The 70,000-nt window shown below is 37.1% G+C and overlaps 2 long non-coding RNA genes across 2 annotated transcripts; both read left to right on the top strand.

The window, feature by feature from the left end:
* Nucleotides 1–21,281: 21,281 nt before the first annotated feature.
* On the top strand, nt 21,282–28,148 carry LOC118238520. Its single transcript, XR_004768944.1, has 3 exons — nt 21,282–21,494; nt 22,735–26,334; nt 28,098–28,148. It is a non-coding gene; the product is annotated as an uncharacterized LOC118238520 (long non-coding RNA).
* Nucleotides 28,149–28,571: 423 nt separating this feature from the next.
* Nucleotides 28,572–30,543, top strand: LOC118238519. The gene is made up of 2 exons (XR_004768943.1): nt 28,572–30,117; nt 30,471–30,543. It is a non-coding gene; the product is annotated as an uncharacterized LOC118238519 (long non-coding RNA).
* The last annotated feature ends 39,457 nt before the right edge of the window (nt 30,544–70,000 follow it).

The following is a 70,000-nucleotide window of genomic DNA, read 5'->3' as shown; positions in this document are numbered from 1 at the left end:
AATATAATTTATGGAGAGAAACTTTTTTTTAACCCTGGAAAGAAAATAGTCTGTGTTTTTATGCGCATATTTATTGTGAGACTTGTCAACTGAGCTATGAAAACAACTAACCCATCATTTTAGAACAGCTGTATAATCCTCAGAATTGTCAGAAGCCCTACTTCTGAGAAGCCATAATAACTGTCATCTGAATTAAGACCACAATGCAGAAAACAGGATGCCCTTTCTAATACAGCCACTCAGGACCATTTCCCATTTTCTAATTTATTATTACATTATAACCTGAGTCCCAAGATTGAATGAAAGAACCTGTGTTTTGAAAATGAGATGATTTTTCATGCTTATTTGCATTATTGTTATTGAGTTCATTGGTTGAGTGTTTTCTCACATTTGTGTGTATTTCATATTCTACAAATCCAGTCGCAATCTTTTTGATGCCACAAGTAAAAGAAAGACATAATTATATCTCCCATTAAGAAGCAAAGATAACATGTAAACACACCCTGACCTGTGCCAGATTCAATGTGAATGAGACAAGCCATGGGGAGGGCAATCCCACATACTCATAACCCCTTTCACGGTCATGTGATGAACCCCATCCTAATCAAGCCTACAAATGAATAAAAGAATAAGACTTTACTGTGTGCTGAGTTTTAAAGAAAGCAAACATGTTGATATACTCAGACAAAAGCAAGCACCTGGAAAAACAAAAGGAGCCTATTGACACCAGATTTCTGTGAGTAGATCTGAGAGCCAATGTGTATTTGCAGTCTGAGTAGAGGAGTTCTGTGCTGTTCAGGGTTGAGCCTCATTGCAACAAAAGAGATTTTGTACACCTATTATAATTAAAAGGAAATAGAGGCTCTCTCTCTCTCTCTCTCTCTCTCTCTCTCTCTCTCTCTCTCTCTCTCTCTGGCCTCCTGCCCCTTTTCTGCTGGAACTGACAGGATCAGATCATTAGGAGCAGACAGATGCTGTTTTAGACTTTCACCTCAGGATGCTGTCTCCTCCTCCTGCCCTCACCCTGTCTTCACAGTGCTGCTGCAGAGGGACACTGCAGGATGCATGATGGAGGAAATTGGATCTACTGTTTGCACACAGCAACATATTTAGCTGGTGGCTGTGCGGGTCCAATTAACTCTCTTAACAATATGGGTGAACTGGGGTTATTGGATTAGGTTTGTAGCCAATTATAATTGTTTTGGTTGACTACCCCTTCTTCTAACCTTATTTACAGTTAAGAAAACTTCATCGGAAAATATTTCAGAGTGTGGAACAAAAAAGCCTGGAGAAAATTGGAAGAACAATTTATTTTCTCTAGATCATGAAACATGACCTCTTATTTATGTTTATGCATAAAAGAAAAGTTCCTTTTTTCAGAAATGAAAACAAAAATGTCAGGCATAAAGCATTTTGAAGACGTCTCATTATCACTATTATCATTATTGTCTCGGTCTCATCATGAAAGGAAGAAACACAGCTTGAGACCAGTAGATTCGGCCATCCTGAACCACAGGCTCTCTGAACTTGTTGCCCTTCATCTAGACAGTGGAAATAAGAAGACTGTTACCACAACAATTGAGTGAAAGAACAGACAGGTCAGAAGCAAAAGTCCTGATACTGGTTAGGAGTTCTGAAATATTATTGACTAATGGTTACTCCTTTTGCAGTTATTTTAATTAAATTGCAAGTAATGTATTTCTATGGCAAGTTTCCCTTGGGGAAGTGTGAAGAAATTGTTGTTAGCAATCGCTTTTTCCTTCTTGCAAAAGTGCTGTGAGTATGAATAAGTTTTCTAAAAGCCATGGAGAGGTCCATGATAATAGAGTGGGAATACCACTAAAATCAGCCATGATCCTTTTAAAAGGAAAAGTCAGTGCTAAAGACTAAGAAGATGGGTTAAGTCTAGACATCCAGATTGGCTTCACAATGCAAATTTCATTATTATTATGTTGCAGGTAATTCAACAGGTGAGGAAATAATTATCACTGAAAAGTACTTTGTTTCTCACCTTTTTAAAATGGAGGCATCATACCTTGTTACAGTCAGAGAATGAGCAGGGATAGTCAGGAAGGTGAGGGAGCAGGAGAATGGACAAGAGGCATTGTAAGAAGCCCTCTGGCCATCATCATGTACTTATACTATAGTATATGCAGTGACATTGTCATCATTACCATGTCAAATCTAGTTTGATCTCTTCAGAAAGGAATCGACAAGACCGATGGAACAAGTTCATACCTGATGTGGTGTGACTTTTTCCTTTGTCCAAATTCTTAGGAAAACATCTGCAGGACTTGAATTTGCAAGCTGTACTTTACTCAGAGCTCAACAGTCTAAGAAGATAGTGGATTAATATCTTAAAGCTTTGTCTTAAAATTTCATCTTTAGTCAGTAGATTCCATAGAGGCAGAAGGACAAAGGCTGTCAATCATTCTGAAGTTCAGTCTTTCATCTTAGGTTTGATGGTTGGTCATCAGTCTGAGATTTATGGTGTTGCCACTTCTCTCTTTATTATCCTTCTTCTTTAGCAGTTGGAGGGATTGAAAATACCAAAGTTCCTGAGTCTCATATTCCTCTTGTGCTTGTCATTTGGTTAAAATCTAAATCTAGGTTAATTCAGAGCAAAAAATAACCTGCACACACACACACACACACACACACACACACACACACACACACACACACACACACAACACAAACACACGAGAAAGAGAGAGAGAACTTGATTAATTCCCATAGAATGAAATTCAAATACCATCTTATACTATAGTATATACAGTGACATTGTCATCATTACTATGGCAAATCTAGTTTGATTTCTGCAGAAAGGAATCTACAGGACCGATGGAACAAGTTTATACCTGATGTGGTGTGACTTTTTCCTTTGTCCAAATTCTTAGGAAAACATCTGTTGACAAGATTAGCCATGAGAAAAAAAAAACACACAGTTAAAATGGTCCAACTATACCAATAGGAGTTGCACACTCATTTCTTCTGAATTGAAACATTCAAATTTATCTGATATTTATCTAACATACAAAAATATCTGTGTTTGTTAGGTACACCATAGCTATTTCCTCTGATTTGAGACATTGTCTCCTGAAGGAAGGAGCAAGGCTTATAAGACTAAAGAAAATTCATAAAATGCACAATATTTTCCCAGCAACTGATGGAAACAGATGGAGACCCACAGCCAAACATTAGGCAGAATTCAGAGAATCCTACAAAAGAAAGGGAAAAAGGAATTGTAGGAGTCAGAGGGGTCAAGTTCACCACAAGAAAACCCCCAGAATTCACTAACCTGGGCTCATGTGGGCTCACAGAGACTGAACTGACAACCAGGGAACCTGCATGGGACTGAGCTAGGTCCTTTGTATATTTTTTTACAGTTGTGTATCTTGGTCCTCCTGTGGGACTCCTAACAAGAGGAAGAGAAGCAGCCTCTGACTCTTATTTTGGCCTCTGCAACCCCATCTCATATTGGGTGGCATTTCCGAGCCTTAATATAAACAACTGCAACTTAATATACCATGTTTTATTGATACTCATTGGAGACCTGGCTTTCCTAAGCAGAACAGAGAGGGCCTGGACTGGGCGGTGGGAAAAGAGGGGGTGAGGTGAGGGAAGGGACTGAGATGAGAAGAGGGAGGGAAAACTGTCCAGGATGTAAAATAATCTAGTTAATTAATTAATAAAAAAGCATAAAAGATTCTCAAGGCCCCTTCCTAAATTTTTATAAGGAGTTTTATGATAAAGCACAAGGGGAAACTTGGCAGATTCCATGGCAGGTGAGTGTGACTAAGGCAGGGAACAAACATGCCAGCTAGACAGAGCTTAAGTGACTTTTATTAGAAAGGGAAAGGGAAGGGGGGAGGAATGAGAAAAGAGGTAAAGAGACAGAGACAGAGAGGGGACAGAAAAGAAGAGGAGACAGGAAGTGCCCTGTCTTCTACAGTAAACAGAGTGAGAAAGAGTACATGATTGGGTTGAAGTCTTTCTTTTAAAGGGGTCCTTTGCACTTGCATGCAGACTAGTAGTCATGGAACCCTGAGCTGACTAAGGTACTGCCTGAAGGCATTCTGCCAAGTGACAGAGGCAGGCCAGCATAATGCCTGAATTACAGGGAGTAAGGAATTGCTATGGGAGAGGAAGAGGAGACACTCTTTAGTGGAGCTAACTGCAATTTAGACAGGGCACTACAACGATATTTCCTTCATGGTCATCACCGAGACTGAGGTGGGATTTTTTGGTCATGTAGCTATATGAGAGTCATTATGCTTCTTGAGATAGTCTCAGTAAATTTACTGATCAAGTTGGAACTCAAGGGAGTAATTTCTTTGGTCTGGATTAGGTATTCTATCAAGGCTAACTGTTTCCCCCTCACATCTTCCCAATTATATTTACATGACAATAGGTATTGGCAGAACTGGGATACAAAGCCTGGACCTTCTCTGAATTGTGGTATTTGGAGATATTTGAGCCTTGGTTATCTCAATATTGTTTTCTATTTATATTAAAGTACTTGCAAAAACGTGAGTATGAATGTAATCCATTATTAGACAACACTGATTTATAGGTCTCTAAAGGTGACCCTTTGCAAAGAGAAACATAGGCTATAAAGCCAACATTTTTTTTTCTAGGCAAATCAGCCTTCCTTACTAAGGACAAATGTTCAGTGTTAACTTCTAATGACAGTGGAATAGTAACCATTTTGAACAGAAACAATCCATAAGAGGGTAAATGTTGGGCATGTGTTTAGCATCTAATGCATATTGTTCTTTCCATGTTTACCACATAATTTTCAGCCCAAAGCTTTTCTGGGCAGTCTGCTTCACCCATGCAATGCAGCCATGGTTGGGTACATAATCCTAGGAGTTAAGGTTTGGATGTGAAATGACCCCTACTGACTCATATGTTTGGAAACATAGCACCTACCTGGCATTGCTGTTTCACTAGTTCTGGGAACCTTTTAAGAGGAGGCTCTGGTCTTAGAAACTGGGTCTCTGTGGTACAGGACTTGTTATTTATAACAAGGGCTTGCTCTTCCCCTAGGCAAATTGTTCCCTGAATGCTAATATGCTATAACTAGTTGTCTTATGCTCCTGTTTCCAAGGCTTTCGGATACTCTTAACAAAATGCCTTCCCTACCAAGATAGAGTCAAAATAAACTATTCATCCTTTATGTTTCTTATTAAGAAAGGCAATTATCACAAATAGAAAATTCATTATTCAAACATTAGTAGTCTTGATAAAGTATTTTACGGAAATGTCTTTTGCCAAATTAATATGTTTGATGAATATCATTCCTATTATTCTTCTGAATATTTGGGTGGCTCTATAATCTATAATCCAAATGGAGAGTAAAAGTAAGTACTACCCATATTTATGCTTGGGGAAAAGGCAAAAATTTTCTGTCTTGCATAATCCAAGGGTGGGTTCTTCTAGGTGCTTGTGGATTCATAAACTAAATCCTGCAGATGTGGTTGAGCAACATCATATCCAGTCCAAAGCTGGAGTCTGGAGGCATTCCTTAAGGCTTTTCTATCTTCAAGCCATTGGGCACTGATTCTGATTCCTTGTATTTTGGCAACTGCAAGCACTGCTGGTCATAAATAACACTAATGAACCATCTAAGACAGGGCAGATTTGACCATGAATATAGGAATATTAGAGTCTATATTTTAAATCATTTACTCAAAGACAAGAGTTGTTATTATTCCCAAGTAGATTTGGGGTTATTGCCTTACTCTTAACACACCATAATCCTTGAAAAACCAAGAGGGGGGATGAAAAGAAAACCACAATTATCTATCACACAGTAAGCTATCATAGGTCTCCTCACTGAAATCAAGTGCTGTGTGTTAGTAATCAGGCATCTGTACTGGCCTTTTCTTGGGGTTCTGACAGGATAAGCCCTCAGCTGCCACCACTAAGAGCACCTCCATTCACTATGTTCCCTTATAAAAGGGTCCTTCCCACCTCCCATTTTTCTCTCTTTCTCTCTGCTTCTCTGTCTGTCTGTCTCTCCTTCTCTCCCCCCTCTCTGACTCTCTTCTCTTTTGCACTCCTGTCCCCAGAGGCTGGTCTCCCTCTTCCCTCCAGCCTTTTCCCATTCACTTTCCCCCAATAAAAGAGTTCTACACCCAAGCTCTGTGCTTTGGCATCTTTCTCTTGCATGTGCATACTGTTTTTCTTTTCTTAAATTACAACACTAAGAAAGTACCCTGGAAATTGGGATGCAGTATATTTCAGTCCAGCTTTAAATCACTTACTTTGAATATACTCTGATATTCAAAAGGATCAGTAACTCTTAAATTCAAAAGGCACTGTCATCTCTGTGCTTGACATAGGAATAGGATGTAACATGCATATGTTTCATGTTTTTTTATAATGATCACCTTATCTCTGCTCTTAAATATAATACAAATAAATACGATTAAAAAATAAGACAATAGCTGAAAAAGCACAACACCTAGCCTTGCCAAATAGGACTGGGGAAAGCCCATAAGGCCTCATCCCTACAAAGAGAACTACAGGAATGTTGAAAGGAAAATTATCTTCTCAAGAGATGATAATGTCAATTGATTGTCCAACACTCAATGGTCAGCCCTAAAACATGCATATTAACATTATATAAACTTAACATGTTATATTTATGAATATATTATAAATGCATATGTGTCCATGGAACCAAGATCATGGATTCGAGAAAAAGTAGGATTATATGGGGAGGTTTGGAAGAGGAAAGGGAAGGGAAAGATGATGTAATTATATTATAATAAAAAATAAAAAACAAAAACATATGACAATCAGATAACTTAATATAAAACATAATTGAAAAAAAAAGATTGATAATTTATCCCTTAGTGTGTAGACCAGGAAAAATTTTTTGTCAAATCAAAAAAGTTGTGATTCAACTTTAAGATTGAAGTATTAAAGCTTACTTATCAGAAAGATCACTGGATCAAGGGAATGGATATGAAAATAGCACAACTGGAGTTTGTAACTTAATCTGACTCTTCCTTGGGTACAACTGTCAATGCTATAGTTAAAATTGCAACACTTCACCAAAGCATGGGGAAAATGAGTATAAGTACTCTGAGACTATGAGGGGAAACAAGAAGTATATGATGTAGGAAAAAGAAGCATATGAAATGTTTAACACAGTACCTTATCAAACAGCATTTGATAACTTCATTTATTAATTAACTTTTCAATTTGACCACTGAATTGGTATTATCCTGGGTGCTTGGTTAGGATTTTTGATGTTGTGACAAAAACCACATGATCAAAAGCAACCTGGGGAGGAAAGGGTTCATTTCAACCTAAAGTCTACATCAGAGTTTGTCACTGAGGGAAGTCGCGCCATTGAGTAACTTTATTTTGGAAGTGACAATGGAATGTAATATGTTTATATTGTGTAAAGAACAAGATGACATCATCCTAGTGCAAAGAGATGACTGTGATTTTTTCTGATATTTGATAGTTGTTGAATATATAACTACAGAATAGGAAAAAGTATCCTCCACTAATCTCCATACCCATATTTACCAGAGGGCAATATTAAACTTGTTTAGTGCTGCATTGCATTCCAATTATGAGGATATTATGGCTTGCATAGTTTCTAGTGACTAATGAATTTACAATTACTGATACAGTCAATGATTCAGATGTGGTATAGAAAAGAAGATTATTAGCTGGAAATACAAGAAAAAAAATTAACAGTTTGTTTCAAGACATCTCTGTCATATGAAAGTATATTCTCATTTTCAATAACATATATGAGATTATAACATCTATGAGCTTTAAATATTATGTCCAAATAAAAGATTGTATTTTTCTTACAGCATATTATAATCAAAAAGGTTATACTTACATCTTGGAAGAGTGTGTAATATTCTTTAAATGGGATTCCTAGAAATGTAATTAACTGATTTACATTGGGTTTTTTTAGACAGGGATTATCTGTGACTTTAGAGGCTGTCTTTGAACTATCTCTTGTAGACCAGGATGGTCTCGAACTCACAGAGATCCACCTGCCTCTGTCTCCCAGTTGACAAAAGACTCTGAAAATGTTTAACTATTTTGTTAACTGAGACAATGTCTGGAAACTTACTCTCTCCTTGAAGACTTCTCTTCATCAGTCAATCAATCTATCTATTCATATATATTAATACTTTGTAATTGTTAAGAAGAAAATGACACAGAGACATTAATTCTGCTCTGTCATTTTGTCTAGTTGGTAAAAAAAAGCCTCCACTGTCACTAATTTTACAGATACACTTCAGGTTGAAGTCAATTATTTAATTTACTTTCTTTGGAAACATTAATACAGAAATTGGCCTTGGCCACATGTTCATGAACTTAAAATAATTCTGGAAAAATATATTGTATATATAAATATACCACAGATTCCCCAGATTCAACTTATTAGATAATGTTACTTATAGTACAGGTAAAGAGATGCATTTTGTAGCAAGGTTAGCTTCATAATTTATTTGACAACTTCATGAAGATGTCTGCTCAGAACACAAAATAGCTAGATCCCCAAACTCAAGACATCAGGAATTAGATAACTAAACTGTATGCCATGGGAAACCACAGATATGGAATCAATTTTAGTTAAATAATTTTAATAATTTTAAATTCAATTTTTGAACTTCCCAAATTGGTCCTATATACTTCTATATTTGCCATACAGTCCCACAGCATAGCAGAGAACCATGGTACTATACAGCAGTGACAACTAGTATTTAGCAATTTCGGGCACTAGACATTGTTGGAGAGTCACATTTTGCAAAGCCCACTTCCCAGGGATTATTGGGAACCCACACTTGGCAAAGCCACGGTTTGTTGACTGGACAACTGGTTGTTCCTGTAACTTTTGTGGGGACTACTACTATGCCTCCTTAATAAGAACAATTGTGACCTTCTTTCCACAGCCCTTAGGTAGTATGTTTCCCATTTGTTAAATTCAACTTGGCACTGATGTACAGGGACAAGTTCCTCTGCATATATTAGAAGGCATTTGCTTTGAAAAGGAGTCACCTCTAGATAAGCGTTCCTTTCTAACTTCCCTCTTCCTTGGCACTTTGTGGCTTACCATCTTTACTTGAAGTACAGAGTGATGATATTGCATTACAGATATAGCTAAACTCTCAGCAAATAACACGATTCTGGTATTGATAATTTCAATTGAAAATTCACCTAAAAGTCTTAGTGGGCCAATGACTGCAAAGCAGTCCAAAACAGTGCAGAAAAGGCTGTTGGCAGTTGAGGATTTGCAAGCCTCCTCACAAAAAAGCTATTGTTGGCAAAGGATGCAAAATCAAAGTAGAAGCTAATGCAGCCTTTTCTTTTATGCAAGATAATTTTTTTTGCTCTGTAAATAGATGTGATTCTAATGGCTGCCTTGAATATGCAAGTAGTAATTTAAGCTCTGCAGAAACAACGGGACATAGACATAAATTAAAGTTACACTAACCTTAAGCCATGCTAGGAAATAATGACATAAAAATGATACCAAAGATTAACTCTATTTAGGTCTTGAGTTGCAGTTAACATTGGCTGATTCCAGGAACAGAGTCAACACTCAAGCCTGCCTCTTCAAGGGGTAACCTTGTCTGGTAGCTACTTACTCTCCCAGCTAATGTAAAGTTTAAAAGACCATTTTAAAGAAGAATAAAGAAAATTCTACAAGAACAGGAGGGTAAAATAGTGGAGAGAAAAAATTGCTGATAGCACACAAAGCTGCTTGACCATAGCTGAGCATAATTGAAAAGCAAGGGGGGTAATTGTGGCAGCTTCATGCTTACATACAGAAAGCATAGGCAAAATCTCTTTCTCTCTTTCACTCTCTCCCTCTCTTTTTCCCTCCCTCTCCTCTCACATTTTAACTGTCTCCTCAAAGCATCATTATCCACATGAGGGAAAATCCTTACAAAAAACGTTGGATGAAATTGTACCACTCCTATGACTTTTTAGGTAGTCACAGGAGTTAAGCTTCCTCGGTGTTAGACTTGGTTCCTGGAGAAATGGCTCTTTTTGGACATCAGTGTGAGATTTCCAAAATCATGACTACAAATAAACCTCATATATTAATAGCTTGGTACATAGCGTGCACAACAACAACTAGTGTGTAAATCATAAACTAAAACTATTCATAAACTAAATAAACTATTCCACAGAAGACAATTTTAAGTTCTCAGATTTTAGAATTGACAACTAACCATTAGAATAAGATGAGTAGTGGAAAAACCTGTTGACCAAAGTAACATTTTTGTGGTTGGATTATCAAATGTCCACAAAAGCTTATGGATCTAAGTTCTATGCAATGGTGTTTTAGGCATGGGGCTTTGGGAAGGTGAGTGGAACATGAGGTCTTGACTTCAACATTGGATTCAGCCATTAATAGATAATTCCATGCATGGTGTGTTTATGAGCTCGGCTTTAGTTAAAGAGAACAAGTCAATGAGGACATACACTAAAAGTGCATATTTTACCACTCATTCCTTCTATTTCTGCCTCCTAGGGGATATAAGATGAGACGTTTAATTGATATCAAACACTCTAATATAATGCTCTACCTTAGTTCAAGCTTCAATGAAATGGAGTAAACTAGCCATGGAATAAAATGTATGAATCAAGTAATCCAAATAAACGTATGCTCCCTTGAAAGCTGTTCATTTCAGGTATTATCTCACAGAAAGAGAAAACCACAATCCAATTCACTTATCCACAAAGTAAACACTAAAATGTAGCTAAATTGTTCTAGATTGTCTTTCATCATTTTAATTTTAAAAAGGTAGCCTGTCATCATAAATTCAAAATGATTCGGGGACAGGAAAATTAAATTTCTGTATCAATAATAAATCAACCTATTGTCCCATTACAGTATGACTTTTCTATCATCCAAGACAGGACATCATAGAAACATCATTATTTTTATTGAGCACTACTTGTGGAAATTACCAAGGTAGTAATAGTGGCCAAAGTTTTCCAAGTTTCCCCATGACTTGTTAGAAGCAGAACATTCTGCTATTCGATTTTCATGACCTTATCATTATTTTTTCCAGTTATGACTCCATCTCTACCCTGACTTATAGAAACAAAAAAGTGCTGTTTCAAATTTCTTTCTTCCCAGTTAATAAATTTATTTTCTATTATTCCCTTTTCATTTTAACCATAGCACACATAATATTGACTGCCCCAATCTGTCATTTTCTGTCCATTTCTCTTCAATCCTCAGGATGAGACTTGAAAATGCAAAATGTTTATTTGATGCTCCTCTATCTAGTCAGTAACAAGCATAAACCTGGTTTGCAATCAGTACTCTAATGGGCTGAGAACAAGAATGAATGAAGAAACATTGAATCTGCAATGTTTAATAATAAAACAAAATAACAAAATTCAGTAACTTGCATCCATGAGAAAATGCTGCACACATATTGATGAAGACAAGGAAATGGTGTTATGCATGAACTGAATTTATTTTTCAGAACTACTTTTGTCCCTTTTCTTGGAAGAACAGCTGATATTTGCAGAAAAATGACTCCATTGTCATGCAAAAGACAATTTATCTCTGCATTCAGTAGATGAAAGTTGCTGCTGAGCTACGACTGGAGAAAGATACTTTTCCTCCTACTGGGTTGCATCATTTGGCCTTGACAGGAGGGTTTACACCTTATTGTAACTTGCTATGCCAATGTCAGTTGATATCCTGAGAAGCCTGTTCTTTTCTGAAGGGAAATGGAGGAATGAGAATGAGTAGATCTTTGGCAGAGAGGAAGCAGAATGGACTAGGAGGAGTGGTGGGATGGGAAACTGCGGTTGGGATATAATATATAGCAGAATAATAATAAAAAGAAAAGCAAACAGGCTTCTATGACACAATAAAATAAAATATAGTAAGATTAAACAAAAACTAACATACCTGAATGGGACAAAACAGAAGAAAAGGGGCCCAAGAAAAGACATAAGAAACAGATATGGATGCAGATATCCACTTATTTTCACTCTTGGGACACAAAACTTGAAGCTGTAATAAATATGCAATGGGCCTGTATGGTAAAAAGAGAGAAAAATATCACTGGGAATATGAAAAGAAACAGTGAAAACTGAAGGCCTTTTTAGGGTAATATTGAGATGTGATACAGTAAGAAGCTTCCTAAAAAATATACATGTGAAACAAACTGCTCTTAAGTGTACATTGCATGCCCACCAGCCGATGGATAACAAAATATGAACTCAATGCTGTCTTTGAAGTTCCTTTTTATTTGAATTGTGATATATATATATATATATATATATATATATATATATATATATATATATATATATATATTCCCGGTGAAAACAATCTATGAGCTGAAGGGGATGATGGAGGACACCAAGGCAACAGTGTTGCCATATTTGTGAATTCAGAGATACTGTGGCAGCATGCATAGTGTCTGCATGGTCAGTACCAGATGGGGTCCTGGAAGTGAAAGAAAAAGTAGACACATGCCCCATCACTAACCAGAAGAAATCTCCACTTGATAACCACTTGCAAATAAAAATTTAGTTTTCTTCAGTGGAATCTCACTTGGGAAACAAACTACCCTCCAGAGTAGGTAACATGCCAGCAGTAGAAGGCCAACAGAAAACTAACTCAATGATATATTTTGGAGGTTCTTCATCTCATAATGTTATGTCAGGGTTTTTTATATTTTTCCAATTTTGGCGTGTGTGTATGTGGGGTGTCCAATAAAAATATATTTCTTTACATGTGTCTTTTTACCTTCAGGTCCTTTGGGTATATATTATGACTTCTACTTTCATGCTTTTAGGGATTCCTCAGTGTGCAAATGAATGGGTCTTTGCATCCATATCTGTTTTTTTCTTTGGATATTTTCTATCTGTTTTGTTCTGTTTAGATGTGTATTTTACTATACTTCATTTTATCTTGTTACTATATCCTGGAAGCTTATTTGTTTTCTAAAAAGACATGGAAAGAGGGTGGATCTGAATGAGAAAAGAGGTGGGGAGGACCTTGGAGGAGTGTGGAAAGGGAAACATTACTAAGGATATATTATATGAACAAATATTTTCAATAGAATGAAAATAAAAAGTAGTTTGTTTCCCCAGTGAGACTCCCTTGGAGAAAACTCAATTTTCCTTATGTTTTGTAGAAGAAACATAAACACCAACCTAACCACAGACTCTTTCTTTGATCTGCAGTGGTGTTTTGCCTACAAGATAACCTACTGCAATGGCGGCACAAAGGTTGTGGGAGTAACCAACCAACGTCTGATTTTACTTCAGCCCACTCCAGGAGGTGGATACCATACACAATGCTGCTTGAGTGGCCAAAAAACAGATTATAAATAGGGTCCTATCATAATACCAGATATTACTATTCTAACAAAAACCAACTAAAATTTTAAAAAGTATAGCAATAAAATGACTCCTAGCGATGTTCTTGGTATATACATAGATCTGTTTCTTTCTCACCCATCAGTATAGAAGGATTCCTCCTGCATCAGATGGGAACACATACCAAAAATATGAAGATCCACAGCCAGACATTATGTAAGGAGTGACAGGTCTTGATTTCTACCTTAGTGTATAGAATTTAGAGGAGCTCACATAATATTATTGACTTTGTTCTTTGTAATTTTTGCAAAATTCTCTTTGCAAAGCTCCATGATCAGGGATCACAAACCATATATTGATTTGTGATAATCTAATCAAGATGAATTGATATTTTTCCAGACTGGAAAAAATCCACTATTAATAAATTTGCCCTCAGTGGAATTACCTTTCTCCCTGAGGGATATCATCAGAAACAAATGCTCATTGTGAGTTTCTGTTGCAGATGGGAAATTATAGCTCTAACTACACAAGGTTTGATGAATACAGGCTAACATTGTTAGGCTTTTGCCAAGTCTATGTTCTTAACATTTCAAATACTCCATCTACATGTGCTTTATACTACTAGCATTACTATGAAGGAGCTGCAAAATTAAATTATCAACTTTATTAGTGTTTTTTCTATGTTAAATATATTCCAATGGACATTAGCATGTGCCCAAAACATTTTATCATTTCTTGCCTCTTCCAGAAGCTATATTGTAGGCCTTTTCTGTATATTATTATCCCTGATTTCCCATTGTCTACCCTTCCAAATACCTGAATAACTAGTCAAAATGTGCATTCCAGGAGTCCATAATCCCTTATGTCTAGGCTTATATATTTCATCAAAATGAAATAAAAATTATTTCACTTGCTGTTCACAGGTGGCACATGCCTTTATTCCCAGCACTTGGGAGGCAGAGGTAGGCGGATCTCTGTGAGTTCGCGGCCAGCTTGGTCTACAGATCGAGTTCCAGGACAGGCTCCAAAACAATACAGAGAAAACCTGTCTCAAAAAACCAAAAAAATATAAAATTAAATAAATGCTTTCATTTAAGAATTTCCCAATTAGAACTTTCTACTTGCTTCTGTCTTGTCTTGAGGGGCAATAACTATGTGACTATAGTATATCTACTGGTTATCTTCAGTATAACCAACTAATTATACTAACATACCTATGAAAAAATCCATTGCTTTTCTATGTATCAGATTGTGGGAGGAGTTATCAGAGAAGAGAGAATATAGCAAAAGTGGCAAATGACAAGGTAGCTGGATAGGGTAATCATCTAGCATGTACCCTGGTTACCACCTGGTCCTAAATTGTCATTTCTATATCTTGATGTCCAAGTTTATGAACTGACAAATTGACGTAGGAGTAGTTAGGGATAGGCATAAAGCCATGACTTAGCCCAAAAATATAGAAAGAATATAGACTATTTTAATTCTTAATGCTTTTATTAAACTAGCCATGGAAACCAACAACACATTCTCACTTATAAAAGGTAAATGTAAGTATTAGGACTTTTGGTAAAGATGACCCAAATACTTAATTTATTTCACAATCTCGGCATTCTCTAAGAATTACTCAGGCAGGTAACATTTTGGGAGACATCATAATAGGTTGAACTAATTGTAGTGATTGATTAACTGAGTCAAGTTGCCATGCAGTTGATGCTGGCCTCAAGCATTCTGTGCAACAAATGATTACCCTGGACTCTAATTACTCATGCCTCTACTTCCTAAATGCAGGGATTGCAGACATTTGCCACCATGTCTGTTTTCGTTTTTTGTTGTTGTTGTTGTTGTTGTTTTGCTGGGGATCAGACCCAGAGCATTGTTAATGCTAGGAAATCACTCTACCAAATAAGGTACACCCCTATCCTTGAAGTGAATTTGTTAATTATAAAAGATGTAGTCTAGGAGCAGATGTTCCTAGAGATGAATGAAAATTAATTTGTATTTTAGTAGAAGCAAGTGCTCTGCCACATTCTAACTTTTAAATCTCTAAAAACTCTACTTTTGTTTCTGCTCTGCAGAATGTGGAAGATCTTACTACTTAGCATGGGACTCATGAGAGTACCAAGCCTTCCAATATATTTGTTCCTTATTAATCATCTGTTCTAATTAACATATTACTGCTGAAATAATGAAACAACATGATAATATGCACAAGTTCTTGGCAATCATTTAAGGTTCAGTGAACAAGAAAACAAACATTGTCTTGGATCTTAAATGTAAATGTATACAATGAAAGATGTTTTTTTTGCTAAAATGTATTTCCTATATGATGATAATCTCATACCCTAACAAATACATATCTTCTGGTGAAAGAAAGTGTATGTGTAAAAAAAGAAAGAAAGGAGGGAGAAAAGGAGAGAAATAGAAATAACTCACTTTCTTCCCATATCAATCCGCTTATTAGAACCTTATAAATATGTATACAGTTGGAGCAACTTCTTTGCATATTTCAGTGTGCCTCTTATCTCTGCTCCTTGAATCATGCTCATGACTAAGAGTGGTGTTCATGATTCTTTTCTTAAAAGGTAGATTCTAGACTTCTTCCTGGCTTCTTCACAGTCCTGACTGTTGATACGTCTTGGTACTGTTTAAGATATAAAATCCTGGACTACTTGACTTTATTCGCGGTGACACTCCTGGCCCACAGGCTTAAATCATTGGAAGGCTCTGTAACAATCACACATGCCCATTTCATTGAAAGCTGACAGTGAGTGATGAGCATTAACTCCACATCTGGTTCTCTGTGTGTTAGACCTGGGCCCAAACATCACTTACGATCTTCCTATGTAGTAGAGTCACCATAATGCGATATTTCTGATCTCTGTATTTTAATGTCATGTTTCATTCTGTGTCTAACATACATCAACATGCTTTGATGTTCTCCTCTTCTGAAAGAAACATCCCATTTTATGAGTGTAAGTCTCTTTCAGGACAGGGGATACCACTATTTAATAGTCTTATTATGTTAAATCAAGTTCCTTTTCTTCTTAGACAGAGTCACTTGACAAAATATAGAATTCAAATGTTGGCTCTTTTCCCCATAAACTGGGCAATGGACTGGAATTCTATAAAAATAGTATAATTTGGATATTGCCTTTATTCTGTTTTTTGTGTCCGTTAACCAAGCTCCTTTGTTTCCTGTTCACCCTCTTGCCATGAGAAATACTACCTACCTTTAACTGTCCCATAGTTTGGGACTCAAACTTCTCTGTCATTTGAAATCATAGAACTCCCTGTTAATGACATGGTAGCATTACTACCTGGTCCCTCTAATTTTGATACACTATCTTTTCCTACCACTAGGCAGCTCAGTTCTGTCTGTGACACCATTGCTTTCCATTAGCATTGACTTAGAGGGCAGTCAATATGAAACTCTCAGTGATTCTTGGGTTTATGCGCCCAGATTATGCACTATTTGTTTGGAATGCAGTCTTCTGATCATGTCACAGAATAAATCTATCTTGTCTTTTATTATATTTGTGTGGTAGTATTTACTTTCATCTGAACTTTTTATTTTGAATTTTTATTTTATTCAAGATTGTTTCACCACAGACTTCCTGGTACTCTGGCCAAATCTCTGCTAGAAATGGATGCATAAACAAGCCTGAAGCAATACCAGTATCGATGGACATATTAATGTGAAAGAGGAAAATTTTCATAGGTCTTCCATCCCTATACAAAACTACAGGCAACTAAGGACTTCTGAGAGTAGGAAAAGTAGCTTCTCCCAGTACAGGTTTTCCATTGCAGAGTGGTCAGCACTGAATTTCTTTACACATACAACAACAAAGGTGGACTCAAGGGATTGTATTAATGTATTTGTGCATATCTATGTATGTAACAATAATAAAAGAAAATATTTTATCAACATGAGAGTGGGGGCATATTAGGATTTTGAGGATTGGTATTTGGGAGGAAAGGGAGGGAGTAATGATTTTATTTTAATTAAAATCACTCAAACTTATTTTATCTTATTATCATACTTATTGTTCATGTGTGTGTGTGTTTGTTTGTGTGTGTGTATGTGTGTGTGTGTGTGTGTGTGTGTGTGTGTATGTATGTATGTATGTGTGTGTCCATTCATTTATTCACCACAGAATATTGTGAAGGTCAGATAATAAATTTCTGGAGTTCATTCTTTCCTTACATCTTCACATGTGTTCTGAGATTAAACTCAGGTCATTAGGCTTGCCTGGGCAGCTTTTTAACCCACTGTGCCATGCAGCTAACTCTTCTCTTAATTTTTAAATTCTTTTTTCTACTACATTTTGCAGTAACTGACTTTTTCACTTCAGTTTCATTGGGCCATCATATTCCCAACGTGTGCCAGAACTGTTCTAGAAGCACAGCAGTACTGTCTCCCGGTCCTTGGTCCAACGCTAATTCTAACACTCAGCCTATTGCTTACATGTCAATGTCATGCAGCTGTATTCTCCTGCTTGAAAATGGATGTTGTCATTTTGGATCAGTGGATCTATGATCACTGCAAGATGTACTCATGAAGAAAGCCTGTTAACATACATTCCCTTTAGAGTATGGGTGTTTCTACATCAATTATTAATGAAGAAAATGCCCCCAAAATGCATGCCTACAGTCTAATCTGATGTAGGCATCTTGTCCACTGAGGTTTTGCTTTCTCAGATGACCCAAGGTTATGTCAAGTTGACAAAATCTGACCATCTCCTATTCTTATTAAGTCCAGACCGCTCAGTCTCTTGCACTTTTTAGACAAGTTATACATCTCCCTAGTTGTGACCATCTACTGAAAAATGAACATCCCATTGTATGGATATGAACACAAATATTTAAAAATCAACTCAACATCATGATCATTTATCAAAATAATAATATCATATTATACCTTAGGGGATATGCCCAAAAAGTACTGTTATACACTTGGTGAAAAGGGAACTCTCCTAAACTCTTGGTGGGAGGTATGACACTTTGAAAATCAGTCTGAGCAGTATTGAAAAATAATTATACATTGCACAATGGGTGTGAAAAACTGAAATCCATCTCTTTTTTGGCATAGCACACTTTGAATTATACTCAGATGTACCTATATTGCTTTGAGAGAATCTTCTTGCTCAATTTGAAGAAAAGTCTGTGCAATTTTTCTAATTTTCATAAAAGCGATTTGTTCATTTTAGGCTAATCTTAAGTTAACTAGATCAAAGTGGATGTTAAACTTGGGAAAACATATATATTAAATTAATTAACCCCCCCCCCAAAAAAGAAAGAAAATCAGTCTGAGGAATGTGCCTCAAAAATAGAAATAGAACTGACATATGACTCAGCCATACCATGCATATACATATGCATGACAAACTTTATGTGCTACTGTAGAGATACTTTGATACATATTTTTATTGCTGCTTAAATCACAATAGCTAGAGAGAAGAATCAACCTACCTGTCCTTCAGCAGGAGAATGATAAGACAAAAAGTGCTATATACACACAATGGAATTCAGCTCAAAAGAAAAAATGAATTTAAAAAAAATGGACGGAACTGAAAAAATACAGTGAATTAAATAAGTCAGATAAATACCTTGTGCTCTTTTATATGTGGATCTTCACTTCAAATATTTTCTGTTGTGCTTTTAACTTGGGGCATAATTGGAAGCCATGGCACTAGATGTTAGCCTTTTGGGCAGGACATGTTAAGAGATGGAGAGAGAATATTACAGGTTAAAGGAAAGTAGTGAGCTAGAATACTGGTAGCAGGAAGGTTTAAGCCAGTGTACCATGAGAGTATGAGGCAACTCAGGGTTGAAGGAGAAAGGTGATCTGAAGGACCTGAAAGTAAAATGCCAGATGGACACCTACACTCTCACAAGCCAATTATAAAATACAAAGTAAGAGGAGGAGGGATAGCATAACACGTGTATAATAAAACAAGTGGGGAAACACTGATGGCTGATTTTGACATGGGACACCTGCTCTTTGATGATGAACAATAATTTTTCTCCATGTAAAACTGCTTGACTTTGAAGTCTCATTATCTATGTGTTCTATTATTGATCTGTGACAACTCAACGATGGTCTCTTTTTTGACTAAGGACAAATAAAATGAAGACTATATGTGAACACTTTCTCATGTGCCAAATGTTCATTGTATAGATACCAAAACATCAGTAATCCATAACAGGATGGTATGTGATGGGGGAAATACTTCTGTGTATGTTTATAAATAAAGTACTTGCTTGGCCAATGAGACAGCAGGTTAGGCTGGACTAGGAGTCAAAGAGGATTCTGGGAAATGTAGTAGAGAAGTGGTGTTCCAGACAGGAAGTGACATAGCAAGGAGACTCATATTTAAGAAGAGGAAAAAGGAAGTGTTGCTCTCTTTCCCCTCGGCTCCTGCTCCAGCGGCAAGATGTGATCCACCAGCTAGGAGGGACGCCAATAAGGCGTCCAATAAGATAAGTCTTATAAAATATATAGATGTATGATGATTGATACTGAGCTAACAGATGAGAATCCTAGTCATTGGCCAAGCAGCATTGTAACTAATACAAGTCTCTCTGTGTATTCATTTGGGCCTAACTTGGGCAGGCGGCTGCCATAAAGCTTACACGTGGTGGTGGGGCTCAGCGGCTTTTGGCAGAAAGATTTATCGTAACAGAATGGTGTCAGGAGTGGGATGACCCCATGCCCCAAGGTTTCCAGAGAAAGAGGGAAACCTGCCGCCACAGCCTGCCCTGTCGGGCTGCTGAGAGGCATTGGAGCAGCTTCCATATGCTCGCACTGTCCCGGTGCTCTTGGGCGTTATACTCGGACTTCTGAGATGTTAAAGACAGATTAAGATAAAGAAAAACCTCTAAAGGTTTACAATACATTTAAAAATATATGTAAGCTTGTGAGAGAAAAAGTAACAGGAGGAAATAGAGTAACCGGTTGTGGTGGCCAACACGGGTAGGATTTGCTGAAGGAAGCAGAGGCAGGCGGATTTCCACAGAGAAACCCTGTCTCAGAAAAAAAAAAAAAGAAACAAAAGGAAGTAAAAGTAGAATAATAAAAAAGCCACCCAGAGATGAAAAATATACAGAGAATCTGGATACTAAATGCCATACTATTGTCTTTAATTTGTTTGATTGCCAAGGAAAGAATTACTACTACTAAAATACATTTGATTATAAATGCTGCTAAATTAATCCAACTTATACATTTTAAAAATGCTTTAACTTTAAAGTTTAAGTCTAAGGACAGGCTACTTAGAAATAAAGGTTTTGCTTATATTTCCACAGAAAATCAAAAGCTGTAGATTCCTTCCAGACTAATATGGTTTGATCAAGCAAGACCCCCTAAAGCTAAAACGATACAGCCTTACAGACTACAAAAACAAGGACTTGGTCAGGTTTCTATGTTTTATCATGATCCCCATGACATATAAACATCGCCCTCAATCAACAAAAAGCAGTTTAAAAAGAACAACGCCCATATTCCCAAGTATTGTTTATAAATATTTGTTTTCATTTAAATGAGGTTGGTTATAAATAAAAAAAAAAAAGAAAATAGGATATAGGAATAAATACTTTAAATTGGTAAAGATTTTCATTGATTGATACAACTTTAAGGTCAGTTTTGTGATATGTATATGTCTACTCTTGTTTAGGTATTGTATTTATACAGATCTTTTACCTATAATAGTCAGAACTTATAATTAGGTTAGTTAGGTTTTCTAGATATAGAGAGATGTATTTGAGATGGATAGGTATTCTTCAAACCTTTCAAAGACCTACAGAAATATGACATTTAAATGGTTTAGGGTTTTTCTTGGCAGTGAGACACAACTACTCCTGGCACACCAATTATGTCAGAAAGGAGGATGGGCATCGAAGAAACTCGTTATGGAGTTTGCTTTCAACATGGCAAGACTAGCCATTTGGGCAAGAAACTGCTCTTGCCTGGACTGTTTGTTACTGTATAAATTGGACATGCAGGACCCACAAGAAAATGACTGCTAAACTTACAAAACTGAAGGGTTCCTGTTAAAAGGGAGGAGTGTGTTAGACATACTGTGGCCTATAGGCTGAAGATGGATGCCCCAACATTTACAGAGGAACTTTGGGTGACTGCCCAGGTAACAAGATGTCCTGTCAATTCAAGAGTTTATATATTATCCTTCTGTGGTCTTTGATAGAGTTAAAGACAGATAGTTATGGTTATAGTTTTCTTCAGTTATTATAAAAAATAAGTTACCCTTCTTTTTATTTAGACAGAAAAGAGGAGATGATGGGGGAAATACTTCTGTGTATGTTTATAAATAAAGTACTTGCTTGGCCAATGAGACAGCAGGTTAGGCTGGACTAGGAGTCAAAGAGGATTCTGGGAAATGTAGTAGAGAAGTGGTGTTCCAGACAGGAAGTGACATAGCAAGGAGACTCATATTTAAGAAGAGGAAAAAGGAAGTGTTGCTCTCTTTCCCCTCGGCTCCTGCTCCAGCGGCAAGATGTGATCCACCAGCTAGGAGGGACGCCAATAAGGCGTCCGATAAGATAAGTCTTATAAAATATATAGATGTATGATGATTGATACTGAGCTAACAGATGAGAATCCTAGTCATTGGCCAAGCAGCATTGTAACTAATACAAGTCTCTCTGTGTATTCATTTGGGCCTAACTTGGGCAGGCGGCTGCCATAAAGCTTACACGTGGTGGTGGGGCTCAGCGGCTTTTGGCAGAAAGATTTATCGTAACAGGTATGTATTGAAATTTCAGAACTAATAATGACTGGAGTTAGCCAGAAGCAACAATGCATGCTATAGAGGACTAACTCAGTTTTGGATTTCTACCAGATGTTCCAGGAAAGCCAACTGCTTTCAGAGCAGGTCACACCTGCTTAATTAGCAATGATAAGAGCCTTTAGACAATCATAGGGAAATTAAGTAGCTAAAGATAAATGACCTAAGAGGGCTTAACAATTTAAACTGAACCAAAGAGCAAACAGAATGCAATCTTAAAAATGATCCAAAGTACAATTGTAGGTTAATGACCTTGTGCTTTATAATTTAATGGAATACACATAGTTCCAGGCTGGAAGTAATGGATTATTGGAAATAAATACATATACTGGCATTTTATGAATAAATGATCGTAACACTAATTGCAATTAAATTGCCTTGTTTTAATACAATCTGGTAATTAAGCCACAAGTGGCTTGCTGCCTGGATTTGCCTGAACAGGCACCAAATACAAGCATTTGACTCAGCTAAAATGTCTGTGAATATATCTTCAAACTTGTTTTCTCATGAGGGTGGATGTTGATGGGAATATTAATTATATGTGAAAGAATCATTTTGCTCTCTTTAATTTTCCTTTTAGGATGTGCATCTATGTGCGGAAACCACCACATAAATGGGAAAATCTCAACTCTTTTGTATGAGGGAAAAACTGTTATTGATGACTTGGTCCCTCTCCCAGGATGGACATTGATCCAAAGTGTTTTAGTTTTAACCACCATCTATGATTTGTACCATGTAAGGACTACTCTAGTCAGGGAGGCTTTACCCTTGTTCTATATTTGTAAATATCTCTGTTCTTATAGGTCAGTAGTTAATCTAAACACTCAGAGCTTCCTTTGTGTGTACAAATGGCATAGTCTATATTTCATCCAGCCATGATCATGAGGCTGAGGTATCTCAAGTAGATTTCTGTAAAATTGGCCACCTTTTTTTTTATGTATGCCCATACCTTGTAATACAATAGTTCCTTAAAAAAAGTCAATCTAATGAAGGATGACAAAAAGAAACAAAAAGGAAGATGGGATGGAAGACAGGTAGGTAGGCAGCAAGAGACTGAAGGCCATTGGGAGGTAGGGAAGACAGGCAGGCTGTTTGATCAGTTATATTATTATTCACTATAGACAAATACTTAACATGTTTATGAGTAGAGCCTTACTTGAATCAAATGAAAGAAAGCAACAGAGGTAGACAAAAGTATTAAAGTTAACAGAGGAATGAACTTGGAGAAACAATGAAACATACATAGTCATGTAAGTAAGAACTTGTTTGATAAAATGAAAAACTACATACACAAAAGAAGCAAAATAATAGCAAATCTAAAATTCTTTACCAGGACCTGACTTCAGTGGTAAAATAGCTCTTAGTTTCTTGTCATCATAAGCCTAGGCAAGAGTTTCTATAGACATTTTAGAGAAGAATAAACTGGGGCACAAATGTTTTAGAAAGGTCACCAATGTTTATCAGGGTACAAAAATGGTACCCAGACACTCAGTACTACAGAGTACATCTATCACAAACATGAATGTAAAATGGTCAAACTATGAAAGATTCATTGATAGTTAAGAATTATAGAAGGCTTCATAGACTTGTTATGACATGTGGAGTATTTAAGTTTTTTCTATATGCACAAGTTCTTTATTTACAGATAAACACAAGTGCAATACAGGGAAGGTTCCCTTATCTGGGGAATACAATATATTATAATGAGCTTTAAAACACTTTCTTCTCTAATTACAAATATAATCTTTTTCTTCTAATGCAGTGGTGTCTCTGTTACATAAAACATATTTATTATATTTTCTCCTTGAATAGATAATCTTGCAAACAGAAATATAAGACATCATTGTAATACTGCCCCCTCAAATCTAGGTGATCTGAATTTTGAAAAACCAGATAGATTTTCACAAAGATAAGCAATAAGCATAGAAGAGTAAAATAAATCAGACAAAAGAAGATAATAGATACGACAGGTAGAAATGAAATTCACAGATATATTAACATGGGGGCAAACCTGGGAAGGAAAATTGTGGAACATGGTACAGGAACTTTGGTACAGGAAGGTACCCTGCATGCTACCAAAGGGAAAATGTAAACGCCACCCAGGTGTAAACCCTTTCATACACAATGGGCGTCTGGCCTCTGAGCTATGCTCGGGCAATGGTTGTACAAAACTTATAGATATAAGCAACAAACATCTGATTTGGCTTAAGGCCTACTCTATAAGATGTAAGTCATTTCTGCCACTACTTGGGTAACTAAGCGCCTGAGCCTAGATAGCCCAGGGGCCTAGGATAAATCCAAATAAGGCTATTCTAGTAAAATGACACAGCAATAACAATGATGCATAATGGCATTCTTCTATATATCAGTCCCTTGTTCAGCCATGATCAAAGAATTTACTTCTGAAGCAGATGGAACAAATACAGAGACCCACAGCCAGATATTATTCAGAGAGTGAGAGACCGTGGAACGCTCAGCCCTAAATGATATGTCTCCATCAAAGCTTTTCCATCATGGATCAGTGAAAGCGAAGTTTCTGTCCTTCTTGGTCCCACGGCTGTTTAGCCCAAAATAAACACACTGTGGCTTATATATTATATTATATTATGGCTGGGACTTTTCATTGGCTAGTTCTCTCTTAATTATTAAGCCATTACTGGCTTGGATCACCTCTTTGGCCCCACCCTCAGCAGCATGGAGATGGTCTGACTTCTAGATCTCAGCCTCCTCTATTTCATTGTGACTGGTGCTTCTGGGATTATCACATGGTATCAGCATTGCCAAAACTGCTAGGGTCTACCATTGCAACTGGGCTCTCTTTAGGAACTCTAGACCTGCCAAATGTTTGAAAACTTCAGTTCTTCCCCATGATCCCTTCATGTCATTAAAACCCATTACCATCTGTGTGACTCTTAAATTACGAAGTTTAGGGCCAGGGCAAAGTATATTCTTGAATATTAAAGCTAGAGATTCAGCTTTAGTACAGTATTAAATAAGTATTGTTTTTAAATCCTATCTTTCCTAAACATTATTTTCAGAACAGGACAGGAATTACCATACAAGATTCCATCCTAATCCAAAATAACTTGGAGACCTGTTATTCCCACATTGGTAGTCCCACTCCACATGGTAACCTTCATGAAGATGGTGAAGTGATGTGACATGGATCTTTACCAACCCTAACAAACATGGCTGTCAGCCATGTGGTGCCTAAAGAGGGTGGGAATCCAAAATGGAGTTAGACCACATGGTTTCTTTAAAATTACCCATTGATTTTAAATTATCCACTCCCAGTGTTACTAGTTTTAACTTCCCCCTCTCAGACTATAGATTTTTAGCTATACCTATCAAAATAAACTTATGAATCTTGAGGTACACAATGTTCTCATGAACCAAGTCTAATTTTTTGGCTGTTTTGGTTTATATCTTTTTCCTGTTAATGTGTCAGGCAGCTGAGATTGACAGAGTAACATAGAAGAAACTTTTAAATAAACATGTCTGTGTCTAGTGAAGGAAGAGCCATAATGCAACTCTAGAGCCAACTTCCCAATAAAGAACAGCATAAAACAATTTTAATGTTACCTACACCACAAAGACATCCAAACTCCTGCTAACCCAAATTAAGTGACCATAGAGCTCATAGAAAAAGAGTGAGCTTTGCTATAAATGTGGTCACTGGTGGCTGGCACACAGAGAGAGCAAAAAATATCTGACCCATTTTTGTCTCAGCTCCAAGTTTGCAACAAAACTTAGGAACACATCGGAAAACACAGAGAGACAAAACTTTGTAACAAAACAAGCATAAACAACTTTCTGAAGAAATAGACAAAACTTTCCAAGACAATCAAAACTTTTTTCAGGAAAGAAACAAAATCTGTCCAACCAAAACCACACGGCCAGGTGTCACCCTGCTGTACACCCTGGACTGAAGAATACTGGGGTCCCATGGAAACCCCTCCACATCCCAGATAGTTATCCCACAAAACAGAACCAGACTGTGACTTACCAGATAACCTTAGTAGATGCTGGTTGCTTTTCTCAGCATGTCAGTTTACTCTGATATTCTGCAAACTCAAGGCAGTTTAAAGCCTTGGAACTCCTCACGGATCATGCCTCCAGGAGCTTGGAACATTCCCCTCAGCACCGTATTTCCAGAGTGAAGGCTCACCTTTAGAATTTGGTAGGTGCTTTGAATTATGCTGAGGGTCTCTAGAAAATATGAATCTCACGCACTGATAATAAGATCATCACCACAGTTTAAAGACAAATTTAAAGCAAGCTTTAGTTAAACACTGGCCAGGTGGATGGGCTCTGGCTGTGTCTATACCTAAGGTCCTGTGAAATGGCCCAGAATCACTGTTTGCAGTGGCTTAAGAAGGAAAGCCCATAACCTGGTGTTTTTCGCACCAGGTCTGATCTGGTACGGGTGTATATCCTAATGTATTTTCTGCCTTTGAATCTCCTGCCCACATGTGATCAAGCCCATCAAGTTCAATTGGGTCAAACAAACTGGTCAGGGGAGTAACAACATGTGATATCCCATAAACAATAGCTTCCAGCATTTTAGGAACTATCTGTCCTTGGCCGAGGGGCTTGCAGATCAGAGGCATTTTTGTTTCATTGACCTCTTAGGCATAATAATTAAAACTTAAATGTATCTTTGATTCTTGTGATATATGCTGAGGAGAGCTGCTAACAGGGAGTGGAACCAACCCATGAGAAAGAAGTATGTTGCAGTCAACAAAGCTGAAAGGGGTTGAAGATCTGAAGAACATTTTGACACCAGACATGGAGATGCAGACTTTGGAGTTTGCCCAGCTGTTTTTAAGTATTGGCTGTGGGCCATTAATTCCTCACATTGCTCCATTCCCTACATTTTGGAATGGTAATATATATCCTGTGTCATAATATGTTAGACTTATTTAATCAGCTTTTTATTTTGTTTTTGAACTCTATATTTTTAAATAAGTTTGAGATAATTGTAGACTATGAGGACTTTTGAAATTGGACTGAATGCATTTTTGCTTTATGATATGTCTTCAAGTCTTTGGGGCCAGGCAGTAGAATGTGGTTGTTTGAAAGAAAATGTCCCCCAGAGAATATGACACTATTAAGAGGTGAGGCATTGTTAAAGTAGGTATGGTCTTGATGGAAGAAGTGTGTCATTGTGGAGGTGAGCTTTGAGTTCTCATATTTGCAAAAGATTTTCCCATTGTCTCAGTCTACTTCCTATTGCCTTGAGATAAAGATGTAGCCCACACCATGATGATAATGGATTAAACTTGGGAAAATGTCAACAACCCCAATTAAATGTTTTTCCTTTATAAGTGTTGCCATGTTCATGGTGTCTCTTTATAGCCATAGAAACCCTAACTAAAACAATGAGCTAATAGAGATCATTTAGGATTTCTGGGCAGATCCTGGCTCATTGTTGAAATTGTAATGGGGTCCTTCTAGCTCCTTCTCCCCTCCTCTCATGCTCGAAATTTGCTCAGGAGATGTTGTCCCTTTCTCCTTCAACAGGATACCATGTGTGTCTCTCTTAGAGTCCTCCTTGTTGCCTAACATCTCTAGTGGTGTGGATTGTAGGCTGGTAATCCTTTGCTCTATGTATAAAATCCATATATGAGTGAGTGCATACCATGTTTGTCTTTTTGGGACTGGGTTACCTCTCTCAGGATGGCTTCTCCTAGTTCTAGAGGAGGGGTGAGGAGGACATAAGGGAGCAGGAAGTTTGTGTAGGGAGAAGAATAGAGGAAAGAAAAATAAGAGATACCATCAGAGAGTGAGCCATTATAGTTATAAAGAGAAATCAGTCACTAGGGAAATGTCCAGAGATCTACAAGGATGGCACCAACTAACAATCTAAGTGACACTGGAGAGGCTACCTTAAATGCCCGTCACTGATAATGAGATTGATGACTAACTTATATGCCATCCTAGAGCCTTCTTCCAGCAGCTGATGGAAGTAGAAGCAGACAGCCACAGCTAAACACTGATATGAACTGGAATCCAGTTGCAGAGAAGGAGGATTGATGGGCAAAGGCGTCAAGACCAGGCTGGTGAAACCCACAAAAAAGCTGACCTGAACAAAAGGGAGCTCTTGACCCCCAGACTGATCACTGGTAAACCAGCATGGAAGGAACTGATCCAGAACCCATGAATGTGGGTGTCAGTGAGGAGGCCTTGGAAATCTATGGGGTCTTTTGTAGTAGATCAGTATTTATCCCTATCTAGGAATGGACTTTGGGAGCCCATTTCACATAGAGGATACTCCCTGAGCCTAGACACAGGGGAAGGCCTAGTCCCTATCCCAAAGGATATGACAGACTCTGAAGACCCCCTTTGGAAGACCTCACCCTCCCTGGGGAGCAGAAATGGTATGGGATAGTTAGGGTGTTAGTGGGCAGCAGGGGAGGAGGGGAGTTAGAGGGAAACTGGGATTGACATGTAAAACAATCTTGTTTCTAATTTAAATAAAAATAGAGAACAAAGTATCTCCAACAAAAGGGAAAAATGAAATGGGGTACACTCTCTGTAATGTAGAAACAGTTGAAATTTGACAGCAACCTGTATATTTTTGGGATTTATTATATTTAGGGTCATAGTCTGATACTTTGATTTTATCTTTTTAAGATCCTGAACAGAGAGCTCAGTAAGTTATTGCCTGACTGCCTGAATTTTAGAAATCCAATGTAATATGTGAGTATTGTTTAATGTGTATAAATTTGTTGTGATTTGTTTCACACCAATAGTTCAATATCTTGGGGCTCCTGGCTAAGGGCCCACTAATAACATTTTGTATCTCTCACTGTCTGCCAAATAACATTTAGTCCCATTATGTGTGATGGTGGGGCCATTAGGTGAGTTCCAATTAGGAGCCACGGGACTTGAAATATACCCATTGTTTTCTCTTCATGCATTTAATAAGCAGTATTTTCTTGATTAATTGAGGAATAAGTTGTATCTAGTTAGTCTGTGCACTGTGGCAGTACATTTTGGTTGAGCAAGGAAGGGAAAAGCTTAGACCTCATTTTATTTTGTAAAAATGAAACTCACATTCAGAGGAAATTAGTTTGTGCCTGAATTAAAAGTGGAATCAATAGTCATTGTGGGACTTCCCCTTTTAGTAAACAAGATATTTCATTAAATTAGGGTGCTGGATGATTGAGATGACCTTGCATATCATCAATTATGAATAACCTTTTGAGGAAAACAAAGTGGGCCTTTTCTTGAAAAAGCTGTGCTTTCCTAATTTAGTAAAAGATCTGATTTTGTCTTGCTGGATCCAGGCGCCAAACTAATGTAATCACTATCCACTGTGTACATGCTGGCTCACAGAGAATTTCTCCATGCCTGCAATCTTCAAGAACCTCCCAATAACATAGTAAGAACTAAGGAGAATAAGAGAGAATAAATAAAACCTTTTGGGGACTATTCAAAGATGTGCATTATGTAGGTGTTTCTCAGCAAAGATTTCTAATCATTACAAATACTTGTATCCATTACACATGGTGTCACTGTAGTACAAATTATATTGAGTGTTATACTTCATTTAATCATGTAATAAACTCATGACTGGGATAATTACAGCATCGTCATTTGTTTCCTTTGAAAATATATAACTTGGAAAATTAACCTAGACATATGACTAACCATTGACAGAGTCATATTTAATGTGGAAATCAAATGATCTTACTAAGGTATTAAAGCTTATTACTCCCTGAATGTTTCATACCATACTAATGCTTGAACCTAGACTAGGTAAGAGCTATAGAAGCACTGGTTTTCTATTTTCCCTAAAAATCAGAAGATATGGTAGAATATTAAAATTTTTAATTGTTGTAAAGTGTAGCACATGTGTGTTTTATTGGGTCAAATTCTTTTGAGTTAACAGAGAAGAATCTGTTCATATTCCAAGTTTGAGATCTCTAAAGGACTACAGAGTAATAACAAGAGAAGGGTAAGTACCTTCATCATAAACTGAGTTAAAGTAGTTTTGGAGAAATGGAAGAACTGGAGTAAGAAGGAAAGGGAAGGTGTCCTGCTTAACTCTTTGTCAATATGACCTAAGCAAGGGCATTTGAAAAGAGGGAATTTGAACCGACACAATAGCAACATCAGATTGGACTGTGGGCAGGTTTTTAGCCATTTTCTTGATTAATAATTGATGTGGTAGAGCTCAGCTCACTATAGGCAGTGCCACTCTTGGGCAGGTGGTCTTGGGTGGTATAAGAAAACAAACTGGGCAAGCCATAAAGAACATGTCCGTAAGTAACATTCCTGCATGGCTTCTGCTTCAATTTCTGCTTTCAGGTTCCTGCCCTGACTTTCTCCAATTTCAGACTGTGGAATGGAAATAAAAGACACAAACTATTTCTTCCTCTAACTTGTTTTTGGTCATGCTGTTTTATTACAGTAATAGAAACCCTATGACCGAAATTGGTACCAGGAGTGAGGTTCTATTGTGATAGACCTGACCATATTCTTGGCAGAACTGTTGAAGGATTTATAATGATGGGCAAGAAAAATCATTGATTATCCAGACATCAGTGTGCGGTGAGAGATCTTAGAAGATAATGATGAAGGCACTGAAGAAGATCGAGGCCAGGCTTATGAAGTTTCAGTGGGAAATTTGAGAGTCCCTTAAAGACCATAGGGACCTTTAGACATGTTGAATTAAAATCAATGGTTCTGGTCAGCTAGGCCTGAAGATTCATCTGTGACTAACAAGAGACCAGAACCATTAAAGTGAAATCTTTGCTTTGTTGGGATGATCAGTACTGATCAGCTGGGTTTCAGAATTAGCCATGATAAAAAATCTTTGGAAAAGAGTTTCCTCAGGTTCAGCACACAGCTCAGATAGGACTAAGGCTGTAGCTCATTATGGCAGCTGTTGTGAAATAGTTTCCTAGTTTGTGCTGGATCTGTAAGCATGCAGGGTCAGGAAAGGAATCTGAGGCTTGGCACCATGAGAAGACAGGAGATGGCATTGGTGAAGATGCAGCCTCAATGGCTGTTGAAGCTCCAGGATTGAAGGGGTCATGGACAGAAGCTGAGGCTTGACCTTATGTTGAAGCATCAGAATCCATAAAGAATACCCAGAAGAAGCTATTTTTGGAGCTTCTGAAGAGTGAAGGTACAACAAAGAACTTTGGATTTTTGTGAGACCAGTACAATGGATCACCTTTGAGGACCGTAGCAGGAGTATAAACAACAATCTGTGATTGTCAACAATTCTGTGGATGTCAATGAGGTACATTTTCCTGAAGATAGCTGAAATTTAAGAACATGTACATATGTACATATATACATACACACATACACACACACACACACACACACACACACACACACACATATATATATATATATATATATATATATATATATATATTTGCTAAACTTGAAGACAGAGTTTATTTCATTCCTTGATATTTCTGTGATTAAGAAGTGAGGTCTGGCCGGGCCTTGGTGGCGCACGCTTTTAATCCCAGCACTCAGCAGGCAGAGGCAGGTGGATCTCTGTGAGTTCAAGGCCAGCCTGGTCTCCAGAGTGAGTGCCAGGATAGGCTCCAAAGCTACACAGAGAAACCCTGTCTTGAGAAAAAAAAAAAAAGAAGTGAGGTCTATGCCCTAAAATCTATTTGGTAAGGATTTGGTAAGGATGAAGTAACATTATGTGACTTCCAAGTTGATTTCATGGAAAACCCTAAAATATCTTCTTGGACACTGATAGACTCACTCATGCAGCCATAAACCACTACCAAGAATCCAATCCAAATAAAAAAGCAAGCAATGACATTCATCACTGGCAAGTGACATTATAAAAAGGTGACTGGAAGCTCTCTTGTGTACATTCTCAGTTGAGCATTGGAACACATACACACACACACACACACACACACACACACACACACACACACACACACGCGCGCGCGCGCACATACACACAGGAGGTTACTCTAATACCACATGACACTCAAAGGAAGCATATCTGAATTCATGGTCTTAAAAAAAATCTGATTTAGAGTTTAGTCTGACTTACAAGAAAATTTAAGCTACTTAGTTTTCCAGCAGCAAGAATAACCACAAGTCTCTCTGTGTATGTCCATGCTTGGATATATGAATATGCCTGTATGTGCTTGAATTTATTAATTTATTGTGTGTGTGTTTATGAGAGAGAGAGAGAGAGAGAGAGAGAGAGAGAGAGAGAGAGAGAGAGAGACAGAGTGATCCTGTGTTCATGAATTGTTTGGGCTAACAAGGAGTAAGGAATCCTAATATGGCCCATGTTCAGATAAGCTAAAAGAATAGCAACTCTAGACCATGTTTTGATTATGTGATATATCTAAGACATATGTTTGCTTTCTTCTCATCATTGTGCCCATGTTAGAGATTAGAGACCTGAATATTTATAGATCATGTGATTGGGAATATTGAGAGTTTGTCAAAGATATCAAAGTTTATTATTTAAAACAATTTTAGAGTTTTTTAATAAAAAGTGATCATCTTCTTTAATAAAATAGATGTAACATGCAAACAAACATGAAGGATATTCAAAGCAGAAGAAATCAGCAAGAGATGGTTGGAGGAAATAAGACAAAAATATAATGATGTACATATGTGTGAAAATGTCGTAATGAAACCCAAATAAAAATTTAAAAATAATTAAAATTGGCAATAAAAGGCATGCTGTTAGGTCTTCCTTCAGTTGAAATAACATAAAAGGATAGAATATTTAAAAGTAGAACATGGCATATTCTTTGTAACTTATACCACCATTTAAGGAGGAACAATAATTTAGGGATTTTTTTCTTGGCAGGGTCAGATATTGACAACAAGAATACGTATTATTAGCCATCGACATTAATAGTGGCAATGCTGTGTCAAATATCTTAAATAAATGATCAGAAGGAATGAAAGAGTTAGTCAATCACACTGTCTGCTTGTAGAATTGGATATTGCTCCAGGCAAAAGCAAAAATTCAATGATAGCCAATCATTGCCTAGTAGTTTCTCTGAGTCTCTTTGTATTAGGCAAAGCAGCCTGTACCTGGGCAAAACATCCACATACCTACATACAAACACTACTGCACCCAACTACTGACATATACATGCACACAGCATTGACTTACTTTTCTTTAATATTGATGAAAGCTGATAGATTCTGTATATATCAGCAGACAAATGTGCTTGAAAACTTGATTTCACATATAGTCTCATCCCATGAAGAATTTAACAACTGTAGAAACAGCCTCAGTGCTAGTTATTCTATAAATGTTATTGTCTAAAAATAACAATTTGATTTAAGTGTTTATTTCCTTTTCACTTAAGTTTTTGAGTTAACCTTGATATAATATTGTCTTTTCAAAACTTTATCTCACTCTATAGTTAGATGAAAACAGCTAGTGTAAACCATGCTTGCAAAGATTAAATGACTCCAGATGAATATCTCATAGTGTCTGATTTACATAAATCCCCACACATATTAGACAAAGAAAGGTAAATGTCAGGGGCATTTGCCAGATGTATGACCAAGTCATGCTTAAGGGTCAATGTGAGAGTCACATCTTATAATCATGCAAGATAGAACAAGAAAGTTCAGGTGTAATTTGATTGTCAGTTCTTCCAGAGTACTCAGAGGAGGCATGAGGCTGGAGGTTTCTGAAACTGAGAAGAGTATTGCAGGGCAAGTGTTAATTAGTTGGTGAGATTTGAAGCCCATATGTTTTCTAAGCAGATGATCCGTCAATATACCAACCACTAAGCTCTAACATGGCCCAAATGAATGTCAGGAAACCAAGTGTATTACTGAACTACATTATATAATAAATAACATGGTCTATGCTTAAGATCACTTACTTAGTCTTGTTGTCCCAAAGCACATGTATACACACACACACACACACACACACACACACACACACACACACACACACACACACACTTGTTGACCATATTTCACTACTTTTGGCCACTCAGAGTAGCCTTTCAGAGTATAGACATTTATAGGGTAGTTATACGTAGATATGAAGAAAGGAGACTGGAATGATATTGTTTTCCTCATCCATCCTATAGAATCTTCAGTCGTGCTTTAAGACTTGTTTACTCTTTGTTTTAAATCTTGTAAAATATCTTCTTGCAGAATCCTTGGTATGTATTACAAATAGTGAAAATGACAGTCTGTGTTCATCAGTGTGTGCTGCTTGCTCTCAAAGCTTTAGGGTGCAGGCTACATACATCAAACATTAGCATCTGTTGTCTCACATACTTTTTCTTGGAGACACAGCACAAACATGCATCTACCCACCCTCAATAAGGAACCCACAAAATATCAAAGTATGGATACCACCAAAGTCCAATTTGGTGAACCAATGAGTTTTATTGCGTATTTATGAGGAATATGGATGAGAAGTTATTTGCTTGAAAGGAAATGACTCAAAGACAACTGCATCCATAAAGCTCACCCCAGCATAGGTGATAGTTCATCAAAGCTGGAAGTCTGGAGCCCACTATACAATCTGCAGGGGTTCAGATTGGAGAGTGTCATTTCCAAGTAGTTTAGTTGGTATGAGGTTTTTTTTTCTAGGCAGTTCAGTTTATCTGTGCTCTTCTAGGCTGCTCCTTTCAGTAGGGTTTGTCGAGGCATCTTTTCAGTTTGGCTCATCAAAAAGTCACCCAACAGTCTTTCCTGCCATTAGGCTCCTGGAGTATGAGGGTCCTAGAGTATCCTGTGAGTTTCAGAGAAATCTAGTCTCTACTTTGAGTTGTTTACTTCTTGTCATAATGGTGCTTCCTTGTAGGATGGGGTGTTTCATACCTGCCCCCGCTTGAAACATTGTTTTGCTTCACCTCCTCATAAACATGCTGTCTTAAAATAATTTGTTGTTTTTACTTTTCATTTATGTCTCTGTTAACAACTATCAATCCAAGATGAAGGCATTTTAACCTGCAGCACATGACAGAACTGCCAAACAGATCCAGGGAAATATGTCCAGGAAAAATATTAAATAAGCAGCCTGGTAAAGAGAAGCTAATGATCTCTTTCAAGTTCAGAATTTGCATGAGTAGACAAGGAATTAAAGACAGGTGGTATATGTTAGAGTTGAAGTTGACATTGAAAGTGAAGGGACTCTCACCAGTCTGGGTGGGCCTGGCAAACATGGATAGGCCAGGCTTTAACCTTTTCCTGGATTCCCTCTGCCTCGCTAAAATCTGTTAATTACATTTCTAAAGTTAGCCTCCAAGGTCTATTTCCTTATTTGGACACTTCATACTCATGAGGCTGATTACCAAGGTACAGCTATGAAAGTATTGAAATCCAGCAAACAAAGACTCCTTTGGCTCACCTAATTTACATACCCAATTAAAATTAAATACTTTATTCTAACATGGGTTTCTCATTTTTCCTTTATAAATCACCATTGTCCTATGGACTATGTCTCCTCTCTATCCAGAGGCACTACTTTGTTCCTTTCCATGGAAATACTCCTTTCCCCTTTTTCTTTTTCCCTACCCCTTCTCCCTCATCCTCTATAAATTATCTTTGTCTCTTATTCTGTGAATAAGAGTGAATTCAAAAGAAGCTATGAGAAAAACAGATTCAGCTAAGAGAAGTTGGGATCTTTAGCTTCCTAATGTTGACATTCAGCTTTTCTGTGTTCTTATGAAATCCAAACTAACTTGTTAACACATCATGTAAGAAGTGACTCATAATTCCTTCACAGGAAAATATTGTCGAAATGAAAGAGAGCTTCAATAGGTGTGCAGAAATAAACACAGTATTACATCGTGTTATAGAGGGGGGTATGAAACCTAATATATTCGAAGTTTCTCTGAGATATCTAGGCTAGTTGTTTCACTTCTCTGAGCACCATCCAGTTCCTTGACCTTTAGAACAGGTAACCACAAAAACATTTGTATGCATTTTATATGGATTGTATACAACACCATATGTAAGGCTTCAGTTCTATTCAGGTACATGATAGCTAGCCTACTGACTGCCTGCTTATTTGATTTATCTTGGGGACCTCCTTCATTTGAGTGGCTAAGTTAACATATGAAAAGTAGATAGAATTCTATGCTATATTCTCTCTCTGTAGCTGCACATCTTGCCAGATAAATGAGAAAATAATTCATGGAGACACTATCTAGTTGGCATCCATTAACTACACATTATTACGTCATGATTGCAAATCACATATACAAAAGTTGATTCCATTCAGGAAAATAGTAGTGATTCATTTAAGGAATTTGTAGCTGTTACTTTTTTCAGTGAACAGATTTTTGTCAAAAATTAGAAATAAGTGTGGAAGCAAAGAGGATCATCAAGGTTTTTAGTTAGATCGAAAAAAATCAATGCAATTCAAGGCATTGTCAATATCACCAATTATGTCTCATTGAGTATAATCCAAAGTGGATTTTGTCCTGTCATTGCAGGTTTTTTTGTTAATCTGATGCCTGGCTGTGGCTTCTTGTTTCTGTAAACAGTAAAGCCAAGTAGGTTAAAATTAAATAAAACTGCATTTGTGTCTTGCAGATGGTTGGCTATGAGCTGGGAAGTAGTTACTGTTTATTTAATGCAGAATTCGTAATCCAATTTAACATTGGAGAGTACATGCATGTACATGGATAGCTAAGTTTACTGATATGATATTCACCATGCTGACTCCCTTCACTTACTTTTTATATTCACTTTCAGTGACAAACATTCCAATGACTTTCAGCACTTTGTATCTGCTTTCCCTGAGTTTCAATGTTTTTTTCTTTTACAAACAAACAAACAAACAAAAAACATGTAAGGTAAATGAACAAAGAAACAAACTTAGCCAAACCATAGTGAGACAAATAACAAAAAACAAAAACCCTTCAAAAATACCGTTGAGTTGGTTTTGTGGTGGCCCTCTAGTGCTGGATATCAGGTCAACCTTTAACCGTTGTTTGTATACCCAGTGAGACTGCATTGGAAAAAATATCTTTTTTTTTCCTTTACAAGCTGTTATCAGTTTGATATAACTTCTAGGTTAGATACAGGAGCTTGTGCCCACTTCTCCTCTCAGATCTGGAACTCCATATGGCTTAGACCTGAGCAGGCCCTGTGCCTGTTGCCACAATTTGTGAGTTTAAACATGCATCAGTTTTCTTGTGTCTAGAAAGTATTGTTCCCTTGTTGTCTTCCTTTATTTGTTAGGTTCAAAACTTAATCTAACTTGTTGAAATCTGTATGAGTTATAAATTGTGACCATGTTGAGATCACCTCAACTACACATTACAATATAAGGGAGCTATGATAAGTTTCCTTTGCCTGTGATGGTCAATACTTTGAGCAATGTATGTGACAGACTTAGGCCACTAAGTATATAATGAATCTTTCAATGAGATATATCTGAACATTTCTAGTAAATAGTAGGTTCTTAAAAAGTGGTCCCCCTCCACACAAAGGTCATCTGGCCTCTCTCCTATTCTCATTGAAGAAGGGAAGTGTTATCTACCCAGTGAAGTTGCCTTGGCAGATTCCCTGAGTCTGTTTCAGAAATAGAAACCCTCTGCAAAATATAGAACTGATGGATCTCCCTCACCCTCTGCCACCCACTGGAGTCAGATAAATGCCTACCTGAATGAGTCGAATGGGAAAGAAATGTTATTATCCTAGGTGTCAGGGATGTGTTTTTTAGCAGAGTAAACAGCATCACAGGCTTCCATTCAGCTGTATTTCATGAGTTTGGGTGATAAATATTATTTTTTGGAATAGAAAGTGACTAGACCTGCTTATGGTAAAAGTTTACTACCTTGTATGACCCATCCTAAGCCAATTAAAAATAAGCCATTTTTGGCCTACAATTCTATCATTATAGAAGCATACCTTTAACTGAAAAATCATCCTTGATTTCTCAATAAACAACATGTATAGTCTTCTTAATGTCATTTTGCCTGAAAGAGATACCCCATTAAATTATTGATAAGAGATATGAGTCTAATGAACTCCTAGTTCCGTTTCCTAGAGAGTGATTTAATGAAGTTGCAACATCCAAAGGATAAAATAGCTAAGAAGCTTCACTGTCTTAACTAAATAAAATTCATACTCCTTATAGAATAATAAGATACCACTTAGAGTATGTTATCTTCGTATAACAAACATGTCATTAAAGTGGACTCCTTGAAAGAACACTTCAGCCCTATTAGGACATGGAGTAGAAATCCCAAATTTAGAAGGAGGAGGAGGAGGAGGAGGAGGAGGAGGAGGAGGAAAATGAAAAGAAAGAAAGGAAGGAAACTAAGAATTCCAAATGGTATGGTAAAAGATATATTACTGAGAAAATGGCAATTATCCTTACAAGGAAAAATCAAGGGGAGAAAAATGGGAGACCAGATAAGATTCCATTTTCAAGTAATTCCTTTGCTTTTAACTCAGCATCAGAACAAGTTGAGTGCTGGAAACAGACTGTAGATGATACAAAACTATCACTTTCTGGTTTCAATGACCAGCATGAAATCCTCCCACTCTCTGATTGCTAGATTCAAGTGATTTCAGGCAAAATTTGAGGTTGACAATTGCTTTCTTATACACTTATCTGGTTCTGAAAAGGACATATTACATGTAGAACCATGAACTAGTCACTTAAATCTTCCAAAGTTTACTTGATTCTTCCTAACATGAGAATAAAATTAATAATGAATTGCTATGGTTTTATGAGGAGTAATAAGATAATGCCTATATTATAGTGTATATACATATGCATACATATGTGACTCTATGTGGCAATATATTATGCATATATGCTTTCTTATTATATACATAATAATCAAATACTAAATTTACTATCTGCCACCACAACAGCCATCATGAATATCTCAATCATTAACAAAACTACTATATGTGACCTTTTGGAGTAAGGTGAGGCCTTGTTGGAGGAAGTGTGTGATTGGAGTCAGTTTTGAGGTTTCAGATGTTCAAACCATGCTCGATCTCATACTTTTTGCTGACTGCCTTCCAATCCAGATGTTAAACTCTCAACTTCTACTCCAGCATCATGAGTGCCTGCCTGCCACCATGTCCCACCATGATGATAATGGACTAAACATCTGAAATATAAGCCAGCCCCATTTAAATGTTTTTATTTAAAAGAATTGCAGTGGTTATGGTGTCTCTTCACAGTAATAGAAACCCTATCTAAGACAATCACTATCGTCATTTCTGTTGTCATCATTACTACCACGACCATAACCACCATTTCCACCATCGCTGCCATAATCATTATCATAAACTCTAACACTACCTACATCACTGTATCACCATCACTATTATTATGATCACCACAAACATTATCATCAATATCACCAACATCATTATTTCTACCACCATCATTATCAACATCATCTATGTTTAAAACAAAGACAACCAGAAAATACATAAGTGATCATACAGCAATGAAAAGATGAAAGAAAGCACCAGACTGCCCCACTCTTCCAGACACTCACCAGATCTGAAACACTAAATAAAATCATATTTTATTTAGGGATTTGAAATCTTTAAGATTCGTAAGCAGAAATGTACTTTATAAAAAAGGAATTGACTTAAATGGATGCTCCAACTCCCAACCAATCAATACCAGATTATTATTTGGTATCTACCATCCCTTGATGACTACCCAGCATCTCTTATCTTTTTTTTATTGTTAGTATTTTTTTTATTAGTTCAAGTTAGGGAACAAGCTTGCTTCACATGTAAGTCCCTTCTCCCTCTCTCTCCCCTCACCCCCATCCCTCCTCCCCCACCCCCAACCTACCCCTGACACCATCCACCCACCACTCCCCAGGCAGGGTAAGGCCCTCAATGGGGGCTTTGCAAAGTCCACCAAATCTTCCTGTGCTTGGCCTGGGCCCTTCCCCATGTGTCCAGGGCCAGAGTGTATCCCTTCATGTGGGATGAGCTTTCAAAGTCCCTTCTTACACCAGGGAAAAATGCTAATCCACGTCCAAAGGCTCCCTGGAGTGCAGAGGCCTCCCTATTGACATCCACACCATCTCTTATCTTACACTGCTTCCCAAGGATTTGGTGGTGAGAGACTTTGATTTAGTTCCCAGGAAAGGAAGCTGAGACTATGAGAAAAATAAAGTACAAAACACTAAGCAGCTGCAGGCTTTCATGAGCATTAATTTTACTTAATATTACAAACTTTAAATGCTTCAAATACAAGCACGACAAATAGAAAAGCACAAAGTGATCATTAGGATTATAATGTGTGTGCGAATGTGAGATCAGAATAGGCACACTGCAAATAAAGCACCATATAAATGCTAAATACTTCATTCACTGCTACAATAATGTGTCATATGGCTGAAGTTCTTAAGTACATTATGTTCTTTGCTGCTATGAAGCCATTAATCCCTTTTATAAAATTAAAGAGAAAACCCTGGGTTTATTTAGGGATCATCGGTCGGTGGGGGCACTAGAGTTAAAGATAAATGATGGGTCATTTTTCTCTAAAGCTGTAATGATGCTCTGCCAAGCAACACATGTTGTCCTGAACCCTGCTTTAAACACTGTCATCTGCCCTGAAAAGAGCTGATTATTCACCACGTCAATGATGCTGGACTATTTGTACATCATCACGACCTAGTGTGAACTGGAGGCTTTTAGAAGCCTCCCTTAAGTGTTCATGCTGCTATCTAGCTGAGCAGGCTGAGTCTGCTTTTCCCTGTGATAGTAGAGTAAGTTAGACAAGGAGATCCTGCCCACTCTGCCAGGTTGCCTATTTTAAAATGCACTCTTCTCTATTCATTGTGGAGTATGTTTCCTATGCATTTACTATCAGAAGAATTGATGTGATTGTCTGATCCATCACAGACTGGACAATCTTTGGGTAACTTGAATAAAAATATTTTGAGACTAGGTATTTTAATCTTTACATATAAGTACAACAAAAGTTGGCAACATTCATGAGGCCAAGGCAGGTGGTTTATCATGATTTTGAGACCAGTTTGAGCTATTAATTGTAAACAAGCTTTAGATACATAATGATACTTTGCTTCTAAAATCCAAAAGAAATATAACTGAAACAATATTTTTTTTTTTGGTTTTTCGATTCAGGGTTTCCCTGTGTAGTTTTGGAGGCTGTCCTGGAACTTGCTCTGTAGACCAGGCTGGCCTTGAACTCACAGAGATCTGCCTGCCTTTGCCTTCCAAGTGCTGGGGTAAAAGTGCACCAGCAATGCCTGGCTTAATTAAAACAATTTAATAGGACAACAACAAAAATGTATTTGTATCACTGACTCCTCTTGTTGTTGTTAAAAATAATTAAATTCAGAATGAGAGGGGAAGAAAGTAGGAGAATGAAAGGAAGAAAAAATATCTGGCTATGTCCTTATTATGGGCATGTCTGAGGTAGTACAGACTCTCCCCATTATCTGAAAGTCTGAGCTGACCTGAGAAGTCCTAAGCCAAGAAGAAGTTGATTAAAATAGAATGAGACTTTCTTCTAGGAATTTCAGTCTACAAAGTACCAGTTTAACAATAAACCACAGCCAGGCAGTAGTGACACAGGTTTTAATTCCAGAACTCTAGAGGCAGAAGCAGGCAGATCTCTGTGAGTTTGAGGCCATCTTGACCTACAGGGAGAATTTCATGACAGGCTCCAAAGCTACAGAAAAACCCTGTCTTGAACCCCCAAAACAAACAAAACCCCATCCCCCCAAAAAAACCCAAGAAACCACATTCATGTATGCTATTGCTATTTTGAGGTGTGTGTGTGTGTGTGTGTGTGTGTGTGTGTGTGTGTGTGTGTGTGTGTTTAAAACAAAAAGCCAGCACCTTCTTCTCTCCATAGAAAGAAGTGGACGTAGGCCATGTGTCTGTACTCTCTCTGCTTGAAGGACATCATAGAGCTTTTCTCTTTTAGTACAATTATGAAACATAATTACAAGTGTGGAGGGAGTTACAACAAAGAACTTTCATGCAATTTAAATAAATGTTTAAGCACTATGGGCATATATATCCTCAGGCATATTAGAGTGCCCCCCACTGTACCTAATCAACAACAATGAAGACCACTGAATCCCAGGCACTCTAGGGGTCTACTAAGGCCTTTGTTTAGTTTACATACATACTGAGTTTTCCTAGTTCTGTTTTTCATTTCTCTACCATAGCAGATGATTAAAAGGTTACTGTCAAATCAGTTCCCCAAACACAAATCCATCATCTGTTTATCTGCTGAAGAATCCAACTTGCTATTGTAACCAGATATTTTCCTTCAAAACAAGGATATGTTAGAGTGATCTTAATATTTCTGGAAAAGCAAACTAAATTAATACTGTTTTCAGAAGAAAGGAGTGCATGGTAAACCTAAGTTACCACAACCAAAGTAGGCACAAATCATTAAGGTTACATTCCTAACAATCCTACAAAGAAAGTATGTGATGGTGGAGGTCCTTCTGTGTATATGTTTGTCTTATTGGGTGATAAATAAAGCGCTGTTGGCCAATAGGAATGCAAGACAGGTAGGGCTAGGAGTTGAGGAGGATTCTGGGAAATGTAGTAAAGAGGGGAGTCACCATGTGTTCCCTGGGAGAGAGGATGCATACTGTTAGCATCCTTGATAAGATAAGTCTTTATAAAATATATGGATTAATGGTTATGGTTGATACTTAAGGTAGAGCTGGCAAATTAGAAATCCTAGTCATTGGCCAGCAGCATTGTAACTAATATAAGACTCTGGGTTTTATTTTGGGGCTCTAACATGGTTGCAGAACTCAGGCAGCTGGTGGTTGAGTTGTCGTTACAAATGGTGCCTACATGGTTTTACAAACTTCCACATACAAACTTCACAAAAACTTCAAAAGGGATTTTAGAAGCAAAAGAACATAGACAAGCATGACTTCTTGGTAGCAGCATTTTCTCGGGTATCTCTTTTTTGCCGGAGACAAGCAGAGACTCAAGTGGCTCCTTTAAGGGAGGTTTCCTGACTCAGCAGAAGCAGAAAAGGCTGCAGGACTCTTTTAAAAGGCCATGCTAACAATTGAATTTTGTGTAGCAGCATCTGGCAGTGGCAGTGACCACATCTTCAAGCCAGCAGCATGCTCCTTGATGGCAGCATAGAAGAAGGCAATGAGCACAGCTCTCAGTCCTGGCAATAAACGTATGTGCCCCTGCCATCTTGAAAACCCAGCATCTGGAACAGCCATGGCTTTTTTAGGAGATAAAAGGCTTCTGGCAAGAAAAAGATAAAGATATACAGTAAAAACACACTCAGAGGGAAAAAGTAAAACCTCTAAAAGTTTGCAATGTATTTAAAAGTATGCATAGGCTTGTGAGAGAAAATAAACAGGATAAAGTAACTGAAAGAAAGAGTAGCCAGGCTGTGGTGGCACAGGCCTTTAATCTAGGCACTCCAGAAGCAGAGGCAGGCAGATTTCCACATACAAACCCTGTCTTGGGGTGAAAAGAAAAAAAAGCAAGTAAAAGAAATAGAACAAGAAAAATCTAGCTAAAGATGGAAAATACTCAGAGTCTGGATACTATATGTTATACAGTTGTCTTTAAATTGTTTGATTGTGGGGGAAAGAGCTACAGCTGCTAAAATACATTTGATTATAGATGTTGCTAAATGAATCCAACTTACATATTTTAAAAATGTTTCAACTTCTAAATTTAAAAATGAAGACATGTTACGTGGGAAAAGAGATTTTGCTTATGTTTCCACAGAAAATATAAAGCTATGGATTCCTTCCAGACTAATATGGCTTGATAAAGCAAGACCCCCTAAACTGTTCCAGGTATCCAACATCTGAAACAGCTGAGATGATACAGCCTTACAGACTACAAAAAACAAGGACCTGGCTAGGTTTCTGTGTTTAATCATGATGTCCATCTTATGGAAATTGGCCCCAAACAGCAGGAAGCAGTTTGGAATGAATGACGCCCAAATTCCCAAATATTGTTTATAACTGTTTGTTTTTATTTAAATGGGGTTTGTTAGAAATGGTAATAATCACAGTCAGTCAATTTTTAAAGGACAAAGGGGCAATAAGATATAGAAATTACTACTTTGCATTGATATAGATTTTCATTTATTGATACAGGTCAATTGATTAAGGTCAATTTTGTGATATGTATATTTCTCCTCTTGTTTTGTATTTTGTTTGTACAGATCTTTTAAAATGTAATGCTTAATTAAAAACAGATTATACAGAGTCATGTATAAAAGTCAACACTTAAAGATAGGATAGTTAGGTTTTCTAGATATACAGATATGTATTTGAGATGGATACATATTCCTCAAACCTTTCAAAGACCCTCAGAATATATGGCATTTAAATGGTTTGGGGTTTTTCATGACAGGGAGACACAACTACTCCTGGCACACCAATTACGTCAGAAAGGAGGATGGGCATTGAAGAAACTCATGATGGAATTTGCCTTCAACATGGCAAGATTAACCATTTGAGCAAGAAACTGCTCTCCTGGACTGTTTGATAAATTGGACATGAAGGACCCACAGGAAAGTGACTGCTGGACTTGAAAAAAAAAAGACAGTCCTAAAGGGTTCCTGCTTCAGGGAGAAGTCTGCCAGATAAACTTGCCTATATGTTGAAGATGAATGCCCCAATGTTACAGACGAACTTTGGGTGAATGTCCAGGCATTGAGATGTCTCTGTCAGTTCTACAGTTTATGTATTATCCTTCTGTGGTCTTTGATGTAGTTGAAGACAAATAGTTATGGCTATAGTTTTCTTTAGTTATTATAAAAAATAAGCTACATATAAGACTTTAGACTCACAAAGATGGGAAATGATAAAATATTTTCTTTAAATCTTGCTAAATGTTAATGGACTAAATATTGTAACTATAATTCTTGATAACTGTTTTGTTATATATTTTATTATGTTAATGTTAAAACCCTTTTTTTTATTTAGACAGAAAAGAGGAGATGATGGGGGAGGTCCTTCTGTGTATAAGTTTGTCTTATTGGTTGATAAATAAAGCATTCTTGGCCAATAGGAAAGCACGATGGGTGTGGTTAGGAATTGAGATGGATTCTGGGAAATGTAGTAAAGAGGGGAGTCACCATGTGATCGATGGGAGAGAGGACACATGCCACTGGAATACTTGATAAGATAAGTCTTTCTACAACATATGGGTTAATGGTTATGGTTGATACTTAAGACAAAGCTAGCAAATAAGAAATCCTAGTCATTGGCCTAGCAGCATTGTAACTAATATAAGACTCTGGGTGTTATTTGGGGGCCCTAACGTAGCAGTGGAATTCAGGCGGCTGGTGGAAAGATTTATTGTTACAAGTATGAGACATTATTAATTAACCTTTTCTCTTTGAAAACAACCTGAAGCCTTGTCTTTATATTCTTTTCATCTTTTTAGAGTGAACAGGTGTGGGCTAGAGAGATGGCTCAGTGGTTAAGAGCACCAATTGTACTTACAGAGGTCCTGAGTTCAATTCCCAGCAACCACATGGTAGCTCAAAACCACCTTGAATGAGATCTGGTGCCCTCTTCTGACAGGAAGGCAGAAGACTGTATAGACTGTATACATGATAAATAAATAAAATCTTTAAAAAAAAGTGAACTTGTATGTGCAGCCATATTGTTGACAGCTCCTGCTTGTAGCTGCTCTGAAAAACTGAATAAGGATGATAAATATATTAACTTGGAAAGGGATATTTTCACAGAACTAAGCCCAAAGGACTACAAGAAATAAAGGAATACTGAGACTGGGAGAATTAATCATCCCCAGGGTAAAGCACAACTGGTTACTTAATACAAAGTAGTCAGCCTTGAAATCATACACACACAAGTAACACTATATGGGTTGAATAGCTACATTTATATATTTAGGGAGAAAAGGTAAAAGGGAAATGATACAATTACGTTTTCATTTTTAAAAAACTAAAAAGAAAACATAATTGAAGGAAACATTTCCATCTTGAATTTTTCAACAATACACCACATGAACTAATGTGCAAAGTAACTGAGCTATTGTTCTCAACTAGGGGAAAATATCAGACTTTTATTTCAACAAATGCATTGATCATTGATTGGTATATAATAAATAATGAGACTGGTGCTGACAGTAAAATACTCGAGCAATTTTTCCTGCCCTCCCAACACCTAGTCAAAGTTTGGAGAAAGCTACTCTTAACATGGTGCATGAAGAGAGGTTCTGAGACACAAGAGTACTGGGCTCAGGTCATGAGGGCAGACCCTTGCCTTGTCTTACCCAAATCTACCCATCCTCATGTCTTAAATAGGTTTTGTAGGGGACAGTGCAAGCTAGAAGCTGGCTACAGGTGTGCCTAACCACACCTGTCAGGGCGTGGTCAAGGTGAGGTCAGGATGATGCATGACAGGGTTTTAAGGGGTTGCAAAACACATGGGAACACCTTCTCTCTGGCCTGCCTGCCTTGCTTCCCCTGGCACACTCTGGCTTGCATTTGGCTAGTGTTTTTCTAATAAAGGTTATCTTTATCCAAAGCTCTTTTTATTTCTCAGCCAATAGGGTTTTCTTTTTTTCTCAGATGGTTGATTTGAAGATTAAAAAGAGACCCTGAAGACAACATTGGCAGGCATTCCTCAGACTGCCCATCTTGTTTTTAAATGGTGTATTTCACTGGCTTGGAAATCAGCATTAGGTAGACGAGCTGTCCAGTGAGCCTCACTGAGCCAACTATTCTTGCTTTTTGAGAACCCAGATTATAATCAAATGTCATAGTGTTCAATGATACTTTACTTAAAAATTTTTATTCATTTTACATACCAACCACTGATCTCCCTCACCTCCTCCTACTCTCCATCCACTGCTTCTCAGAAAGGATAAGGAGGTCTCCCAAGGGGAATCAACAAAGCCCTGCACATTAGGTTGAGGCAGGACCAAGCCCTCTCCCACCCCTAATTAAGGCTGAGCAAGGCATCCGACCATAGGAAATGGGCTCCAAAAAGCCAGCTTATGTACCATGGATAGATCCTGGTCCCATTAACAGGGGTCCCTCAAACAGACCAAACTACACAACTGTCATCCACATGCGGTGGGTCTAGTTAGGTCCCATGCAGGTTACAATGCTGTCAGTGTACAGTCTGTGAGCTCCCATGACCTTGGGTCATCAATATTTTTAGAAATTATTTGGTGCTTTGGAGACTGCACATAGGACTTATGAAATCTATCTCCACAGCTGTATTTGTATCATTAGGTCATTATTTGTATTTGAGAATTTTCTGAAAATCAGACAAGAAACCAAGAAAGAACAGTACACAGTTGTAGATGATATAGTTTTGTGTTATTAGACAAGATATTTTCATTACACAAACATCAGTTTCCATGTATTTGAAATGAAGATAACACTAGAGGATATTTCTTATTATGTTGTAGTTAAATTAAATTAGCTATTATAGACATGCTCTAAGAAAGAACAGATTTTCTAAATCAGTTATGCTGATATGCTACTATGCTGGTAGAAAGAAACAAAGTTAGGTGACAAGGTCTCATGATTAGTGGAAGTCAGAACCTTCACTCTATTCTTTTTTCTTGCAAGGTCAAACCCAAATTGGTAGGGCAGCCCTAGGATTCTATGATGTTTATGTGGAAGAGAAATGGATATGAGTTCATCCTGCACTTGCAACACAGAGATATGGTGGTTCTGTAGGAGCCTTTGGGGCAGGAGTTACCCTCATTCTCAGATTCTGGACTACCCCAGTCCCAGTGGTCCAAGTGCGGGATCTAATCCTTAAAAACAACCACTTCCAAAGACTAGGTAAATCAGTCTTTATATGTGTCCACTCTATCACTCTCCAGATAAATGCCACCCAAAGAATTTGTAGAAAAATCATGGCTTTCAGATTTTATTTGTCTAGATGAATGTGCAGCAGAAAATTCCTTTATCAGTGTATTTCCTGTTTAGAAGGTGCTGCCATTGGACTTGTGACTGTGTGTTTTGCCTTTTACTGTTGAATTTTAGAAATCATGGCTGAGGAGGAGAGTGGAGAATCTCTATTTCAGCTTTCTTTGAGTTTACATTGTGTACTTTCATACTATTAATAGCTTTTCCATATTTGAACTACATTTGCTTCAGCTTAGAGACAGGATGACAATTATGTTCTTGAATGATTATGAAGAAAGTACTTAAATCTCAACTAATTTTTCCTAATATTGAGATCCTCACTTAACATCAAAGACATCATGGTGAAGACATGTTAGTATAAACACATCCCAGAAACCATGCTAAATTCTTAATGGGTACCTCTATTTGCCAAGAGATGACACTGACTATTAACACAAAATAAGAAATAGTGAGATTTTATCCTGAGGATTTGAATGGAGGTCTCCTAGATCATATTCTGATCATATCCAGGCCTTCTTGTCCTCAACCTATTTCCTTCTTTCATGACAAGCTGTGTTTAAGATCATGGCCATATCTCAGTGCCTTAAAAATTGTTCTTTGTTTAGCAAAAGGTTCTTCTGTGGAGTTAGCCTGGCCTAGCCACCTGGAGAGGCATGTGTCATAGGTTTTTCAGGTTAGAGTCCACAGCTCTTGGAGCACAATATGCCTTCAAGTTCCCAAGAGATCATCGCATTCCCTCAGGCAGTGAAGCCTTCAGGCTGCTTTGTGTTTCTCTGTATTTTCGTTCAGAAGTCAAGGGAATATGGAAGCTTAACAGGACAATTGATCTTTCACATAAATCTTGTGTATCCTGTAAAGCTTGCAAACTTCACTGTATCCTGGAAAATACAACTGTATTGAGCCTGACAAATGCCTTTATATTCTCTTTTTGATAAATCCACAAAATGTCTGGTTACTCTGAATAAAATTGCCACTGCCTTGAGTTTTGCTGTGGGCCCTCCAACTGACCTGACTTATTTCCTCAAGGTCATATCAGGTGACATTGCTTTGATAAGTAAACGTAGGATTTACATACGCTATATACTATATTTTCTCACTGATATCCATTAACAGTTCAGAAAATATTACTGATTAAGTAATACTAATTTTTCTTCAAGTTCTCATCTGCAAATCAGTCTCAATAGTGTTAATTGCTTTTATATAACTTCCATGCCTCCTTCTGGAATATGTATATATAAACCATACATAAATATAAACTCAGTTTTTTCTTCTATTTTCACAAAAGTTAAAACAGTGTTCACATTGACTCTGCCATTGTTTTGTTTTTGCATTTGTCTATATTTGACTATTGAGAAAAAAAAGGTGTTACATTTAGGACTGTTTTAAAATTACAGAAAAAAATGTGTGAAGATCTAGTTACCTGTCACAAAGCCCATATCAAGCATACCACATTATTAACACCCTCTCTTAGTATGTTGTGTTTATTGTAATTAATGAACTAATGTTGGTACATAATGATTAACTAAATTCCACAGTATATCTGCACTCAGATTTCCCAATGCTTTCTTCCTTGCCTTGTGTTCTCAGCAAGGACTTCACATCATAAGTGGCTGATCTGATTTCTAAGGTCACTGTTGGATTTGTTTATTTTAACTTTCATCTGGAACATTTTGATGATACTATTATACCATCCTGTCCAACCCTTTTTTTTTTGTTAGACATCTCTAAGTGGTATTTACTTTTCCTGCCTTCATGGTAGAACTACGAGTTTGGGGAGTTGGTATTACAGATGTAACATCCAGTTTCATGATGTGCTCTCTCTGTAGATGTTGAATAAGTGCACAGCAAATGCCTTCCAAATACTTTGATGTAAGAGAGAACAGATGAGTAAGTTTTACAGTGCAGAAACTCAGGCTCACTTTCTCAGTTTCCTAAAGGAAGGAAATATGCTCTAATCCTTTAGAGGGTAGGTGGTCATGCAAAATATATGGGAAGCTCTTGAAGGAAAAGTGTGTATCTTCCCAACCTATGTTTTAACTTGAGGCCTACCAGCTGAGATAGAACCCATACCTGAAACTGCTTGAGTGGCCAATATCCTAAGCCTAGCAACCCCAGGGACCTAGGGTAAAATAGAATATGATGGTTCTTATAAAGGAATGAAGCAATAAAATGAATATCTTATGACATTCTGCTATACTCATAGATCAGTGCCTTGCTCAACCATCATCAAAGATGTTTCCTCCTGCAGCAGATGGGAACAAATACAGAAATCCATGGTTGGACATTATTCAGACAGTTAGAGAACTTGGAACACTCAGCCATAAATGGGGTGTCTTCATTGAATCCCCGCCTTAATGGCTCAGAAAACTCTGCAGAAGAAGAGGGGTAGAGTGTAAGAACCAGAGGGGTGGAGGACACCAAGCAAACAAGGCCCTCTGAAGCAGCAAGACAAATGTACATTTGGCCCACAGAAAGTGAGACTGAATGCATAGAGCTTGTACCACTGCAACAATTGGTGCACTAGAGCTGAAAGGAGAAGCAGACACATGCCCCCAATGAAACAATCTCTGAATGACATCCACTTGCAGATGAAACTTCAATTCCCTCCCCTCACCGGGGAAACAAACTACTCTTGAGGGTAGGCTGCATGCCTAGCAGTAGATAGTCAAGAAATTGGGGTTCCTTACCTCTTAAGTTCACATCAGGGCTTTTCTATTATTTCTAGTTTTATCTTAATGTTTTTTATTTTATTTTATTTATATATTTTCTTCTTTCTTTTTATCCTACAAATCATTGTGTATATTATAGCTTCTAGTTTAGTGCTTATATGGGATATCTGAGTATGTGAATGAGTGGATTACCATCTCCTGTGCCTTCTTGCGGGGTCTTTTCCTTCTGCTTTCTTTTTTTAATTTGTCAAATTCCAACATGTTATTTTTTTGTCATACTATATTGCATTATTAAACAATATTATATATTTTAATAATCCCTTAGAAGCTTGTTCATTTGCTAATTAAAGACAGAAAGTGTGCAGATCTGGCTAGAAGGAGAGGTAGGGAGGAATTGGGAGTGGAAGGAAAGGACAGAATGTAGGGAGAAATCCTGTTTAGAGGTACAGCTGACCACACCCGCTTGGGGCTGGCCACAGGTACCGATGACTACGCCGTCTTGGGCATGGGCAGAGTGATGCAACAAGGGTTTAAAGTAGCAGGGAGTAATGCACACTGCTTTCTTTTCTCTCTTCTGCCTGGCTGAGCAGACTAAGAGGCATCTTTTGGGTTACTCCTGCTCCTGTGCAAACCTGGTCACTGGCTCCCTGTGTGAGTACTACTACTTAATAAGCTACCCGTTATCAATCTAGTTCTGACTCTGCTTTGCAATCATCTTTAATAGCATAATCAGCATACACTACAGAAGAAAAAAATCTATTTTCAGTAGGAGAAAATGTGAATGTAAAACAAAAAGAGAGAGAACATAGAGTTATCTGGCTGCCACAATAACAAAAAGTTAATTATTAAATTTAACAGCTGAGATACATTAACTTATTTTTTATTTTCTCTAAGCAGTTAATATGTATATTCTCATTAATATTTTCAAAGAAAGGAATTAAACTCTGAAGGATATTGAAAACACATTGTAAAATAAAATCCTTTTATTTGAAAAGAATACCATAGGAGATGTCCAAGGCCAAGCAATCAGAAGGAATATTTCAGGCATGTACTTGCTTACACTTCTGAGTTAAATAATGGCTTCCACTTATGCTTAAAAGTAAGGAAATTAAGTATCTTCTTAGATGTTTTGTTTTCCAAGAATCCATCATGTTCAACCAGCATGTCTCCACCTTTAGTTACCAGTAAATTTCCCTTGTCTACAATCCAAGGCCATTCCCTATCAGGTCATTACTGTAACTTAAAATACCTATTTATGCAAACTGACACTGGGTCTATTAATTGTTTTACTTTATTTGTGTATTTCTAAATGATTATCCTTGCCCTACCAAGTAAACTCTTCTCTAAATTAATTCTTATAATCATATTAATTTTTATAATTTCATATCTATTTTCTATGCTTTAATGCAATTTTTTCAAGATGTAATTCATTTCTAACTCTAAACCATGTGCTTCTTCTTACCTGTTATATACTGACTTACTTTTTTCTATAATTTTTATACTAAAATTGGCTGTGTGGTTTTTAATGACTACACGGCCTCCCTCTCTTCTTCTAGAATTGGAAATTATTCTAGAGTAAATGACACATGTTATCTTTTTGCATTTATTTATCATATATCTCTAAAAGTAAGCAGTGTCCAGGGACACATGAATAAACTTTATTCTTCTAGGTTCTGAGCCTTCTTTCTGCCTCTGGATTCAGGGTAACTGCTGCTGTCACAATTGATGAAACACTTCATGGGGCTTCTGGTTGTTACTTCATATTTTTTCTGTTTTCTTCCTCTTTTTTCTCCTTGCAATATTTTCAAGTTGCTTTCCACTGTCTACAAACCAAACACCCATAATTTTTATTTATTGTTTTCTTCCAAAACTTGTTTCAAGAGTCAGTATTTTCACATGACCTGTGGTGATGGAGATCCCATAATATTCCTTTAAAAACATTATTTCCTTTCATGTTATTATTTTATTGGCATTTGTTCCATATCCCCAATGATTTCCATGACATCACTCTGGGGTAGAGTAATTGGTCTTAACACCCATACACCTTCATACTCATATTTGAAATTAAACATTGATCTCAACATGTTCAGTTCCCAAATTCTGATGACAAACCAAAGGAAAGTTTCAGATTTCTCTTCACACATCTTGTGATAACTTTGGAAAGCAAGATTTAGATATCAGTCTGTTGAGCACAGAGTATGCCAATCAAATAGGCCAACTAAATCTTAGATGTGGCTTCTATGCTACAGGAGGAATGATGATTCATCATAAAAATAGATCTTAACACAGTGTTATCTTTGTGTGGTGCCAGAAAATCCATGTCAAAATCATTACAGAGATTTAAAACTTAAGATCCATTGATATAATAGGCTGTTTTACACAAGAAATAGGCTTTATCCTTTTATCCTTTTTCTGTTCAAGTATATATCTGAAAGGATTATTCCTGAATAAAATTTGACCCTAAACTAGGTTAAGTATATGCAGGACAGCCCATATTATAATCTGTATGCACCTGGTATTTCTGGTCTGGGATCACAGGATACATTAAATAACTCTTTGCATTCATAAGGGAAAATTCCAAGATCACACAGTTTTAAGTAGAAGTAATAAATGCATCCAGTTTTATTTAAAACAAACAAGCAAGCATGGTTAAATCCAGGGTGTGCATTTTGACAAGTGCTCTGCTGATGAGGTAAGTATCTCAGGGTGCATTTTCATTCTGAGGTCTGCTGTTCTGAGGACTGGCTTCACATTCAGGTGGGATTTCTCTATTTGATGTTCTGAACAACCTAATCTTAGTTTAAGTCCCACTTTATCCTGGGTAAAGCATACGTACTGTAGACAATTCATATAGAAGGAGGTAAGTTTTTGACCCTTGTCTCCAACCCCAATAACATGATCAGAGTGTACAGAATAAGTGATCTGAGAAATAGAAATATAGATGCCAAAACCTGTTGTGGACTACTCCTTTACACTGTGTGAAGAAGTGTAACTATGATTGGTTAAAAGCTAAATGGCCAATAGTTTAGCAGGATTTACAGATGGAACTTCTGGACAGAAAGAGCTTTTAGAAGAAGAAAGGGAAAGTGGACAGCCAGATGGAGAGGAAGCAGGATGGACAGCATAGAACGAAGGTAACAGAGCCATGTAAAACAATATAGATTAAAATATATGGGTTAATTTAAGTTATAAGAGCTATTGGGACAAGTCTAAACTGCAAGTTGAACTTTCATAATTAGTAGTAAGTCTCCATGTTATTTCTTGTGAGCTGGTAACCCAACCCAAAGAAAAACCCATCTATATATGGCACTCAACATCCTACCATGTATATCCACATAAGAAACAAGAAAGCTAAACATCAAATTTAAAACATAGAGTAAACCCCAGCTTCCTGGTACAGCTTTCTGGTGACTGGGGTCTCTTTCAGGGGCTTGGAGTACAAAGACTATATTTGGGCTAGAGCTATCAGACATTGCTATGTACTAAGCTTACCCCAGGGGTGGAAACAGTTGACATAGCTGTGTAAAATTGCCTAAGTTTATCAGAGAATGCTACAAATGCTCAGCAAAGACATCCAGACAGGGTGAAGAACCCTCTAAACAGGTTACAGTATATTTAAGATATGTGTGAAGGCTTAAAAAAGAAAATAAAATGGACATGGACAGTCATAGAAAAAGGATGGTTTATAAATAATAAGATAAAGTCTTTAAAGAGAAAAAATAATATAAAATGGATAAGCCACATAAAGATGGAAAATACACAGAAAACCTTGATCCTACATTGTTCTGTGTTAATTTTGAATTTTTTGAATGCTAATGAATAGAGATTGACAGCTGCTGAGAGACATTGGGTTGTGAAAGGGGGTGGTAATTAAATGAGCCTGGTAACTTTAGAAATGCCTTAACTTGAAAATGGAAGTCAGAAAATGCATTGACTTGGGGAGGAGGTTATAAAGTGTGAAATTACCAATATGGAGCCAGGTAAACACACAAGGGAATTTAATAGGGAAAAGCCTTACTTACAGAGCAACGTAGCCAACCGGCAATGGCACAGCAGCAGTCTTTACAGCAAGCCAAAGGTGAAACCTAAAGCAGAAAGCTGCCACCTGAATGATCCTCACTCTATAACACCCTGACCATGCCCTGTAGCCAGCCCCTAAGCAGGCGGGACTACAGCAACCCCTACAAGGCTATGCTTTTGTTTCCACAGAAAATGAAAGGTATTTGTTCAAGGTTAAAGAGGATCAGGTTTGATCAGAGAGAACCCCTGAAAGTCCTGACTACAAACATAAAGAAATAAACCCAGAAAAACTACAAAACAGGTGGCATATACTTTACCTGTTCAAACATAAAGCAAACAAACAAAAATCAACTTTGACTGGCTTATAACAATGCACAGTCCATACTTGCATTGATGTCGATATGATATTACCTTTTAAAGATTATGTGTTTTCTTTTTTAACATTTTTATTCATTTTGGAAGCATTCTTATTTACATATCTATCTGCCCATTCCCTGTCCCTTCCATCCTCCCATGCTCCCCACCAACCCCCAACCCACACCCCACTCATGCCCTATGCTCTCCTTGGGGATCATCAAAGTCCTTCACATCATTTGGGGGAGGGCCTAGGTCCTCCTTCCTGTATCTGGGCTTAGTATCCCTCTATAGGGAATGGGCTTCCAAAGTCCATTTGTTCTACTGTTAGAGGACCCATAGACTGCCCTGGTCTCCTAGCTGGCACCCACATTCAGAGGGCTTGGTTAGGTCCAATGCTGATTCGCCAGCTTTACGACTAGGGTGTCTGTATGTTACAATAAATCTTTCCACCAAAAGCTGCCGAGCCCCACTGCCATGTGTGTGCTTTATGCCAGCTGCCCACCTGAGTTAGGACCCAAATTAATACACAGAGAGATTTGTATTAGGTTTAAATGCTGCTTGGATAATGACTAGGATACTCATCTGTTAGCTCAGTCTTAATTATCATAAATCTATATATTTTATAAGACTTATCTTATAGAAGATGCCTTCTGCTGGTGCCCTCTCTTGCCGGTGGCTCACATTGCTCCACTGGAGGAGGCGCTGAGGGGAAAAGGGACATTTCCCATCTCCTTGTTTAAATATGAGTCTCCTGGCTATGTCACTTCCTGCCCGGATCACCACTTCTCTAGTACATTTCCCAGAATCCCCTTTGACTCCTAGTCCTGTCTAACTTGTTGTCTCATTGGCCAAACAGAAATTCAATCAATAACATAAACATACACAGAACAATAACATAAACATACACAATCACATTCCCCATCATCTCCTCTTTTCTGTCTAAATAAAAAGAAGGATAACTTATATTTTATAATAACTGAAGAAAACTATAACCATAACTATCTGTTTTCAACTCTATCAAAGACCACAGAAGGAGAATATATAAACTCTATAACTGACAGACATATCTTGCTACCTGGACAGTCACCCAAGTTCCTCTGTAATGTTGGGGCATCCATCTTCAGCCCATAGGCCACAGTGTGTCTGGCACACTTTTCCATTTCCACAGGAATCCTTCAGTACTGTCTTGTTTTGTAAGTTCAGCAGTCACTTTCATGTGGGTCCTGCATGTCCAATTTATACAACAACAAACAGTCTAGGAAAGAGCAGTTTCTTGCCCAAATGGCTAATCTTGCCATGTTGAAAGCAAACTCCATAACAATTTTCTTCTATGCTGGCACATCCTCTTTTCTGACGTAATTGGTGTTCCAGGATCAGTTGTGTCTCACTGCCAAGAAAAACCCTAAACCATTTAAATGCCATATTTCTGTAGGTCTTTGAAAGGTTTGAAGAATACCTATTCATCTCAAATACATCTCTGTATATCTAGAAAACCTAACTAACCTAAATATAAGTTCTGACTATCACAGGTGACTATATAACCTGTATTTAATTATGTATAACATTTTGAAAGATCTGTATAAACACAATGCCTAAACAAGAGGAGACATATACATATCACAAAATTGACCTTAAAGTTGTATCAATAAATGAAAATCCATACCAATGTATTCATTCTTATATCCTATTCCCTTTTTTTCCTTAAAAAGATATTGACTATGCTCATTACTATTTATAACTAACCCCATTTAAATGAAAACAAACATTTATAAACAATATTTGGGAATATGGGCGTCATTCTTTCTAAACTACTTCCTGCTGATTGGGGGTGATGTTTATACCATAGTTATGATGTGCAATAGCAGATTATTGTATCTTCTTGTATATCACCTCTATGATTGTTAATTTTGGATGTTTTACACTATTAAGTTTTAATCCTCTTTTAGACTAAAAGTGGAATTGTAGGGACACACTGTAGCCCCTCCTTCTAGGAGCTGCTACTGATGCTTGATTATACCCGTGAGGGCGTGGTCAGGGGAGGTTCAAGATGAAGCAAGTGTGGGGAATTCTTAAGGAGAGGACAGACGTGGGAGCTCTCTCTTTCCTGGGCTCCCTAGCCTGTTGCCTTAGGGCACTCTCTCCGGCTTGTATTTGGATGTTGTTTATCTGAATAAAGACATCCTTCTATCAAGATCTGTCCTCTCATTAGGTTAGGTTATGCGGGTTTCTCCAGCATAGTCTTCACTCATTTTCTCATCTTTCCTCCCTCTCTACCACCCGATTCCAGGAGTATGGCTCCATGTTTAGCTATGGGTGCCTGCTTCTGCTTCTATCAGCTACTAGGTGAAGGCTCTAGGAATTGTAACCACGGTAGTCATCAATCTCATTATAGGGCATCCTCTCTATCACTGCCTAGATTCTTAGTTGGGGTCATCCCTGTGGATCCTCTAACATTTCCCCTATGCCAGACCTCTCTCCAAACCTGTATTGGCTCCCTCTATCAAGGTGTGCATGTTTTCAAAGCAAAGGAACAGACACCAATGATAACTGGTGACCTAAGTGTTCTAGCTTCTTTATAGCAGTGTTCTAGTGCCTTTATATCAGTATCCTTAAGTTCTACATCCAAAATAGCTTCAAGGCTTCTGGCTGAGAGGGTCCAGCCTCACAGTCTATCATAGCCAGGACTATAGATAAGTCTCTGGCTTTTCGTAACCTAGGAATTCTTTCCCAAGGTTTTACACAGCCATTTTGAAATCTAAACATTAAGGACAGAAAAAAAGTAAAGGAAAGGAAATTGGAAGGAAGAAATGAGGGAGGGAGGAAGAAGGGAATGGAAGGATGGAAGGAAAAGAAAGCTACTTTTATTTCTCTAAGTCTCCATGAAATGATTGAAGCTTAACTTGTATGAGATTAATTAGCCAGTTCATATAGATTACTCACGTTTATGAATATTCTCACTAATATCTGACCCACAGTATCTCTCCACAGTTCACTTTAGTGACCAGAAATTCTGTCTTCTTAAGTGAATTAAACTGAATCTTTCTCTCCATTGCAATAGTTTGTTATCTATTGCACAAAAGATTTTAATGAAGTCTCTTTTGCTTTGTGAGTGACATCTCTATGGTATAATTTTTCTTTGTCATCCAACTTTGAAAACTAATATAGGTTTATAGCTTCTAGCATATTCTTGTAAGAGAAGGCAAAGTACCAATATTGCTGAAAACCCTGATTCTGGCTCCAACATTAGCTTAGGGATCTTCTCAAGAGACTTTGTTTTATCTTCTGTAGGTTGCAAACAAAGACCTGCAAAAGAAACACATGAGACTCCACTGTCTACTCTCTTTATTCTTAGAAATGAAAAACACACTCCAAAGCTGCTTTGTTGAAAACAATTTGCTCTTCATTTGGACCATCAAGGTAACTAAATGTAAGATAAAAGCACAGCATCTCTGCCTTCATTATGTATCTGTTTCCTTTGAGTACCTAGGTTACCTCTGCACAAAGATACACTAATGACTTAAGAGTGTCAATTTAACAATTCTTAATCCCCTTCAAGATGGAAAGCACAGTGGTAAGAAATTGTCTTAAACCCACAATATCCTTGGATTGCAGTAAGAACAAAATTGGGGGCATCTGCAGGAGACTGAGGCAATTATCAATCTTGAGAAGACTGAACACTGAAATGCTGAGCATCTTGTGTAACTAGACTGACCCTTTCAAATAAAGAAAGCCATAAGATTTTTCTTGTCTTCCTTGCAATACCAAAAGCATCGCAATGGTGGAACTTATCACAGCTTGGCAAGGACTGCTCAATTACACATTCCTCCACCTTCTGACCCAAATATTCCTCTTTTTAAGACTCAAATTTTTGTCAGCACCAGAACACTGAAACATTGAAACATTGAATGTATCTTTGTTTATCAACATTTGACTTTAATTTGCATATCAGAAAGGGGGCCCAAACTACCTTTTGGGGCTGGGAGAGCCTAAGCATTTGTCTTAGAAACCCCACCTCTATAAGCACTTGTTTAATATGCAATTTATTTTATGCTATAAAGCTAACAAAAATTAATATCATGCTTGCTATGGCCATTATTAATCTCTAAAGGCCCAGGAAAATATTTTCCACTGAAAGGGTCCTCAAGAGATATTTGAGTTAGAAGTGATCAAAATTAGACAAGATATTGTAATGAAATTTCAACAACCATGTGGAGAGGCTTAGTTTTGGGGAAAGTCCAAATTGTGATAGTTAATACTCTCTGATTGTGAGCTAGACAGGGTTTAGAACCACCTATGAGACAAGCTTCTGGGTTTACTAGAAATGGACAACCTTAATCAAGCTAATTTTGCTAGGAACATATACTTTAAAAGTATGCAACTATCTCATAAAGTGGTGTTCTAGTCTCTACTAAAGGAGCACGTGGACTGAGCATTTCTCTCTATTTCCTGACAGAAGGTGTTGTGAATTATCATACTTCTTTACAACCCTTTACAACCCAAGCTGTTACAACCAAGATGGATTGGATCCTACCAAACTGTAAGTCAGAATAAACACTTCTTCCTTATGTTGCTTTTCTCAAGTGGTTTGTCACAACATATAAAGTAATTACTACTCACTTTAGATTATACTAAAAATATCTTAAATTGTGGATTTAAGAACCCTAGTGTTGTTATTAAGTAGATTCATAAATTCAGTTTTAAAATTTCCTTGGCCATCAACTTTTTGACTATGAATGAAGGAGACACACTGATTAATTATGGCCATCTATTAATAACTAAATTTATAGACCTAAGGACTCCCACATACCTATAATGATTTCAATACCTCAAAATCTGGAGATGCCTTTGATTGCTTTGGAGTTGCAGAACATACTTATAACTCAACTCATGCTCAATACTCTTAATTCTGCATTCCCTTTCTTGTCTTTGCTTTCTCCTTATTTGGGTGATCTTAGAACTGTGGAAGTTTATTTTGTACATACTTGACTTATGCAAGTTCACAAATATTTTATATATTCCCTTGAATTAGACATCTGCATCTTAATAAAATTTCTTTCTCTTTGACAGCATTCAAATTAGAATTATGCAAGATTTTTCATTAAGTGATTAAAAAGCAAGTCTTTTCTACCTTGATGTATTATGTAGATGGCAGAGGCTAATTTGCCTTGAAACATATTCTTTTGGGAACCCACTTTGACTTCACGGAGGATGACAAACACACTGTGAGAGGAACTTGCTCCTGTGTTTCTTTCCCTTTGAGTCTTTTGACTTTCAAAAAGTGTTTCATGTGCCTGGTTTACTTTCCTGATAGATTTTCTTGCCTCCAACTACAAATCAATTACATTATACCAGATTGACTTCACCAATGTAAAAATATATACAAAAAGTCTCCTTTAAACACAAGCTCATCCCTTCCTCCTTCTCTCTTTATTATTTTAAACCTGTAGCTGTCAAATTATTCACTGGTTCACAACCATTAACACAACAATGATCAAACAAAAAGACTATGGGCATAAACCTGACAAGAGCTGGAAAACTGATGACTATTGGAACCCATTTTTAATATAATAATATTCCTGCATGCAGCAAATTTTTGACCTTAAGCAAGGGGAAGTTGATGGTTTTAATAGAGTTTTCTTTATAAACTCTTTTTCTTTCTGCTCTCAGACTGTTCACATCTTATTACCTTGCTTCTTCTCTGATTGCTTTTCAAAGCAAAGTTTTATTTTAAAGCAGATTTTATTTCAATAATGCTTGGTTAATTGTATGAATAATCACAGTTGGTAGTAAACAGAAGGGATTCATTGACAGGATCAAAGTTCAGGAATGCCTATTCCTTCTCTCCCCTCAAACACTTCAATTATGATAAAGTGTTTTGGTTTGAATTATTTAAAAATGGTTTATTAATAAAAATCTTACTTAAAGCAGTCCCAAGTTGAGGCATTTTTTGTTGTTGTTGATATAAAGTAGATACCAATACTGATATTAATAGGCACTAGTGGTAAACTCTTAGCTTGAATTACAAATTACCTGCATTCAACAAAGTTTCCATTATTTTAGTTTGGTTGATAAAGGTAACAGTCTGGCAAATTCATAGTGGGGTGGATAAATTAGGTGAGTGCAAAAATATTGATAAAGATCTTGAACACAGTATTCACTTGGTTATCAGTGATCATAAATCTGTGTGTTCTTGTCTCACAGCTTTTGCCTATGGCTGACTAAAAGATGGTAAAACTCATTCTTGGCTGAAGTGAGAACAGGACCTTGTAGTTGGAAGTTTCTGTCATAGCAGCAGCTCCCAAATAAACACACTGAAGCTTATATTAATTATAAATGCTTGGCTAATAGTGCAGGCTTGTTACTAGCTAATCCTTTTAGCCTATATGTCTTATCTATGCTTTGCCATTGGTATCTTTTCTCAGTACAACATGCTCATCTTGCTTCTCCCTGTCTGCTCTCAACTCCTCTGACTCTGCCATTCTTCCACCTAGCATTCTCAATCTGGCTCTCCTGCCTAACCTTATCCTGTTCAGCCATTGGCCATTCATCTTGTTTATAAATAAACCATAGTTTGAACACAAATTCACACAGTGTAAAGGAATATTCCACAGAAGTACCCTGGGTGAACAAGGATGTCTTAGAATAGGTAGGAGATAGGCACTCCTGACTATGGTGATATTTTGTTTGTGCTTTAACAAATAAAACTTGCCTGAAGATCAGAGTGAGGTGCTAGCCACTTTTAGCTATCCAGGACTGGCAGTGGTGGCCACACCTGAAATCCCAACAATTTGGAGGAAGAGCAGGCCAATCTGGGCTACAGTAGATTGATCCAGTCTAAAAGAGAAACAGAGCCAGGTGGTGGTGGCTAATACCTTTAATCACAGTGACTTGAGAGTCACACAGGTTTAATCCCAGTACTAGAGAAGTGTAGATAGGGATGACAAGGCTGGACATAGAGAGGAATGTAAAGGATGGGAGGATACATGAGCATTGCGTTCAATCTGAGGGTTCCTAGCGACAGGATCTGGCATTTAGTCTGAGGATTTGTAGGGACAGGTCGCCCTTTGGTCTGAGGATTCAGTAGAGGTAAGAACTAGTGACTGGGTGTTCTGTTTCCCTGATCTTTCAATATTAATCCCTATATCTGACTCCAGGATTTATTATTAAGATGAATTAGAGTTTGTGCTACACCTGACTGTATTAAACAATCTGCATGCTCATGAATCTGGTTTGTGATTCACTCTGATATACTTTGGATGTTTTGTACAAAATCAGAGGAATGTATTCAAATACTAATTACCCTTCCTGAATATACTTAGTGACTTTGTCCAATGCATTTCTTCCAGAGTCATAATTCATTGAAAACAAAACTTTGCTCAATGTCTTCCTGAGTAATTTTTTCATAGGAGATATAGAAACTGTGAAAGAAGCCACTTGCATTTTTTCTTAGAATAACCTGAGATGATCATTTAGTAAACAGAAACCTGATGACATTACTGCAAAATATTTTTTCCTAAAATTTTATTTTTACTATGTTATTCTCAGCAATCAAAGCTGGCATCAAGATTCAGAACAGAAGAATGGATCAGAGTACAGAGCAAGAACTTAGCAATTTGACGGTATTGACATATAATGTCTGTATATATCACATAGTACTTATCTATCCATTGTTAGTGGTCATCTAGGTTTTGTCAATGTTACAGGTATAGTGAATGATACATTGACTAATAAGTATAGGAATATATTTTGAGCTCATGCTTCTGATTGCTTTAATGAATACTCTGAAGTGAAATTCATCACTGATATGCAAATAATAGTTTTTGTTTACTGTACAATCCTCTTGATCACATTCTCAATTTAAATTTTCAACAAGAGGTTCTGTTTTTTCTGTTAATATTAATTCATTTTTCTGTGGATGTGAATATCTCTTGATAGTTGCTACCCTAATGTATAGAGTAACTATTTACGGCTTTGATTTACATTTCTCTGAATTATTAATGATGTACAAAATGTTTTCTTAAAATTGTTGTCCATTTCTATTACTGTTTGATATATGTCTACTCAAGGCATTTGTCTCTTCAGTGTTGTGTCTATTAATTTTTCTTAGTATTTGTGCTTTATACACGATTTAAAATATTTCCCTAACTCTACAGAGAATCATTATTTGTTTTTGAAAGTGTCCCTTAGAGTACAGAGATTATTAAGTATCATGTGGTTGAATTCATCTATTTTTTCTTTTGTTGATTTTGTCATATATATTTTTTTTATCTGGGGAACTACTGTACAATATAATATTGGGAAACCACATGTGTTTTCTTCTCAGAGTTTTACCATTTCATTCTTATGTTTAGATATTTGGCTTATTTTAAGTGAAAGTTTAATATAGGGCAACAGATGATATTCCACCTTAGTTCTTTGCAAGTAGGTATCTGATTATACAATTATCACTTGTAGGAAAGCTTGTCCATCCAGTCATCTGTGAATTGTCTTATGTTCAGCCAGGCTTATTTGATCACATGTTTAATGATATTCTTTTGAGTGGGAGGCTTTTCAATCTGTCCCATTAATGTATGTTTATGCTAGCACATTTTTGTATTAATGTAGATTTTAGTAATTTATAAATTAGAAAGTTAGCTTTATGACTTATTCTTCCTTATCATATTTGTTTTTAGCAAAACCTTGATGACATTATTTGATGGGCTTTTCCATTTATGCAAAATAAAACTTTGTTTTTTGATGGGATTACATTGACTTCTATATTGCTTTAGGATGTTTAGAATCTTAAAATTATATATTCTTCATATAGAATGGTTATTTTTCTACTTATAACTTTTCTCTTATATTTTAAAAAGTATTTTTCATTTTACATACCAACCCTGGTTTCCCCTCCTTCACCTCCTCCTGCACCCCACCATTCCTTTCCTACCCCCATCAACTCCTAATAGTGGGTAAGACATTCCTTGGGAGGTCAAAGTCTGGCATACCAAGTTGAGGCATAAACAACCCCCCACCCACTACCATATCAAGGCTGATGAAGACATCCCACCATAGGAAATGGGCTCCAAAATTCATACCACTGGGATAAGTCTTGCTGCCATTGCCAGGCAACCCCACTTCCCAAAAGATCAAGTCACATAACTGTCACCCACATTCAGAGGGTCTAGTTTGGTCCTATGCAGGTTCCACAGCTGTCAGTGAATAGTTTGTGAGGTCCGACTAGCTTGAGTCAGATATCTCTGTGGTTTTTCCCATCATTTTTGTCTTGACCCCATTCCCTTATTCATATGATCCCTCTTCCCTCTCTTCAACTGAACTATAGGAGCTGAACCCAGCGCTTGACTTAATCACCTCGTCTGTTTCCATCAGTTACTGGATGAAAGTTCTACAATGACTAATCTGATTAAAGAGGAAGGTCTGTGCAGATACCATCTCTCTTTTTGCTAAGAGTCTTAGCTGGGGTCATTCTTGTTGATTCCTGAGAATTTCTCTAGTACCAGGTTTCTCTCTAACCCCATAATGTCTCCCTCTCTCAAGATATCTCCCCCACTATCACCCCCCAACCTGGCCACTTTAATCACTCATGTTTCCTTCCCCCATCCCATTCCTTTCTACTCCATCCCAGTTTACCCAGGAGATCTTAACTATTTTTCCTACCTGGGGCCCTCTGTATTTGTCCCTATTAGGGTCTCTGCTTTTAGCTAGATTCTCTGGGGTTGTGGATTTGTAAGCTGATTATCCTTTGCTTTACATGTAATATCCACTTATGAGTGAGTACATACCATGTTTGTCTTTGTGGGTCTGGGTTACTTCACACAGAAAGTTTTTCTTTTTACTTCCATCCATTTGCTTGCAAATTTCAAGATGTCATTTTTTTTTTACAACTGAGTAATATTCCATTATGTACATGTACCATATTTTCTTTATCAGTTCTTTGGTTGATGAGCATCTAGAGATTCAATGCAATCCTCATCAAAATCCTAATACAATTCTTCACAGACCTCAAAAGTATAGTACTCAACTTGGAAAAACCAAACACGTAAGGCTAGACAAAACAGTCCTGTCTAATAAGGGAACTTCGGGAGGCAACACTATCCCTGACTTCATGCTCTACTATAGAGCTACAGTAATGAAAACAGCTTGGTATTGGCATAAAAACATACAGGTGGAAATAAATTGAAACTCTGGTATTAATCCACACTGCTATGAACACCTAATTTTTGACAAAGAGGCCCAAATTGTACCATGGGAAAAGAAAGCATCTTCAACAAATGATGTTGGTTTGACTGGATGTCAATATTTAGAACAAAAGTAGATCCATATCTGTCCCCATGCACAGATCTCAAGTCCAAATGGATCAAAGACCTCAACATATATCCAGGTACACTGAACCTGATGGGAGATAAAGTGGTAAGTAGCCTTAAAACATTGGTACAGGATAGCACTTCCTAAATATAACAACAGTAGAGAGCTACAATTAATAAATGGAACCTCCTGAAACTGAGAAGCTTCTGTAAGACAAAGCACATGGTCAATAAAACAAATAACAGCCTACAGAATGGAAAATATGTTCACCAACCCCATTATCTGACAGAGGTCTGATCTCCAAATTACATAAAGAACTCAAGAAACTAGTCACCAAAGTACCAAATAATCCAACTAAAAAATGGGATACAGATCTAAACAAAGAATTCTTAACAGAAGAAACTCAAATGGCTGAAAGACATTAAAGAAATTGCCCAACATCTATAGCCATCAGAGAAATGCAAATCTAAAAAGCTCTTCAATACCATCTTACATCTATCTGAATGACTAAGATCAAAAACACTGATGACAGCTTATGCTGGAGAGGATATGGAGTAATGGAGCAGTTTTCCATTGCTGGTGGGAGTGCAAATTTGTACAGCCACGTTGGAAATCATTATAGTAGTTTCTCAGAAAATTGGAATCATTCTACTTCAAGATCCAGCTATACCACTCTTGGGCATATACCCAAAGGATACACAGTCATACTACAAGGACATTTGCTCAACAATATTCAGAGCAGCATTATTTCAATGTGCTGCAATTTTCATTTTTAAGTGTTACGAATTATAACTTTCACATTTTAAATTTATTTTTAATTGTTTAACAATTTCATATATTAATAAAATGTGTTTTGATAAATTGCACCCATTCTTCCCCCTTAAGATTTTTACCAATGCATATCTCCCTTTCCTTCCTAATGTCCTGCCCTCTTGTTTAAAACCAAATGCCCACGTAATGCTGCCTATATGTGCATGAGTACAGAACCATCTACTTTTTTCTTCCTTTCTCTCTTCATATCACCTATGTTCTGTCTTCCGACTTAAAATGCCCTCTCATGCCCCCTTACTAGTATTCTGAATTTCATGGGTATTCCAATTTAAAGACTATAGTGGGAAATTACCAATACGGAGTCAAGTAGAAATATAATGGTATTTAATAGGGAAAAGCCTTACTTACAGAGCAACCTAGCCAGGCGGTGTGGTATCCGTCTGTACAGCAAGCAGCAAAAAGAAACTTAAAGCGCAAATGCAGTCACACTACATCACTCTGACCATGCCCTCACAAGCGTGGTCAGGCATACCTGTAGCCAGCCCCTAAGTAGGCGTGGCTACAGCTTCCCCTACAATTCCCCTTTTAGTCTAAAAGAGGATTAAAACTTAACAGTTTAAAGTATCCAAAATTAACAATCATAAAGGTAAATATAAGAAGATACAACAATCTGCTTATGTGCACTTTTGGTTTCTAAGTAGGCATGGCTACAGCTTCCCCTACAAAAGACACATTCTAAGAATTCAGAGCTCAGTTTCACATTGACTGAGAAGATGCACCAATTGCCTTTCAGGATTCCTTTCTGCATAATATTTATTTACCAACGCATTCATGTAAATTTACTGAATTTTAATGAACTGGAAGGATCCTTCAGTCTTCAGGGAAATGTCCAGAAGATGGAGTCTGTCTCCCACTTGCGCCTCTTATTTCAAAGTTCAACTCTACTACTGATTTTAGGCTTTCTGATCCTTCCATAGGAAGGGTAATCACAGAATGAAAAGAAAGTGAAACTGGTAAACTTCATTTTTCTTTATGATCAAATAGCATTACTTGTGTGTGTTTATAAAAATCCCATTATATATTTGTTAACTGATAGACACATAATCTGTTTTCATCTCTTGTCTCTTATGAAAAGAGTATGAATGAAGAAAGCTGAGAAAGTATCTCTGTGGTAGGTTTAGAATCCTATGGGGTATACACAGAGGGATTACAGCCAGCATTTTCACTGTTGGGGGAAGTGTAATATGTACTCTGTTGCTTACATAAGCTTGCATTCCCATTATCAGTTAATAGCTATTCTCCTTTTGTTATATTAACACTAGCACTTTCTTTTGATCTTAGGCATTATGATTAGTAAAATATTAAGTTACAAAGTAGAGTTTTTCATACCTGTTTGTTTACTTTCATTTTGGCTTTTAGACAGAGTCTAATTATATAGCTCTGATTGGCCTGTAACCTGCTGTGTAGACCAGATAGGCCTTGACTTCACAAAGGATTGACTTGTACTAATGGTCAGTAGTTTGCTCCTGGTTAATTAGAGATGAATTTTAGATGTCTCATTTGAATTTTTCATTCTTTATTCTTTGCAAAATGTTTATAGATGTCATAGTACAAGCACTGATATGTTCACATTTCACATAAGTGTTCATATGTATGTGATTTCCATATTCATATTAACTGCATACATTTATTTTTTATGTATATAGGTTCATTTACATTGATGTTATATCTATTTCATATTTCCATTTATTAACTTTTATAAACTATGAACATTTCTAATGCTAGGCATAGTGGTGCATGCATTTAATCCTAGTGCTTTGGAGGCAGATGGAAGCAGAAATCTAAATTCTAGGCTAGTCTGTTCTACATAGTGAGTTCCAGGATAGCCAGAATTATATAGTAAGACCCCCGTCTCAATCAATCAAGCAAAAGAAGTGACCAAACACTCAAAAGCTTTGATTATTACTAAAGTTTTCTGGGCTTTTTAAGTTATGGTTTGTATGCTATTTTCCTGTGACCATTTTTTGTTTCTATGTGTTTTTGTGTGGCTTGTGACTTTATTTGAAAACTGGACATTTTAATTATCAATGTATAAACTCTTTCTGCTAATCTCTCCTTTTCCTTGGGGTTGATTCTCACCCTTGTCTTTTTGTCTTATTGTTTTGGCTGTCTCAGTTCCAAGGGTTGGCATGAAACATACATTTTAAGTTCTTTTACAAGAATAAAATTTCACTTGGTTATGTATGGGTTTGTTCTGATTTTCCCACATGTTCAGTTGCTTTTAAATGACTTGTTTTGTGGTTTCTACATCTCAAAACAAAACAGAAGAAAAGAGAGAGGAGTATTAAAAATGATGGTATGGGACATTCCTTTAGTCACAGTGACAAGGACTTGCAGCCATGTTGAGAACCACTGTCCTGGCTTTCAGCCTATGGGTCTAAGGCTTCCTTTTCAGAAACAACAAATCATCATCAGAACATGATTACACTGTCCTCATTGCCTACCCTACCTTCCATCAGCTACTTCCATCTGCAGTGCATATGTGGCTTTATGCCAATGACAGGGTGGGTAAGTACCAGTTCCTAATTTAATGGATGAAGCTATTGGTTCTTAAGCAACATTTGCTATCCAGATATTTCTCTTATTTTCTTCCTGTCTTCAAAAGGCACAAGAGAAGCAAGATAGTGATGTTAGATACTGCCTAAGTGGTTTTTGTATGAATAGTAAGTTAGATTCTTGGCCTCTTCTATAGAATTACATATGCATAATCAGAATTTCTTATCAGTCACTTTTAAATAACATATTATCTCTCCATGGACATAAACATACCCCATTCTTATATATTTGTGGTACCTGTGAACACAAGAGCATCCAGAGTATATCTTCCTCTTTCACTGACAGAGGCAGAGGTGAAATCTCTAGCTTATTTATTCTACAAGATCTCCTGTTGTCATCTGTCACTCAAAAAGCATATCTCCTGAAAATCCTGTTTCCCCAAGAGGTCATTCTAGTCATAGCAAGTGGAAATAAATGAATATGGATGTTCAGGTGCTAAATTAAAATGTCAACTCTGAACTTTGAAAGTCAGAGTCTTCAAGACATCAATAATAAATTATCACTTTCCCCTTATAGGTAAAGAAAACATTGAGAAAATAAACTGCATCCTCATAAGGAAGGGAGGAAGATGTGTGGTTAGGAGCAGGGCAGGAAGTCACAGACATTTGGATTCAACTCTCTGCCCTCTTCATCAGGCTAGCATCACGTAATTATGGTAGCTTAAAATACTGATTATAATGTGGTTTGCTTATTTATACATAAGCTTTTTAGCAAATTAAATTTACATTATAGATTTATTTTAGTGCATGAGTGGCTAAATGTCTTCCAGGAATGCTCATAAAAATGCTCAGCAAATAAAATGGATATAGCAAAGTCCTCCTTTCACCCCACTGAAGATAATCCTAATATTATCTCCACCAGTAACCAGAACAAGCTCATGAGGACATTTGAGATGTAGACTGTGATTTCTGTCATAAGTCTCTGTAGAATTAAGGGAACAGTGTAGTGTTTTGAAAGCTATTTCTTTGATATTTATTACACAAAATTAGAGAGGAAAGGTCCATAGTCATTGCTTGCTGGTTACTTAGAAATGGCAGTTCCCAGCCTGTAGGATGGACACCTTTATTTTCAATGGTACCACCTACAGCACCCACTAACTACATACCAAATATATAGGGGCAATGGGAGATGCTCCAAATGTATAGATATGTTGGCTTCCTCCAGAAGAATTAATGACCACATCCTAAGTTATTTTTAATATCTTACCCTACAGGTTCCTTGTTTGTCATGTCATGGAAACATGACAAGTTTTCCTGAGACAGACA

The sequence above is a fragment of the Cricetulus griseus genome, chromosome 3 (assembly GCF_003668045.3).
Source record: "Cricetulus griseus strain 17A/GY chromosome 3, alternate assembly CriGri-PICRH-1.0, whole genome shotgun sequence".
Lineage (NCBI taxonomy): Eukaryota > Metazoa > Chordata > Mammalia > Rodentia > Cricetidae > Cricetulus > Cricetulus griseus.
Note: the sequence above shows the minus strand (reverse complement) of the source record. Positions and strands in the feature narration are given on the sequence as shown.